Source organism: Sarcophilus harrisii, chromosome 2 (genome assembly GCF_902635505.1).
Source record: "Sarcophilus harrisii chromosome 2, mSarHar1.11, whole genome shotgun sequence".
NCBI lineage: Eukaryota > Metazoa > Chordata > Mammalia > Dasyuromorphia > Dasyuridae > Sarcophilus > Sarcophilus harrisii.
The window spans coordinates 471,956,360-472,028,448 of record NC_045427.1 but is presented as its reverse complement, the minus strand read 5'-3'; the positions used below and the strand labels follow the sequence as shown (position 1 = coordinate 472,028,448).

Below are 72,089 nucleotides of genomic sequence, written 5' to 3'. Positions count from 1 at the left end.
CTCCTTCAGTGACCTCTCTCTAAAGAGAATCTGGAACCATGTGTTTTTTCTCCAGGTTGGAAGCTACAAGACCAGTTTCTCCTCTCAAGCTTTCAGCAAACCAGACTCTCAGGTAGAGGGACAGCATTAAATAGAGACCAGCTTGAGCCAATGAGGAGAGTCTTGTGCAAATAGACTTTGAAGGTTATATAAAATAATTGCTTCAGTTGAAAAAGGAATGGGACCTCTTCTAATAAAAGTGAAGGGTAGCAGATAGCAGCTTAAGAATTAGGGTAGTATACCAAAAAAATGTTGAAAGAAAACTTTCTCATGCTGGATATGATCACTATGGAGGATTTATGCACAGTCTATGGCAAAATGCCAATGTAATAGAGATCGCTGTTTCCTCTTTATATTAGCTTCTTCCCAGATTCTTCTCTTCCTTTAGGCACCTGAAGAGAGTCTGAAACTATGTATCTCCTATCTCTAGCTAGAAATTGAAAGATCAGGATCTCTCTTTTCTCAAATTCTTGCCAATTCTGCCCCTAACAAAGACACAGAGCATTGAATAATCCATCTCCATCTATAGAAGAGTCTTACACAAATGAATCTTGAGCCAACTATTAACATTTTGAAAAAAATTTCCCTATATTGAGTTGAGATCCACTTCACTATAACTTCTTCCCCCTACCATCCCAAACCCCACCCAGTGTTACATCTTCCCTACGGACTTACCTAAATTGGTAAATGGGACTGGTTATTTTATTTTTAAAAAGAAGCCAGTGTCAACAATCACCAGCAGAAAACAAACCCCCGAGAGAAAAAGATTCAGGTGGATTCAGTCTGGATGAGAGAAGAGGTACCTCAGCTCCATAGAACTAGAGCTAGAGAGCTGCCCAACCTCTTCTGGCTGCTAAAAAGCTTTTGAGACTTCACTGTTTTCCTGCCCCTCTCTAACTTTGGCATTACTAGGCTGGTCACATTGAACCTGAAGTTTCCTTCCCAGCCAAGTCCAGATGCTTGTCCAGATGTCTGCTATGATTATCTGTGGTATCTGATTAATGAACACTGACCCTGGATATCTCCACACCCCATTCTGTTGCTCCAATTAATCATATACCACCTCAGAATGAAATTTTCTCTAGTGAAAATGATAAAGCAGGATTGGGATCCTCTGGATAGACTGGTACCGTAGCCAAGAATATTTTGGTGGAAGCTGCCGCAACTTTATGGAAACTCAGAGATTTCACTCTCATTTTTCAAGCTACTGACTTCTGACTTCTAGCTACTACTGAGCTACTGACTTCTAGGAATAGAGCAGATCTGAGCCAGTCCAAGTACTCCTTCCCTTTCCCTTTTCATCCCCTCTATTTTTCTCTGACCCTGGCTCAGACAGTGTGAATGAATGATGTAGGTAAGAAAAGATCACTTTATAGTAAAGATCAGTCACTGGGGACATTAGAGGGAGCAAAATACCAATTTCCGTGCCTCAATCAATTTCTTATGAAACATTTTAAAAATTGTACTGATGTATTTTGTTTTCACATTAATAATGTTTCCAGATTACTCCGCTTCCAAAGAGGTCTAACAAAATAAAACAATTAAGCAAAAATAATAATGTAGTTATCCCATCTGAAAACATGGGCTATATTCCACATATACCCACCTCTGTATTAAAAACAAACAAACAAAAACAAGTCCAGAAATCTATTTTCTCTCCCTCCCACTCTCACTTGCTTGGGGAGAAAAAAGGAAAAGAAAAAAAAATTCACAGCAAAATTTATTATAACAAAGATGCATAGTCAAGCAAAACCAATTCCCTTAATAACAAGTTTTTTTTTTTAACAATATAAATTGACTGTTGTCAAAATTGTTCTCCTTCTCCTGCTCATTTCATTCATCAGTTTATAAAAGTCCTCAATTTATTCAATTTTACTATTTAGTATAAATTGTCTCTCTGTATCTGCTTGGTTCACTCTGCATGAGATTATATGAATCTTTCCTTGTCTTTTAAAAATCATCCATTTCCTCTTTTCTTACAGCACCATAATATTCCAATACATTCATATGCCCCAACTTATTCAGCCATTGCTGACGTGATGGACATTTTGGGCCACAGTGAAGGAACCGCTATATAAGTCTGTATATAAAAGGGCTGGGGAATATGGAACAAGGGTGAGGTAGGATTGGCATGCTACTATGATATAAGAATGTCATCATCTCATCGAAAAGGAAGTTGGGACAAACTATTATCACTTCCTTGATGACTATTGCTCTACTGTTCTGCTTGAGTTTGTATTTCTCCTACGGTAAGTCATTTCTGATCCTTATATTGCCAATGCTTTCTGCTTTCTCTAATTATCAAGTACATACCTATGATCAAAGGAACCCTGATTACCTGAGTTTCCCCAATCCAATGGATAAAATTACTGGTTGTAATGAGTAGATAATAGAGACAAAGTGGCTCATTTACATTTTAGGAAAGGCATTTATCTTTGAGGGATGTATCTGTCCTACTGAAAGGGACTCCATCCTAAAACAAATTGTCTTTCTTAATAGTCTTCTTTCATCGAAGCAATTAGGGCAACTGAATTGACCAGAGGGTCTCCAGATCAACATTCCTTTCCTCCACTAAGTCCAGTTGCTTCACTGGAGTGCTCAACTTGAAGTCAGGAAAATGTAAATTCAAATCCTACCTGACACTTATTAGCTGTGGGTCCTGGCCATGGTATTTATCTCTCAGCCTTGGTTTTCTCATAAAAATGGGGATAATAATAATTCCTAAACTAAAAAGTTGTTGAGAAGATTAAATGAGATATTTGTAAAAATGGTATAAGTAGGATATAAGTTCTCTGTTTACCTATTGTATTTCTTCAGTAGAATGGAAGTTCCTTGGGGGCAAGAACCTGTTTTCATTCTAATTTTGTATTTTCAATTTCCTCCATATAGTGGATATTTATTTATTAAATATTGGGTTTTATTGAATTACATTAGATTAGATTTCCCCAGTTTTAGATAGTTACTCTCAGATTTGCATTCTTTATCCCCATTCCCTACTGGAGACAAGGTAGATGATAGGAAGAGACTTCCTGGAAGCAAGATTATATAAGCTTGGATTTGCCATTTTGGAGGTATAAATGTTGAGAGCTAGAAAGGAGCTTCTCCTGTGACAAATGGGAAAAATAAGGCCTAGGACAATTAAAGACTCTATAAGGTTACCTAGCTATTAAATGGAGAAGCTCAGTTTTCACTTTCTGATCCTTTGACTCCAAGCTCAATGTGTCTCTCTTTACTAAAACTTCTGGATTTCTCTTCATTTTTCCTCCTTACTAACCCAGCTCTCCACACCCTTTATCCCTCAAATAAAATAGTTTTCTGGGAAGGAGGTAACTCAGGAAGATCTTCACAGGTTCTCTCTCTCTCTCTCTCTCTCTCTCTCTCTCTCTCTCTCTCTCTGTCTCTCTCTCTCTCTCTCTCTCTCCCTGCTTCAGAATAAGGTTTTTTTTTACAAACAACCTGCAGCACCTTCCCTCTGTCACTTTCCCCCACCCCCAAAGCACACTCACAAAGAGTGACAAATAATTGGGTAGCTTTAGGAAGGGATACCACTGCCCAAAAACCTCCCCACAGGAAACTCCCTCCCCCAAGGAGCATAACACCCTGCAGCTACAAAAGGTTAGAAGCTAAGGGAAATATTTTGACTTCTTCCCAAAAGAACCACGCCGGAGCCTTCACCACTGTAATAATAAGAATCCAAAAACATGGTTGGATAGGCAATTATACTTAAATCTGGTCTACGCTTTACTTTATGTGGTCATCCTAGGGCTATTTTTTGACTTGTTTGGATCATACTGGCTAAGCGTTCCTGTCCAATAATACACTCATTTTCCCCCAACCAGTTATTTAAACCAAGTAACGTGCTGTTTATCTATTGAGTGGAAAGCCAAAGTCTCCCATTATGGTTAGCTGTCCTATGGGTTTGTGTTCCCAGCCGTTTATCTTGGTTTCTCCTGATCTATATTTATCAATGGATGACAAGTTGAACTGGAAGGAGAGAAAGAAGGAAGAAGGAAAAGGCTGGGGGTCTGGAGTCTCTGCTTCATGTTGAATATTGACTGCCAGAATGCAAATCCTCAGAGACATGAAGGGCTTCTCAAGTCTCTTAAGTCCTTTCTGAAGCTAGTCCCAACCTCCTCTTCTCACTCCATGACAAGATCCAAGTGAACTGATACCTCAGGAAAAATATGAGACTTTCCTTACCCTCATGACCCAGCTCTGCTCTGTCCCAGAATCTTTCTGGGAAGAGAAAGACACACTTGAGCTAGGCAAGAGCTTAGAACATCAAGTAGGAATTGAGACATGAGAAGTATCAGGGTATTAGCTTCCAAACCTACAAAACATAAATGGCAAACTCAGAATGGGATGTCCTAGAGCAAGCACTAGCTCAAGCAAACCGAAGGATCCACTGTAGATTCTAATTTCAACCTAGCCAACTATCTGACCTTGGATAAATCCCTTATGCCATCTGATGAGGGTGACCCAGGACAGAAACCAGCTTCCCCAACCTACACAGCAGAAAAAGAGATCCCCATAGCTTCATTCCTCACTGAGTACCCCCTCACTATTCTGATAATGTCATCTAATCAGTTAGAAGCAGCAGAAGAAAAAGGTACTTCCTTGAATTAATGAAGCTTCATTAATCAGAATGCTGATGGAACTGATCATCATTTAACTTTCTTTTAACTTACTACTTTTCAAAACTCTTGCATGTTCATTATATCATTTAATCTTTCAAAATCTGGCAAAGTAAAATGAATAGAAGGTATTTCCAATTTGTAAAAGAAAATAAAATCCACAAAGTTCAATAAACTTTCCTAATTAATTGTCAAAATTGTAAAGGATAACATGTTGCCATGGGATCCTTAGATTTATACTTCATTACAGAACCAAGACTGGAACCCAAGCTCTTTATAATCTTTTCTGATATTCTTCCCACTTATAACATGATGTCAGGAGAGGGTTGTGTGAGTAACTGGTTTCATGGAATGATGGAGTTAGGAAAGACATGAGATAGTCTCTACACCAATGGTGTCAAACTCAAACAGAGATGGGGGGGCACTAACTTGTACATAAGGATTTCTGAGGGTTGTATGTTGATTTAATTTTAAAATGTTATATTTTCTGTGTTTTATTGCATTTTAAAAAATTATTAAATATTTCCCAATTACACTTTGAGCTAAATCCAGGTCAGGTAAGGAGATTGTAGACTGTATGTTTGACACTTCTACCTTAGGATACTTCTTCATTTTGTAGATTAGGAAACTGAAGACAAAAGAGGGAAAATAACTTATTCAGAGTGACTGAGAAAGGGAAGCTAGGAAGAAGGAAGCTAGGATTTTAACCTCTTCCAGGTCCAGGTTCATGGCTTATTGCCATCTGACACTGTGACTTTTTTATTTCAACATAGGAATCTTAGGTAGTCCCAATTCTCTTTCTTAAGATCATGGGATAATACATCTAGGGCTGGAATCCAACCCTTTAATTTCACATATGAGAAAATTGAAGACCAGAGAAATAGGCCTTGAAATGTCTTACCTAATGTCACACAAGTAGTTAGGTAGAAAGAAGTTAGAACTTTATATCAGGAAAAAAACAGGGCAGAAGTAGATTCTTACATCAGAACTGAAGTTGTATGAATCCCTAGAGGGCCAAAGATAAATTGACAATAGCATCCTATAAGTCTTCCAATCCCTTAATAATCTGCTAGGCTGGTTGGGATTGGGGTAGGGATTAAACTTTATATTCTAATTGACAGGAACTAGGACACTTGGAATTCATAGTGTCCAGCTTTTTCAATTGAACGAGAGGAAAATAGCTTCCCAAAATGACTCCTCCAGTTAGGGCTTCTTTTACCCATTCCCTATGTTTCATTGTAGTCCTGGGAATCATGGCCTTTTGGGCCTAGCTGAACTGGGTATAATCACTAAGCTGCCTCCCCAAAGCCAAGGCCAGCCCTGGCTGGAGCCATTGATTCCCAGAACTGGCCACCTCAGACTTTCTAATTCCCTGTTCAGCACTTTTGGTTTGGTTCCTTCTCCCCCAAAGCTGAATCCACACCAAGAAGTGAGCTCACAGCTTCAGTAGGATATTTTTAGAGTGAATAAATGCAGCAATAACTCCTCATTTTCTCTTAAGACCCATTTCCTATTTCTCTATTAAAAGGAATTTTTAAAAAAGCAGTTCTGGAAAACTGCCCAAATCCCTCTTTGGTGAGCCGAGCAGGGACAACCCCAATGACTGGCCAAGGTCAATCAGAGTTTGCTTATGAATCCCCAATGAAGCCTGTCTGCTTAAAACAATAGCCAGCCCAGTCTTGCTGCTTTGAAGTCCCAGCGGCAAATACAAAAATCCATCTACTGCTCTCCTGGAATTTGAACAGACGTTCCAAGTAGGTATAGGGGCTGCTTTATGATGGGAAAGCTACCCCTGCTCCGTGGTGTCTCCAAAGTCAACCTGTCACATAACCTGAAATTATCCTGCTAGAAATCCATTGTTCTACCTTTTGCATATGTCCTATTGTAGAATGTAAATGACCTTGAGAGGCTATGAAGAGATAACTTTTTGCAAAGTAGAGAAGGTTTGAGGAGAAGAGAGATGTTCAGGGTCCCAAAGAGGCCTCAGTTCCAGCCATTCAAAACTAGCTACAATGCTAAGAAAGTCATTTCCTAATAATAGGCCATCCATGGTGACTAGTGGTCAGGATTTAGGTCACACCTAAGTTGTAAGGTAGGGCATCCCCACTGCTACCAGGTGTTTCTGAAGAGAATGGGACCTATTTAGAACTAGCAAGGAAGCCAATTTCTAGCTAGTTTAAATTAGGATTTAGTATCAGAGACATGAGTTTGAATTCCAATTAAATGGGGATAATGCCTTTATAAAACAGCCTGATAATACCAGAATTTGATTTTATTTAAGAAAATGTATGTTTAAAACTTGCTGCTTAGTGCTTGTGTGATCTGAGATAGGTCACCTGAAATAATGTCAAATAAGTGGAATAGGGACACATGCTCTCTGTTTTGTCATAGGAGGGATTGCAGTAAGAGAATAATAATGTATAACATGTATATAGAACTTTAGGATTTTCAAAATGCTTTATTCTATTCCATTTGACATTCCTAACAATCATGTGAGGTAGGTGCTATTATTATCCCCATTTTATAGATGAGGAAGCTAAGGAAGATTAATCAGCTTATCCAGGGTCAAACAGCTAAATTGCTGAATCCAGATTCAAATTGTGGTATTCCTGACTTCAAGTCCAGTGTTCTATCTGCTATGCCATCCCAACTACCTTTTTTTTTTTTTTTTTTACTGATTTAGATCTATAAAGCATCTCAGAGTAATCTACCCCAAAGAAATAACAAAAATTGGGAGGAAAGGCTATCTCTCCCCTTCGTCTTCCCTAATGGAGGATGCTCAGATCTGCTATTATTAGTTCCAGTGACCAAACGACTGCTTCAGGGTCTGCTCTAGCCATGTGGTAACCCAGTATTGAAGGACTTTGTGTTTTAGTGTGGCGTGGTAAGTTTCCAGTGGCCTTTTGGTTCTCCCCTTGTCCTGTAACAGTGGCAGAGGAGAGGGTGTTTTATCAATTAAAAAATGAAACAGATCCTTGTGCTTTGTCTCCTTGGCTGCAATTCTCCTGTGTAGTAATTAGGGAATTCTTGGTTTCAATACATTGCCATCCTCTTCAGAAGAGACATTTATATATGTATGTGTTTACATAAATATCAGTTATTATTATCATCATTGTAGTTGCAACTGTTATGGGAGGTGCATAAGCAATGTGAACACTCTCTCTTTGGTTTCTATCTCTGTGTTTTGGTGCAAGAGTCTCTGAGGAGAGAGGAGAACTGAATTCCTCAAAATAAAATAAAGCTAAACTCATGACCACTTTAAGGCCCTTTCATCCTGGACCTAATCTCCCTGGCTTAATACTCACATGTTAATTTTTTTTCTCTCCCTATTCCCCTGCCTCTAACCCAATCTGGCATGTTTTTTTTCCCCCTTCTCTTCCTCCCTCTCTCTCACTTACCTTCTTTTGGAAAGAAGCCAAAAAAATTCACTAGACTTTTAACCTTTTTGCAACTCAAGGATTTTGTTTCTGGGACTAAACTACCTGTTCTGTGTCTCTACATGTTATATATCTGACATTCTTGAAGCCAGGATTAATATGCTTTATAAAAGCATGGATTTTTTTCAATCCAATTTTTCCTTCAAGATCCAATTCAAATCTTATTTCCTTCATATAGTCTTTCCTACTTACTTTGGTCCATTTTGGTAATTTGTCATTTTATTTGTAATTTTGTATTTTTATATTTGTATTTATAATTTTATCTTTCTCATATTTTTTCACTGTCCATTTGCTTTTATTAATTTATTACTTTGTATTTTAGTTATAGCTCATGTTTGGATCACCTGCTTGATCTCCATTTTCTACCTGGAGAATGCCACTTACCTTGGACTCATTTGCCAGGTCTGATGACTTTCATGCCCTGAGCTTAACACAGATTATCATTTCTCAGATTGGCAATGGCTCAATGGCAGAAAAAAAAATCTTCCTAACATTCAGAACTGTTTAAAAATGGAATGGGCTGCCTGGAGAAGTGGTGGATACCTCCTCCTTGGAGGTCTACAAGCAGAAATTAGACACTTATATGTTATAATGGAGATCCCTTTTATGTATGGATTTGACTAGATGGAAGCAGAGATTCCTTCCAATTCTCAAATTTTTGTGATTCTTTGACTCTTCTACCCAAATTTCTCTCATATGAAGTGATGTTCCAGAATTGTGTCAGAACTTCCATGGATTTCTGGTTATTGTAGAATTCACTCCACAAATCTAGACAGAATTATACCATGCCTTCTCATCCTATGCAAATTTTGTCCAATCCTTTCTACAAATGCTCCATGGTGGATCCACAGAATAAAGAAGTGATCATTAGCTAATTAGCTAATTTCTTCCTTTTTAACTACCAGGATCACATGTTTTAAGCTAGAAGGGAGCAGGTCCAATCCCTTTGCTTTATAGATGAGGAAACTGAGAAGTTTAAGATAATAGCTGGTATCTGTGGTGAGATTCAGGAGAACTAGTCAATTACCTTGCTTGGGCCTCAGTCTCCTCATCTATAAAATGAGAGAGAGTTGGATTAGAAGGCTTCTGAGGTCTCATCTAACTCTAGATCTGTGATTCCATGATTTTTTATCCACTATCCCCATATGACCAGCCTACCTCCTCTTCTAATCATATATTTCTTTGATGATTTTTTTAAAATTGTCACTTTTTACATGAAAATTATCATTTACAACATATATATATGTGTGTGTGTGTATTGACATTCACCATGCGCCTTTCAATGCCTCTGCATGGAAACACCTGCCCCTTTAGTCTCCTGATTAGCCTTGTATGAGTCTCCTGAAATCACAATATTTATGATTCACATCCTGAAGAATATTGGTGTTAAGAAGATGAATTTTTGTAGCAGCCAAGAGCTTGGGAGTCTTGAAAGTATTAAATTTTTCCCAAATGCAATCTAGGATGACCTAGTCTGGTCTGGAACCAACTCGTTGTTCATCTCTAGTTCCTGTGTAACTTAATGGGCTGCCTGTTCAACTACATACCATTATCCTGGCAAACAGCTTTCTGTGTCATTGTTGCTGCCTTATTGTTTATTGTGTATATGAAAGTATGTGTATGTAGAATAATCTCTTATAAGTAGCTGTGGATCACATGGAGGTTACACCATGATATTCCAGGATAATTAGATGGTGTGATAAATAGAGAACTGGGCATAGAGTCAGGAAGACTCCTAAGATATTTCCCAGCTTTGTAATCCTGCTCAAGTCACTTAATCCCTGTCTTCCTCAAGTTCCCCAATTTTAAATGGTTGTTGGGAAGATCAAATGAATTAATATTTGTAAATTGGACAGTTCCTAATTATAATAGTTTATTCCATTCCAGGACTCAAGACAGCCAGAACAGTGGGATCACACATAGGAACTTCTGAAGAACCCTTCTACCAATTAGGAAATTGTTTTTTGTTGTTAAGCAGAGGATATTAACACATAACTTTCATGAAAGTTTCCATCTTCTTAAGGTCATAAGACCTCGCCTACTATTCCCACTCCCCATCAACCTAGCCCCTAAGCCCGTTAGCTAGTAAAAGTATTCTAAAATGTCCCTTCCCTTAATGGAAGGAATGATATGTTGGTGTTTTTATGATAATGTGGGATTGTTTTTACTTCAGGCTCATAATTTAGGATTGGGAGGCTGGGGACAGCAGAAGCAGAAGGGAGATATTAGGATGACGAAGATAAACTTCCCTGATTTCACAATTCTATTGAAGTTCCTTTGTTTGCTACATGTTTAGCAATAGAGTCATCTAGATTCCAAGCTTCCTCAGAACAAGGCTGTATTTCTTCATGCCCAATACAACATCATTTGTTGAAAAGGAGAAAAAGGAAGAGGAACATATCAGAGAATGTCGGCTACTAAACATTAGAGAATAAAGGAGTCCACAGTCCATCTGCTGCTTAATAAGAACAGGGAAAGTAACCTATTAATGGAATTTTTAATATAAAGTCAGAACTATGTCCCTAATTAGTGTTTTCATGTTTCCCAGCTTGACATATTTTCCCATGCACACATATGTAGTTAGAGCTACTTCAGTTTATGACTTTTTTTTGCTATAGTGGATATATATTAATTTTAAAAAAAGGCTCAAGAAAGCCAAGTGTCTTATTTCATAAAGGAGATAATGTTAGTGATTTTAATTTACAAGGCATGGAGAGCCCATGGTCTGTCTCCAGCAATAAAACCCATGAAAATCTCCTTCATTTCTGAATCTGATATTTCAAGACTCTCCAAGTTGCCATAAATTCTGAGAAAATGTCTTCCCAGAGGCAAAAAGATAATTTTTATAAGCTTTTGGGAGGGACTAATAAAGTAGCAATCTATCGTATTTTATTATTTAAAACCCCAGGCTGAACGTTATGATTTGCAAGCCTTTTTTTTAAGTACACACATTATATAAAGATAGAATATATTTGCCTACATATATATTATATACCATAAGTATGTGTCAGCTCATCAGGCTCTCTAGCAGGGAAGAGAAAGCAGCCGTGGAACATTTTCCATACAGTCCTCTGCTCAAGCTGAATCTATAGAAACCTAGCCCGCCCATCAGTAAGCAGCCAGACTCCCTGTAGAGTTTGTAGCCTGTAGGAGATATGATTAGGGGGTGATAGTGTTAAGCACTCTTCATCTATCTCCTGGCCTACTATGATAACCCTGGGGTTACAATCCATGTCTGACAAACACAATTCCATTGTGGCTAAAGCCTTATGGCGATTTAGAAGGTTTATTCATCATTTTACAACAGACTTCTGTCAAGGATTTTCCTATTTGCCCCTCACTGGTGTACGGTGCTTTCAGGGTTATCTTTAGGAGCCCAGCCCTAACAACTAATAACAACATACTTAAGCTCTAAGCTTGGGAGAAATCAGCTTGTATTACATTCCAAATGCCCTGGAACTCCATCCTGATAAGAAAATGGGGCTTTGAGAGAAAGGTGAGGATCTGAGTGAACTTGAGCCCACTGAGGACACTTCACGCCCCAGCAAGAAGCTTCCAGACTGGATGCCGGAGTCAGAAGAGCTGCCCTAAGCCACCGGATTTTGGAAGTTTTCAAAGAAAATCTCTGTCATCCATCAGCAAATATCAGAAGCAGTCAACTTGACAAATACTAGCAAAGACTCTTTTGGGTAGACAAAGAAGATAGGACTGGGAGTTTGGGGATGGAAGTAGAGAGAGGAGAAGTAGTTATCAGTACTGCTAAATGGGTAGTCACCTTGAAGGAATAGCCCCCAGGAGTTAGCCCAATGTCTCCCACCCCTCCTCAATTTTCTAGTTAGGGTTCTTAGTTCTAGTTAGGTCTAGTTCTTAGACACTTACTAACTTTGGCTGTATGATCATGGGAAAGACCTCTGCCTGCCTCAGTTTCTCAACCCTGAAATGGATGTCATAAGGGTACTTATTTCTCAGTGTTTTGTGAGGATTAGATGATGTAATAATTGTAAAATACTTAGCATAGTACCTTTCACATAGTAAGTGCTTAATAAATGCTGGTTCCCTTTTCCATCCTCTCCCTTCTCTCTACCAAGTGACTTTGCACAGCCCTGACTCAGTGAAATGTAATTCACTTATAAGTCATGACATTACTTTCCTGAAATCATGGTCTTCTTCAAGAATGAAGGACAAATAACAATCAATATTCTACGAGTGTCAGTAACTCTCCCATTGGGGATGCAACTGACCAGTGAAGTTAGTCAATGTAGCTCTTTCCTTCCTTCCCTCTTCCTTCCTTCCTTCCTTCCTTCCTTCCTTCCTTCCTTCCCTCTTATCTTCCTTTCATCCTTCTTTCTTTTCTTCTTTCCATCCTCCTCTCTGTCCCTCCTCTTCCTTCATCCACATAGGAAATCCTACACTTACCTGTAGGATGCTCTGTCCAAAGGAATATAAATTTTGAACCCTGAAACCTCACAAGATATCTTGGACTATACATACTAGATTTCTTTTTTAAGGACCAGATTTTAAATCTAAATTACTTGTCAATTGGCCAACAATAGGTCCTTAGCCCAAGCCTCATTTGGTCTTTTTTTGAGTTCTGATGGTTCAGAGTGAGTATAAACAGCAATTATTTCTTTTTTGGCCAGAAACCCTGAGGACCTTCCCCTCCCGGATTGATTTTTTTCCTGGACTAGGTAAAAGAGGAAGGAAAAGTCAGATGTTAGGAGATGGATCCAGGCTCATCTAACCAATGTGTAGTGTATGTTAAAAGCAGAATCTGAAGTTTTTCTAATACTAAGAGTAGCTTTCCCTTCACTTCTCTACCCTGCATCTCTCTCTCTCTGTCTCCTGTGTGCCTGTGTTGTTACTACCTCTGTTTGTCTGTTTCTGTCTGTGTGTGTGTTTCTCTGTCCCTCTGTCTCTCTCTGTGTCTCTCTCTATCCCTCTGTCTCTGTGTGTATATCTGTGTATCTGTCTCCTCAACTTAAATAAGCTCCAGAATTTTCAATAACAGAAGTGAATTTGAACTGTTCATTATTCATTGAAAGTTGATCAGTACAAGAAAGGTAGTATAATATCCTATGTGCACACACAGACATGCACTCACACGGAAGAAGAGAAACAATGAATGCCAAACATTCATTTAGCACTTACTACATAAAAGCAGCATAGTATAGTGGAATGAGTGTGAGCACTAAAGTTAAAGACCTGAGTTTGAATCTTGCCTCAGACTCTGACTGGTTAGTTTGCTCTTCTGTCAAATGGGGATTCTCCCACTTCTCCCCACTTTACAGAGTTGTCACTTTTAGGTGGGAAGGAATCATTGGAAGCTTCAATGGAGAAGTGGCATCCAACCTGGGCTTTAAAGGTCTGACAGAAACTGGACAGGTGAATGATTGGGTTTGGAAGTGGGGAGTTGGAACTAAAGGGCTTCCTAGATGGGGAGACTAGAGTCTAATCTAAAGACAGAGCAATAGAGAAATCTGGGGTAACAGCACATTACTTTGGACTAGTTGTGTGACATAGGGCCAGTCACTTAACCTAAGCCTCAGTTTTCTTATCTGTAGGAGGAAGGAATTAGACTAGATGACCTTTAAAGTTCCGCTCAGCTCTAAATCTCTAATCTATATTCTGAAGTTCAGTTTGACCACAGTTTAAAAAATCAGTGACAGATAAGGCTGGAAAAGTAGTTTGGATCTAAATCCAGTGGCAAAATATAGATCAGAATGACTGGAGTTGGCCTTGGATATGTAGGGGACTCTGACTGACTTTTAAATTACTTTTAAAGCTAAGGTCGTTCCAGTGTCTCAATTTGTCTGAAATTCAAAGCTTAAGACTGAGTAAGAAATGAGGCAAAGAAGGCCTCTTTTCACTAGTCCAGAAAAAAAAAAGAAACCCAAATTGGAGGAAAAGATCCTCAATGTGTCTGACTAAAACAGAAACAATTGCTATTTACACTCACTCTTTGCTAGTAAAGTAATAGAAGGTTTATAGACAATTGGATGAAACAGTAGATAGAATGTTGGACATGAAGCTAGGAGGTGCTGGATTCAAATCTAGCTTTAGACACTTAGCTGGATAACCATAGGCAAATCATTTTATTTCTCTAAGCCTCGGTTTATTTTTTTCATCTGAAAAATGGGACTGGTGTAAGGATCAAATATTTTGTAAACCTTAAAGCACTCTATAAATGCTAGCTATTAACATTACAAGAATAACAAAAAGAATCATGATTAAGAGCTATTATTTTAATAGTATATGCCAAATGGACTGAAGAGGTGCTACCAGAGGTGTGAACAGTTCAGCAGATATCTGTGTCCACACTCACAATGTCTCTTTGAAAGCAAGAGCCCTATATGTCTGCTCAGACCAACACATATGCTTCTTTGGCTCAGTCAAGGGGATTCATTGGTGAAATGGGAGGATCTGATGATTACTCCCTGATTAACACAACCTGGAAAATTCTTAGACTTTTTAATTCAGTGGAATAAACAGTGCTTTCCTACTCCTAAACCTTAAAGTTCCCTTTTGAGTTACAGGAGGATGGATAAATATTTTCTCACTAAGTCTCTCCAGTTTGAGCTGCTCTGGGAAACCCATGCATCCTGCTCATCCTTGATCAAGTTCTTGATCACTGCGATCTGATCAAGCCCTCTGACCCAATTACCTCTAGAGCTACTTACTCAAAAAGTGAAAAAGGAAGCACCTGGAAACCTTGCAGGGCCCTGCAGACTAGTTGTATGTAAAGATAATCAGGGTCACACAGAACACACTATCCACTCATGCCAAGATGTTAAGTTAATTAATTACCAACCTATTGGGACAAGAGATTTCATGTCTTCAGTGATGCAAGAATCATCTTAATTATCTCTCCTCCCATCATATGGGAGTAACTGGGTCATAAGCTCCTGGCTCCCACTGAGCCAGGAACCAAAGTAGAACAGACTACCATTGTAGAAGTTGGCTGTTTGAAGTGAGTTAGAGGGTGCCTGAGCTCAAAACATCTACTCAACTTGCCCAAAATATTGGCCAAAATTCCAAGAGAAATTTATTATTTTAACTTTCTTTAAGAAGAAAGTAGCTTAGACTGTAGTAACAATAGAATTGATCATTCATTGTTTAATCTAAATTAGTGAAGGGCAGCTGTGATTTAATGGAAATGGCACTGGATTAATGCATTGTAAATTCATATTAATAGTGAAACAAGATGAGCAAAAACATAAATAGATAAAGTAAATGTGATCCTAAGGTCCGTTCAAAAATGGAGAGGTAGTGAGTTCCCTGACACTTGCAGTCTTCAAAAAAAGAGTAAATGGCCATTTGTTGGGGATGTTGTAGAAGGACTTCTTGGTGAGGCACAGGTTGGACTCTGACTTCCGAGATTTTATCCAACCCTGAGATTCTGTGATTCGAGGAGTTAGAATATCTGGATTGCAGGTCTCTAGCTGTGTGATCCTTAGTCAGTTGGTTTTGCCTTGGATAATTGTGACTTTTTCTGCACAATGAGAGTTTTGGTCTTTTTGGGTTCTAGCTCAATCTCTTTCTGATTGGTTATTTCATGTACTCCGGTATAGCATTCTATGTTCTAAGGTCCCTCCCAGAGTTCTCATTCTGAATATAAAAGTCTCTTGCAGCTATGTCTCAGAATTTCTTCCACATCTAACATTTTTATTGGAAGCTAGATGTTTCTGTAAATAAAGCCCTGGACCAGAGCCAAGAGGGTCTGAGTTCAAATTTGACCTCAGATGTTTATTAGTTGTATATAAGTTACTTTGCCTCTGTTTTCCTCAGTTTCTCCAACTGTAAAATTAGAATAATAATAGCACTTTCCTTCTAGGGTTGTTGTGAGAATCAAATGAGGTAGTATGTATAAAAATTTACAAACTTTAAAGTGCAATATAAATGCTAATTATTTATTATTATTATTATTCCATGGTCCTAATTGAATCTAATATTTTAATCTTCATGGTTAGGTAAGCTCCAACTATTCAGAATAAGCATTCTACTTACAGAAGAGGGAAATTATTTTAGAATATGAGGCACTCACTAGTAAGACAGGTTCTTTAGTGAGTATTCTTGAGCATCAGAAGAGCAAAGCAAGGAGTCCTGACTAGTTTATGAAGGGAAAGTCAATAGGAAAAGTGGGAGGATAACCAAGATAGGCTTCATTGGATAAACAGTTTTGAGGAGGGATGGTCCTGGATGAAAGGTCAGGTAGGTAGCAGGCCCATAAAACTGCTAGCATGAGATTAACATTAGATGCATCTTTCAATTTACCAAAGGATGGAGGTAGGAATTATGAGGAGCACCTTGATTTAATCTTTGCTGTGGGATTCCCTGACATTTGAAGACTTACTTGTTAAAATAGTTATAGGGAATATCATTGTAGGGAAGGAAAGATCATCTCTGGTCCATCCACTGTTTGAGGGGATAGTCTTCAGAACAGAATGCAAAAGAGAGGAAGACACTGGTGAAATTTATAGGGTTGAATTTATAATCCAGCAGACATCATGGTTACTATGTGATATGACCTAAAGTTCTCTTTTATTCTCTATAGCCATCCCTAGACTCTCTCCTCTCAAAAATCTTCTCTACTCTGGGTCAATAGTATCAAACAACCCATAGTTAAATTGACATTTAAATTTGTAGTAACTTAAAAGTTATCTGTTTCATTTTACAGAAGAGATTAAGAGAGGCAAAGTGATAAAAATAGAATTAGAATTCAGGAGTCCTGCCTCCCATTCCATTAGTCTCTTCCTCCACAGCATGGACAGAAGATATGCTGAAGTTGTTAAGGGGGAAGAAATAGGGAATAGGTAGCTCAGAAGTCAGATTTCACAGTGTTGATAAGGCCAGGTATCTGGTTTAGATGGACTTCTTATAACAAGACCAAGATTGTCTACTCTCTCTTGAGACATTTGAAAAAGGCTAAGCCAGTTTAATTAAGCTAGGAGTAATAATGTCATCTCCATGGAGCCATGGGGAGTCTCAAAGGATAAGACTAGTAACTGTGCCATTTGACTTATTGGCTCTATGATGTGTGTGTGTGTGTGTGTGTGTGCGTGCACAACTTTACATAAAAGATAAATCCAATCCAAAATAGCTAATCTAAGGATAAAGAGAACACAGCTTGGTTTCTTTTTAGTTCCAGCTCTGTCAAAATGATACCTAGAGACCCTTTTGTTCCACAACAATATTGCATAATTCAAGTGGAAAGAAAATTAATATGTAGTCATGAAATTCAGGTTTGGTTACTTGATACAGCTTCCAAGAAGCTCTTTATTCATATTTTTAAGAAAGATCATCGCAAAACATTCATTTCCCCTCTCCTCCCGTCCATGGCCTTTGAGGCTGTCCCACTGGGCCCAGTTCGAATGATCCTTTTTATGGTAACCAAAGAAGTCAGCTGATGGGAAAAGATGGCTTCCAGTACACCCCATGCTGACCGTAGGCGGCTGAGTCCCTCAATGTTAAGCTCCAGATCTCCAGGTTTATTTATTATTGAAAACACCAAGTCACAAAGTCTCAAGTTCTTAATATTTTTCTCTCTCTGTCTCTCTGTCTCTCTCTCTCTCCTCCCTCTCCTCTTTCTGTGTCTGTCTGTCTCTGCCTGTCTCTCTGTGTCTCTTTGTTTCTGTCTCTGTATGTCTCTCTGTCACACACACACACACACACACACACACACACCTTTTCCCAAAGGATGTTCCTCCAACAATCTGGCTCCTATGATTTCTGTGATCCTTCATGTTGGAAAGTTTCCTCTTTTCACTGAAGGGGTAATAAGATTAGGATATTCTAAGGTCTGTTATTTACTCCACAATTCTGCATAATTGTAAGATAAAATGAAATGTGACTGGACTACAAAGTATATTTTAGTAGGAAAGAGTCAAGATCCACTGCCTGACACTGCCACTGAATCATGGATTATATTATCTCTTTAGTCTTAATTTTCTCATCTGTTAAATGGAGAGAATAGTTCCTATTTTCTCCCATATAGGTATAAGGCAAACAACTAAGATGAAAACATTTTGGCAAGTATAAAAAGCTAGTAGAATATAAAAATAAATAAAAAGTAAAAAGTAATTTTTTTTAAAGAATTAGCATCATCCTGAGTGAAGTGAGTAGAATCAAGAGAACACTGTACACTGTGATGATCAATTCTGATAGACTTGGCTCTTTTCAACAATAAGATGATTCAGACCAATTCCAATACAAGAATACAATACAACACAAAATTCCAATTTGTGATGGAGAGAGCCATTTGCATCTAAAAGGACTGTGGAGACTGAATGTGGATCTCAACATAATATTTTCCTCTCTTTTGTTGTCATTTTCTTGCTTTTTTTTTCTTTCTCATTTTATTTCCTTTGTGATCTAATTTTCCTTGAACAGCATGATAAATGTGGAAATGTGCATAGAAGAATTGCATATGTTTGACATATATTGGATTGCTTGCTGTCTGGAAAAGGTAGGGGAAAGGAGGAAGAAAAAATTGGAACACAAGGTTTTGCAAGGATGAATGTTGAAAATTAAAAACCTATTATTAAAATAATTAGCATCATCATTGGTTGGAACAAAAGACTGATTCCTGGATCAATGTTTGTTATAATGACTAGACAGGTTTTCTCTTTGTAAATGAGGCACCTTTTATGAACCTCAGTTCCCCAAATAAGTTATTTAATGTTTTCTTGGGAGGCATCACAAAATTGAGGCCTGTAAATGTGAACTTCTGCTTGTTGTTCACATACAGCATTCCATTTCCCATTCCATACCATTGCTCTGGCCATCCTCCAGACCTAGATGGCTTTCCTGCACAGTTCCAGGTCTTGGACTCCTTTACTTCCTTCAAGATTAAGGTCCCAAACCACCATTAAAATGAAATCTTTTCCTTATGCCACTAGTGGTTAATGTAGTTCTTAAACTCCCTCATTTTTATTTTGTATTTTTCTGCACATTTATCTATATATATAAATATATGTTCCCTGATAGAATGCAAACAACTTGTGAGCAGGGAATATGTTGCTTGAGATTTTGTATCCTTAGTACCTAGCCAATAGCAAATAATAAATGTTTGATGACTAAGTAGAAAAAAACCAAAATATTTGAATTTGAGAACTACTTGTGCCACAAAGGCATTTTAAAATAATAGGCAATGAGTAAAACGCTATATAAAAAAAAAGACAGCCATGAGGTATAGTAGATGATCTGAATTCAGATCCTACCTCAGATACACACTAAGCATATATGTATGACCCTGAGCAAATTATTGATCACTGTCAATATCCTTATCTATAAAGTTGGAATAATGGTGGCATTTATGCCACATAGTTTTTGTAAGGTTCAAATAAGATACTATATCTCAACATCACACAACAAACCCTTATTAAGGGAAAAGTACCCACATGTGCAAAAATATTTGTAGAAGCCCTTTTTGTAGTGACAAGTTACTGGAAATTGAGTGGATGCCCATCAGTAGGGGAATAACTAAATAAATAAGTTAGGATATATGAATGTAACGAAATATTATTGTTCCATAAGAAATGATGAGCAGGCCAATTTCCGAAAAGCCTAGAAAGACTTATATGAACTGTTGCTAAATGAAGTGAGTAGCTTCATTGTACATAGTAACAACAAGATTGTATGATGATCAGCTGTGATGGACTTGGCTCCTTTTAACAATGCAATTAAAATAGATTTATGATGGAAAGACCCATCTGTATCCAGAGAGAGACTTTGGAGACTGAATGTGAATCAAAGCATATTTGCACTTTTCTGGTGTTGTTTGTTTTCTTGTTCTTTTTTTCTTTCTCTTTTGATCTGATTTTTCTTGTGCAGCATAACAAATATGGAAATATGTTTAGAAGAATTTCACTTGTTTTACCTATAGTGGATTGCTTGTTATCTAGGGGAGAGAGAGGAGGGAAGGAGAAATAATTGGAACACAAGATTTTGCAGAGATGAATGTTAAAAACTATCTTTACATGTATTTGGAAAAATAAAAAGCTATTATAAAAATTAATTTATAAAGCAAAAACAATAAAAAGTCTATGTAACTGTCCAAAAAAAAACTTATTAGGCACTAGCTATGGGCCAAACACTGGGCTAGGTGCTGGGGATAGAAATACAGAGAATGAAATACTACTTATAAAAGGAAGCTTACATTCTCATAGAGCACAAAAGGGCATATAATTAATACAGTATAAATATGAAGCATTTAGGGTTAGGGTAGATATAGATACATACACAAAGTTAAATACAGCACTATTTGTGAGGGAGGACACCAGCAGTAAAGTTTAACTCTATAAATGTTTGTAAATGTTATTGTTATTAATAATAATTATCATTTGCTTGTAAGTGGTTGAAGGAAATATTACCATGAAACTGATAAGATGAATGCCCAGCCTTGAATGACCAAACCTGATTTCTGGGAGATGTGCATCTTTCCTATGAACAGGGTGGAGTCTAGTTTATTATCCCTATGGGTGGGACTTGCCAACTCCAGCAAGCTCGTGCTGAGCTGAGCTAAGGCCAGTGTCTCTCCTAGTGCCCGGCCATCTAGAAGTGATGAGATTATGAGTGACCTTGGCTAATGGAAGCCTTTTTATTGTCCTTCCAAGGACGTGGGGTGGATTCTTAGACTGGAAGGGGCTATTTCATTGGTATTCAGCAACTTGGGCCTGTGTTTCAAAAGAGGCTTCAGGGTGCACAGAGAATCTGTATAATTCAACAGTAGGAAATTTATGTCCAATGCTCTTTCTTCCTTATCAAGTATTGATTGAAACAGCTTTTATTCGACTAAAAGGCTCCAACTGTAGCTTTTTCAGCAGAATGGAAACATTTCGTAACTCCTTGTAATTCAGTTCCATCGACTAAATGCGCTTGAATCTCCATCCTCCTTCCTCAGTCACTCCTCTAGGCTGCTCATCTCCCAGGACAAAGTCCAAGCAGACAAAGATTTGAGGCATCCAGTGCTTTTCACACAGCAAGTTTCCTTTGTTTCTATTTGTTATTCCTATAAAACTTTAGTTTTAGAGAGGCTGTTGTGTTTGTTGAGGAAATATGTTTCATCTTTAAGTATCATGTGCCTTGTATCTTCATATATCAGCTATTCATTTCCAATCAATGGAGGTTACAAATCGATAGGAGAGATACCTTTAAATGTCTTGGCCTCTTGTGCCTTATTTACTCATCTGCAAAATGGGCATAAACCCTGAAATATCCACCTTGAAGGATTGTTGTGGAAATGAAATGAAAGAGCATATGTGAAAGCCCTTTGAAAAGTGTAAAGCCCTATAAAATTGTAAGATATTAATATTCTTTGTGGTACCAAAGATCTGGAAAAAAAGTAGACGCCAATCAATCTGGTTATGACTAAACAAATTGTGATATATATAATGATATATGACCTTTACTGTAAGAAATGATGGATTTGATGAATGTAGAAATGAATGGAAAGACTTTCAAGAAGAGATATAAAGAAGTATACAAATCCAAGAAGCAATATGAACACTGATCACAACAATGTAAATAGTAGGAATGACAGGAACAGGACAACTAAATAAGGCTGTTTTTAAAATAAGAAGCAATAGCCCTGGCTCCAAAGAAGCCCTTCCATGCCCACTTCTTTGTAGAAAGATGAAATCCAAGTGAAGGAAACCAGATAAGATGGTGGATTCTTTCAGTGTATTGATAGTTTTGCTAAATGTTTTCCTCTTTTTTCTTTTTAAACTCTTTGTTATGAGGAATGGTACATTCCTCTGAGAAGGGTGCAGAGAAGTAGAAGCAGCAGATGAGATGCCAAGTGAAAGACAGAGTGTGTGAACTGGAGTAATCCAAAAATAAATCCAAAAACAGGAGGAAATGCTATGATTAGTGCTTTAGTTGATAGTTTCAAGAGTTAGTATTGTGACATCTCTTCTTATTCCCCCCAACTAATATTCACCCTTGGGATTTGGGATCCTACAGAGAGTAATTGCTATTTGCAATTCTACGGGAAAACCTATGGATGACTACTCCTAACATAGTACCTCATGAACCCCCACTGGTGTGCTTTCCATTAACAATTAGTCAATAGACTCATTTAACACTTGGAAAACCAAATGTCATGAGTTACAAAGAATTTCCTCCTTCAAAACTAGGTACTGATTAGGGAGCACTCTATCCAAGAAATATGCAGAGTACTCAGAGACCAGAGAGTGGGCACTCCCTTAAAGTACAATATTAGTGAGGTGCACATATAGAGATCCTCCGTGGCCAGAGTAGCTCACAACTTCAGAATTGTAGGGGTTCAACATAGTTTCTCTTTCAAAGCATCCCCTGGACTGTTAATGTTTGTCTGTTAATGGCTTTTAAGGATTGTTATCCCATTGCTAGAACAGCCAACTCTTCACTGGGCACATTGTCTCAACAGGATTTGTGGGCTCAGTCGGGCTTGCTCCTTGCAGACATAAGGTATCTGCTGCATAGTTTGGGCCAGGTAGGTTACTTCGCTTCTGATCCAGCTCCTCACATGTACATCATTTGACCCATATGAGTCTATCTGCTACTCTCACTGGGCTTGCTCTTTAAGCAACTGTAGTCTCTACTACCTCTAGCCTGAGGTTTGGCTGGCTACTCTTGTACTCTAGCTGGAATGCTGCTATGCTCTTTCAGAGAGGGTAGAGAAAATTCCCTGAGGATGGGAAGAAACTAATACTGGGGTCTCTTAAAATTTGTCACTTACTAAACAAGGAGTTAGAGCAGGCTAAACTGTCCCATTTGATGGTTCTTTTGGAATCAGAACTGGGTTCCCTCACACTAACTTATGGCTATTCAGATGAGGGACTGGAGGAAAAAATACTCAACTCATCTATGTCTTGGAGATAAGTTCATTGTCTCTGTTAGCCCTTTCAGATTCAGTTTACCTTATTTAAAAAGCTTATTTAAAGTCTTATAAATCTATAAAATATAGAATGTTTCATTTATAACTGAAAAGTACTCACCCTTATATCACATTATTTCCTCTTTACCCCTTATGACTTTCAACTTTTCCAAAATCTAAAGGAGGCATCATTGTGCTTATGAAAGAGAATTATCCACTTATATTCCATGTTCTGCTGATGAGCCTCAGCTTATATAGTACGTAGCTAAATAGGAGTCCTGGTATAAAATAGTGGCAATCCAGGAAGCCTCTGTTACATCATTAATAATAATAACACTTTATTTTCCAATTTTCCAAAACCCTTTCAATGCATTATTTTATTTGAGCATTATAACAACCCTATGAGGGAGTTGATCCATCATTGCTTCTAATTTACAGGTGAGAAAACTGAGGCTCAGAGAGATTATATACCAGTCTATACTCTCACACCTACCAAAATCCAGAAAAAAATATTTGAACCTAGGTCTTTCTGATTTCAAATCTAATCTTGTCTCTAGTATAGTATACTATAGTATACTAGTATAGTATACTATAGTATTCTATACTACTGAGTATACTATACTAGTATAGTATACTCTCTCTCTCTCTCTCTCTCTTTCTCTTTCTCTCTCTCTTTCATTTATTACTTATATAGTGTTAGTTAAGTCATTGAAATCCATGCCATTAGTTTTTCATTCATAAAATGAAGAGAGCTAAAAAAAAATTCGAATGCCATATATTTATATGTTCTGACCTCAGAGAAGAATTAAGGAAATGCACTTCCTCTCCTTCTCCGAAGAGATGAGGAATTAAGAATATGAAATATTGCAATTGCTATCAGATTTGCTTGATGTTGGTTAGTTTTGATTAACTTTTTTTCTTGTTTATTCTTTGTTACAAGGGATGGCTTACTGAGAAGGTGAGGGTGATATTTAGAAATTATGGTGATATAAATAATAATAGATTAATTATATGTAATTAATAATAGAACTGAACTATATGATCTAGGTTCCATGAACTTTAAAATAATTTTGGTAACTATATTTCCAACATAATTGGTTTTATTTGCAATTCTATGGGTATTATTTTATCTATTTCAAACCATTATTCTGTTTGTTATTCTGGTACACAGGCTAAATTTACCAGACTTTCAAAAGGAGTTTTTACAACCAAAAAAAAAGGTTAAGAATCACTGATAGAAGATTTCTTCTTGCATTGGGATTACAGGACTAGAGCTGAAAGAGACATCAGAGACTGTCTAGTCAAATATCCTTAGTATATAAATGAGGGAAGTAAAGTGGCCTATCACAGTTGATAGAGGTTACTAGTAAGCCTCAGAGTGAGAATTTTAACCAGAGATCTTTAATGCTAGTCAGTGCTCCTTCCATTGAACCCTGATGCCTCTCTAATTCTCAGATAATGGACACACAGTTTATAAAATGGGCCTGTATAAAGGGCTCCGTTTCTAAAAATCTAAATTACTTTTATGTCATAAGATTCTCATGGAGGACTTGAATAGAAGATTATATTATTTTAAATGAAAGTACCATAGTGATGTCCTATAGAGCTAAGAGTTTGAAGATGATTTTTTCTAGTATGTGAAGCTGAAAGAGTATAAGTCAGAGCTTAAGTTAGTTACAAGAGAGCTTCTGCTTTTGACTCCTATACCTTTTAGGCCATCTAGTGATTCAAAGCAGTTTCAAAGTGTTTGGAGATGGAAAATCATTCTGCCATAGCAGCATCCCAGGAATCTAAGTGTTATGGACTGATTTGCTCTTAATTCTTTTTCATTTGTTTAATTTATTGCTTCACTGACATGTTTCAGTCCTGTGAGCTTGATCCCATTGACTGGAGTTAAGACCTATCCTGCTGCTTTTTTCAGTCTGTAGGAAATGTTTCTCAACTCCTTGCCCCTCCCAACCACAAGGACACTTAGCTATTATCCTGGTCTTATTATGCATGTCAGACACTGGTACTGGCACTCCAAGAGAGAAATTATGATTGTATTTGGACAGCAGTATCTTCTAACCCAAAGCATCTTGTGACCTCCCTTCCTTTTCCCTCAGTAGAAATGCAAGGTAACACTGCTAAAAAGTGCAAACTGGAGCTCTGGATGAGTTATGATCACTTTTATTGGGCCATATGAGCCTATCATTTCCTGAGCATTTCCTTGGCTTTTAGAGACATATACCTGCCAAGCAAAAGAAAGAAAGAAAAAAGTAAAAGAGAAAGAGAGACAGAGACAGAGACACACAGAGACATGAAAGAGAGAGGAGAGAGAGAGAGAGAAAGAGAGAGAGAGAGAGAGAGAGAGAGAGAGAGAGAGAGAGAGAGAGGAAAGAAGAAGGAGGAAAGAAAAAAGAGGGAGGGAGGGAGGGAGGGAGGAAGAAAGGAAAAAAGGAGAAAGGAAAGGAAAAAGGAAAGGAAAGGAAAGGAAAGGAAAGGAAAGGAAAGGAAAGGAAAGGAAAGGAAAGGAAAGGAAAGGAAAGGAAAGGAAAGGAAAGGAAAGGAAAGGAAAGGAAAGGAAAGGAAAGGAAAGGAAAGGAAAGGAAAGGAAAGGAGAAAAAGAAAGAAGGATGAAAGGAAGTAAGGAAAGAAAGGAGGGAAGGAGACTTAGATTCTTTTCTACTACAGTTTTGGTCAACAAAGCTATCCATATAAGACAGAGAGAGAGAGAGAGAGAGAGAGAGAGAGAGAGAGAGAGAGAGAGAGAGAGAGAAAGAGAGAGACTTACAATAACCTTCTTAAAAGTTGTTTGTGCTGGACTTCAAGATCAATAGCCATGCATAATTGAAGTGGGTCAGTGTAGGCTATTTTACAGAAATCCTTGGACCAGATATTCAGTCTCACCCCTTAGAGTCCACCACTGCTTCCTGCTGGGATGCACTGAGGCCAATAATGCTTCTCTTTTCAGCCAGTTCCTTAAGACATCCCTTCAGACAGCCTTCACCTCTCCCAGTTATAGTTAAGCCCTACTTGAGTGGAGAGCAGGGTTGCCAGAATCCAGGTGCTTAGAAAGGCATGATCCTCAGAGTCCTGGTTAAGAAGAGGAAGGAGGGGAGGGAAGTAGTCTGGGTTTCCAATCCAGGATGTATTTAAGTAAAGAGCTAAAAAGCTTGTTTCAGGGACTGGAAAAGGGCGGTAGGGAGAGCTATTGAGGTCCAGAGGGGCCAACCCAGAAACCAAGTGTAGCTCTGTGAGCCCGGCCCAGTCAGAGCCCTAAGAGAACCACTTAGGAGGGAAGGCAATGAGCCCTGAATATTAGGACTTCCAGAACAAGGCCTCCCTGATTAGTTTTGCTCTCCACAACGAAAAGCTCTGGGTGAGCATGGGTCTGCCTCTGTACCAAGAGCCTGCCAAGTCTCATTAATTGCTGCTCCCGCAGACTTCTTCAGTTGTGATTGCATTTGGATGGAGAGGGTAGAGGATAGGAGGAAGATAAAAAAGAAGCAAGGGAATGAGAAGTTTTCCATGAATTTGAGTCTCTGAAGTTTAGAAGAAGCACAGGGCTCAAGCGCATTGCCCAAAATTGCAGAAGTGTATCGTGGTGTGGGGAGCGGTAAGATGAGGAGGTTCACTATCCTTTCTGAGCATGTTTATTTCCAAAGACAATGCAGCTTGGGCCCGTCAGCTGCGCCTCTTCTCCCCTCCCCCTGCAGCGGTCAGTGCCAGGTAATTGCCCAAATATCGTAGGCAAACACTGTGGGGAGGCCTGAAGGTTCAGTCAGGACCCCCCAGTGTTAATGTTTGGCAGGAAACACGCCATGTAAAATAATGACTCCGTCTGCTTGAATCTCCTCTCCCTTCACCTCCCCCCAGTTCAGAGAAAAAAGAAAAGAAAAGTTTATCTCAGGCTATTGCTTCTGTACTTTGTTTCAGAGAAAAGCTTAAAATGTAAAGGAATAAATGACCCCCTGGTATGTGTCTCATATCTTTCAACTGTAAAAAAATTTTAGTAATGTCTTTTGTTTTTTTTACATATAATCATTTTCTAAAACAGAATCCCCACACACAGAGATCTCCACTTATGGAAATTTCCATTGCAACAACAACAAATAGGCAAATAAAATGGACCATTTGGAACCCATACCTGACAAGATATGCAACATTCCACATCCATAGTCCCTCATCTCTTTATCAAGAGGAGAGAACTGTGTTTCACCATTTTTTGTCCTTAGTCAAAATTGTTCCTATCAGTAAATTTAAGGGCTACTACCTTTCAGAGTTATTTTCATTTACATCATTTTAGTCATTGTGTAATACACTGAGTTCTTCAAGATTATGCTTTCACTTACATTATCTCTGGGACAAGCTTCCTGAAGACCAGGGCTGTCTCTTTTGTATCCCCAACTTTTATCACAGTAATAGTCTTAACCAATGTTTGTTCACTGATTGAGTGGTTGTGTCACTTCTAAAGGGGCAGTTTATTAACCCTATTTTGCAAATGGAAAAATAGAGGACCAAGGATGACAATGATATGGGATGGGAAGGAGAGGTGATTTTCCCTAAGATCACACAAAAATCCAAATGTAGATGTGGTTCTAGAGCCCAAGACAGTTGACTCACAGATTAGTGCTTTGCCTCACACTTCATCAGAAAAGATTTCTTTCATGGTTGAAGAGGTTGAGAAATGGGGGAAGGGAAGAAAGTTTTGGGGAGTTCAATTTCCTCTTTAAGGAATATGACACATCACATTTATTTAGATTCCCTTCAACTATAGTCTTGGTCACTAAAGCTGTCTAAATTAAATTCCAATCCTAATTTTCAGAGATCCTTTTATGAATAATAATCATTGTTTGAGAAATTTGTTAGAAAGTTGATAATATTAATTTAACAGAAAAAAGGACTAATTGAACTCTTCTTGAATCTCTCCATTAAGCTAATGTTATGGATTTTTAACGGATGTTTTAATTAGACATTCCTATTAATGGGACTATGGCTCAAATTTAAAAGGAGTCCCTTAGCTGCCAATATTCCCATTTGCACTTTTAATTAAGGCATGAAAATATTAACCAATTATACCACATACTTGGTCTTTTCCCTGCAATGGTAGGGTCACAGAAGACTGCCTGGCCAATGTCTGGCTTGGGGATCAGTGGGGGGAGGGGGGAGGCACACAAATAATAAGTAAAGAATCAGGATTTGAACCCAGGCCCTTTGATGCCTTAGCCTACACTCCCTTATACTATACTGTACTGCCTTTGTTTGTTGATTAGAAAAGAAAAAGTCTGATTTCCTCCTCTATAAAATGAGGGGCTGGAGTAAGGAGTGGGTTGAATGTCTTCTAAAATGCTTTCTATCTCCAAATTCAGGATCCAAAGAGAGAACACAGTGCAGACTGCATTTGGGAAGGATGGCAACATAGAGGCAAGGGTGTGCTGAAGCTGGCTTAAATTGGAAATCTGATTTTTAAATTTTCAGTGTGAAAGCTGACAGTTCAGAAATCAGCAAATGCCAAATCCCCCAGATCAGACCTTCCTTGATTGTCTGGACTCAAGGAAGTAATAGTGAAAATATTAATAATGCAAATAAAACATAAAAGTATGTCCTGTAAATATTTCCCCCTCAGAGAGCCAGTTGTTAAATATTTGCTGGCACAGTCTTGCCTAAAGGATGTAGGATCTGCCTTAGGCTGAGAACAGCAGGAAGCAAAGGGCACCCCAAGCAAACTGAGGGTTCTGAGCAAAGACACAGAAGAGTCAAGGAGCTCAGTGGTTGAGAGGAGTGAGGGGATCATGGCTAGCTGGTGGAAAAGCAGAGTGAAAAGAATGGATATAAGATAGAGACAGATTGAGGACTTGAATGCCAGGTGAAAGGTTATGGGCTTAATGCAATCCCTCCTCTCCAAGGGCACCCACTGACTAGAATGACTATGCCTTCTTAGTTAGAACCACAGAATAATTTATTACCTCCATGCAAAATAGTGATGAGATTTTGGTCAAGTGTTTCCATCTGTAAATGGATAAGTTCAGCTTTACTGTTTCTGTCTTGAACATGTATATCAAGTATTATAAGTCAGCTATTCTTCTGCTCTTCTTGGGGGGGTCAACAAGGGACTATTATGACTCCACTGTCTTTTCCAAGGTTTTCCAGGAGAGCAGGCTCCAGGAAAAGTTATAAGTGGGATAAATTTGTCTTTTGGCACAGATAACCCATTCTCCAGAGCTCAGTGATCTCAATTCAATCTCTGGATGCCCATTAAACATGGGCATCTACTGCACCCACCCAGACCTGTCCTCCTTGGTTAATACAGCATTTCATGTTCCAGACTCCTAGACTGTCTATTTGTCCCCCACATTGGAATTCTTGTAGTTCTTTGAACACAACACGCCATCTCCTAATTCTGTGCCTTGGCCCTGGCTATTCCCCAGGCCAAGAGGGTCCCGCCTGCTCCCCTCAACTTCTTCACTTTTCCTATTTCCTTCGAGACTCAGCTCAAGTCTCCCCTTCTACAGGTCTTTCCTGCCTCCCCATCCCAGTGGCCTTCCTTCAAAGATCACCACCCATTTACACTGCATCTATATCTTAGGTGCACATAATTGTTTGCATGTTGTCCTGTAGCCAGGAATTGTGAGGGTTTGTTTGCCTTCTCTAACACAACACAGTGCCTGGTGCACAGGAAAAAATTCTTTGTTGCCTGACTGACTTCATTACTTCCTTCCCCTGAGAACTCTTTTTGTAAAGATGGCTGCTAACCATCTGAGGAGTGCATCCAGCTATGTTACTGATAGCTGACAATTGGCCAGCAGCTCAGGCTTAGAGCTGAAAGGGATTTCAGAGACCACACAGGTGATATGTCAGCTGGAATTCAAACCCAAGTTCTCTGACTCCAAATTTAGTGTCTTCCTTCAACTATACCACTGCATTAGTATCACATAGTCTAGAAGCTGAAAATCTGGCTTTGGATCCCAGCTCTCACACTTAGTTATGTTATATATATATATATATATATATATATATATATATATATATATGTTTTGTTAAGTCTTAACCTCTCTGGATTATAATCATAGGATTATAGATCTTGAAATAGAAAAGACCCCCAGAGTCTATCCAATAAGGGTCTTATATTTTAGATCTAAAAGGGATCAAAGTCCAATATGCCCATTTTATATATGAAGAAACTGAGGTCTTCATAAGTAAAAGTTTATCCAACATCACATAGGTAGTAAATAGTCAAGACTTGAGTCCAGGTTCTTTAGCTCCAAATCTGGTTTCCTTTCCAAGGTATCATTCTGCCTCTACTCAGGCCCTCTCTGATCCTTCATTTTGAAATAAGTGATTTTACCAAGATCATATAGGTAAGTGATAAAGCTAGAATTTAATCTCATTTCCCATGTCTTCAAGTTCAATTATCTTTTCACTGCCCCATACTCTTCCTAAAAATTCCACCTCCTTCGAGAAGCCTTTTCAACCTTCCTAATTCTGATGTCTTCCTTTTGTAATTATTTCTCATTTACTCTGAATATAGCTTGAGTTGTATATATTTGTTTGCATCTTGTCTTCCCTGTTAGATTGTAAGCTCCTTGAGGACAGTGACTACCTTTTCCTTTTATGTGTGTGTGTGTGTGTGTGTGTGTGTGTGTGTGTGTATTCCCAGCACTAAGTATAGTGCCTAGCACATAGTAGGCACTTAATAAATGTTCATTGAATTAATCTTAGTTGTGGAATTATTCCCCTGGAAAATAAAACAATGGCACTAGATGGTCTCTAAGGTCTCTAACATTTCTTAATCCTATAAACCTAAAGACCTTTTTAACAGTACTTTTACTCAAAAGAATAACTTACTAGTAGTAGGATTTCAGGATAACAGGAAATATAGATTTAATTTGGCCCCTTCCACAAGAATTGCTAGAAGTTCCCACAGGAAAATTACACAGGCCTAGGACTGGACTGCATGGCCTTTAGGATTCAGCTGCATTCCCTTCCACACTGGGAGTGCCTGGGGTTAGGAGATCCTGAGCATCCTTTCATACAGACTCTTTGAACAAGCCTGGGTAACATATGTCACTGTGGTCTAAGGGAGTCGGATAACAAAGCCAACTTGGACCCAGTGATTCCAAGGGAAATGTCCAGGGACCAATTGAACTGAACTCAGTTGCATTTTGAGACTCTGGGCGAGTGGCCATGGTTTTCATTGGACGCCTCAGAGCACATCAGTCGTAACCAAAGCTGGGTTTGTTTATTTATCTAAATAGGAATAAAGAGGTACTGGGATGCCTTGGCCGGCTCCATAAACAGTGGTGGCCGGAGTAGGCGGGCTGCCCTGCTAGGGAAGGAGTGCTTAGTGCCAGTCAGCCAGAGGCCACAGTGGCTGGGGAGGGGGCACCCAGCATCAGAGTTTGGGGGGGGGAATTATGGAGTGAGAGAGAACCAGACTCTTGGGGACTGAGAATAGGTACAAGAAGAAGAGAAGCTAGGAGACAAAAGACACAAGGAAGCATTACTAACTGATCTAGAAAAGGGTGGATGGAAACTAGAACCTCAAGAGAGAGTCTGATCAGGTATAAAAGAGAGAGAGAGAGAGAGAGAGAGAAAGAGAGAGAGAGAGAGAGAGAGAGAGAGAGAGAGAGAGAGAGAGAGAGAGAGAGAGAGAGAGACTCCTCTTAACCATCCTAACATTGGGTCATTCCTTCTCCAATTATCTTCTCTTGGATGAGGCAAGTAGGAAACAAGGGAAGAGAAGGGGAAAGGAGGGAGGTAGGATGGGAAAAGCAAGCGACAATGATTTTCTCCCATTCAGGAGAAAGAGAATCAAACTAAAGGTTTGCACATTGTAAACACTTAAATCAATGCTTATTGATAGACTCAACAAGAATACCTTTTCCCATTCTAGGCCTTCTGACTCCAGCAAACCCTCTGAGCCTCAGGGATGAGAGACCTAGTGAAGACCCAGAACTTGGGTCCAGGGCCAAACATTCTGTTTCTGCATTTTTAAGTAAAATCAGCTTGGTGTTAAACATGCTTTTGATTTTTTTTTTTACCCTTATAAAGGGGTTAAAGATAGAGTGGGGGGAAGGGGAAGGGGAGCTCTAGCAGCTGGCTCTAAGGCCTGATTAATTAAGGTTGCACTCACAGAGTACTGAGTGAGAACTGGTTCTCAGAGCCTGATGGTATAGGAGGATTGGGGGCCCCCGTGGTACCTTCCTGCATAGCCAGGCGTGAGACCCCCAAGCCTGCAGTCTCCTCAACCCCCACTCAGCTCTCTGTCAGGCTCTAGCATCCCTTCTCCTACTAGCCAAAGCTCTGAATCCTCCTGGGAGAGTTATCCAGGGCCAGGATTAGAAGAAATCCTCAGCTTTTTTTTCTCCCAAAGAACCAGACAATGATGCCAACTCAGAGTGAATTAATGAGGGCCCTCAGCTTGGCAAGTCCCAAAGACTTTAAATAAACCCCCTTGGCCTTGGCTCAGATTCCTTGACCACAAGAATGGCTGGCTTGAGGGGCAACAAAAGCCCACTTTTTATTAGCCTGCTAGAAGAAGAGGGTGAGCTTTTCAAGGGGCGTTAATTAAAAGATTTAGGCTCCATTCACCCTACACACACATACACACACACCCTTGTTTCCTCTTTCTTCCTTCTTATTTTGACCCTTCCTTCAGGTCCTAATTTGTATCAGAAGAGGGGAAAACAGCTTGGTGATAGCTATATAATACTATTTAACATAGTTGGTGAGAAAAAATGGGCATCTTAATTGGTCACATAAATTTCAACTCCACCCAATCTGTGGCCAAAGAAGAAAATTGACAGCTCATTCTTTAGACCTGCCTTTGCTCTTTTATGAAAGCCAAGGTTATTTGCCCTTTAGATTTTGCCTTCCCAACTGCAGGAATCTTAGGATTATGGATTTAGAAAGCAGAGGGACCTCATAAGTGAGCTAGTCCCAGACCCTCCCTCCTTTTACATCTGAGGAAACTGAGACTCAGGTTCAGCTACTGAATTGTCAGAAGAAGGATTCCTGACTCCAAATCCAATATTTTCCTATGTCAAACTGCTTTTTAAGAAGTTGTACCTGTACAGGCAGTCAAGTGGGTGGTTCAGTGGATAGTGTGCAGGACTAGAGTTTGGGAGATTATCTTCCTGAGTTCAAATCCAGTTTAAGGCACTTACCAGGTGTGTGACCCTGACCATGTCACTGAATTCTGTTTGTCTCAGTTCCTTATCTGTAAAATGATCTGGAGAAGGAAATGGTAATGTACTTCAGTATCTTTATCAAGAACTACCCCCCCAAAAAAAAAAACTAGTCACAAAAAGTCAAACATGACTGAACAACATCTGTAAAATTGATCTCCTCACAAAAAAAAAAATGCCATGATTGTTTCAGTCTCAGGAGAGAAACTCAGAAGTTAGTCAGGTGGTAGCAACAATAGTAGTAATGTATGTGACATTTTCCTAATTTATAGAAAAACTTATGTACACCCATTCTCCAACAGCCCTGTGAAAAAAACTGGACTAGCTTTCATTATCCGCATTTTGAAGGTGAAAAAAATTAAGGCTGAAAGAGATTAACTAATTTGCCCAATGCCACATAACCAAGAAGCAACAGATGACTCCAGTTCTCATCATCCCAAAACTTGTGCTCTTTCCTCTCGGAATTATGTGGGTATTGATGGTAGATGAAAGTTCTAAGAGCTCAGAAGAGAAAATAGGACTGCATGCTGTTTGCAAAGATGTAAAATATGAGTTTCTTGGGGTCGATCACAAGCTTGTTTCCTGGGGTGAGTACAGACACTGCATAACCCACTTTAATCAACCAATCAATCAACATTTATTTAGGGCCTACTAAGTGGCAGACATTGTGTTCAACACTATTCCTCAGGTCACACTAAGACACTGAGGAGAAACTCAAAAATAAACAGTCTAAGGATCATCAGATAATGGAAAGTAGTGGCTTAGTTCAAGGTAATGGTTAAATAAATTAAAAAAAATAGTTTAGTTTAGTTTAGTTTTGATTTGATTTTTAAACGAGAAAATTCTCAAGACTCAAACTTCAATTGAAGCCAGCAGAAAATGAACTGACTCAGAAGGAAACCACTCACAAAAGAAAAACTGATTTCAGCTCTTCTTGACTTCCTGAAAGGTGCAACAGAAAAAGCATTGGATTGGACGTCTAGAAAATTGAGTTTGAATCCATGCTCTGACACTTAACCACTGAGCTGATCATTTGATCATGGTCAAATCTCTTCAGCTCCTTGTACCTCAGTTTTCTCATCTATAAAAGGAGAAAACTAGATTAGATGAACTTTAAATTTCTTTCTAACTCTAAATCTGTAATTCTATCTATGATCCCAATAGGTAGAATTTCCCCTGCTGAATGTAAGCTTTAGGAAAATGGAAAATCAGAAAGTCAGTTTTTAAAGGGGGAAGAAATTAGTAATCTACTTCAACAAGTCTTTGCTCCATCAATCACCAAATGTGTAAGTGCCTAGTATGTTCCAGGTCCTTGGCTAGGCCCTAAGGATAGAATTGAGAAGAAAGAATCCCTATTCAAAACCAGCGTTCATTCCAATTTGCTGGGACTCTAGCAGGCCCTCTACTTACTAAGAGCTCAGGGGGACCCTGAGAAAGGGATCACTTCTTGCCCTCAGAGAAGTTACTCTCACTTGGAATGTCTTATTCACACAAAGATGGTGAGCCAATCAACAATGTGGTCCAGTGAATTCATGCTCCACAAATCTTGATCCAAGTAGTCACCTATTGCTCTTTCTATCTTCGTACATAGGAACATGCTGGACTTGAAAATTGTCACTTTCCAGAGGCCCCAGTTGGAACCAACAGCCTAGGGCAAGCACTGTTTGGCCTCTTCCTTAATTGCTCCTTAAAGCAAAACAGTGAATCCCATTAAGTGTGATTTCTCCATCTTTGAATGTCGGGAGTTTGCCTGCCTTGTCAGCTCCTTCTCCAGTTCAGGGGGAGCTGGAGATGGGGCACATGTTGTTCCCAGACTGCTCTGGGAGAATCTTTCCTTTTGAAGAGGAACAGATGTAGATTTACATATCTGGAGGTCTCTGGCCTCTGATGAGATTAGTTGATGTTTTTTAACCAGGACTGGAGGTGCATATTTAATACGTGCCTGGAGCAAGGCTGTGTGTAATGACTGGGCCCCAAGAGACAAAGGAGAGACTAGACTGACAGAAACAACTGGAGACAAATCAGGAGCCGGCCTGTTTAGAATGGGCCAGCCCTGGAAATGACACAGAGTCCACTTGTGCCTAATTCACAAAGTCAGCTGGTTGAAGTGGGCAAGAAAGCAGCCCCGAGACCCTGAGGTTTTAGGTCTCTGGCAATCGAGGTCCCCTCAGAGGACTTGGAGAATTAACACAACCTCAATCCCCCTCTGCCTCTGCAGCTTCCATTTGTTCTTCCTCGGTCACTGAAAAATGGGAGGGAAAAATCCAGGTGGTCAGAGAAACTTCCTTCTTCATCTCTTTTGGTTGGTTTGTCTCTGGAGTGAGGATGAGGAGCTTTAGGTTTCCTCGTCTGAAGTGAAACCGAGTTGGAGCATTTCCTCCCGGTTGTTGTATCTGTAAAAGGTGTAGATGTCAGTCTGTGGCCTGAAGGAACTAGACCTGGAACAGAAGTGATAGCCTCTGAAACTACCTTGAAGCTTCAGTGGCTTGTGAGTAACTGTTGAGCACCAGAGAGATTGCTAGAGAGACTCAGCCTGGCTGAGGATGAGAGAGAGACTTTGCCATTTTAATTAGCAGGTGATAATAGACATTTTACTTACTAGCTTAGAAATTACCTCCTCGTATTATTGGTGCTAAGTTATTTAAATATAATGCAATATGATTTATGAATTATCTTTGTTGTTTGTTTAGAAATATGCATCATTAACATCATCATTTCATGTTTTTCAGTGGGGTTCAGATAGAAATGTTTCTAGAACAAAGTAGGTCTTTTAATTGCTCTAGGGTATTTAACATTCTACAAATCATTGCATAAGTGGATAATATAACTGCTTTTCACATTGGAATAAAAATGTGAGGATGTAAACTCATCTCCCATACGCTCACCAACAGCATTCTGGCCTGTTATGCCCTTTGGACATAGTTCCATATTGCTCTCCAGAATGGTTGGATCAGTTTATACCTTGACCAACAATATATTAGTGCCCCAGTTTTCCCACATCCCCTCCCCATATCTTTTCCTGTCATCTTAGCCAATCTGAGAAGTGTGTAGTGGTACCCCTGACCAGTAGTGATTTAGAGCATTTTTTTATATGACTAAAAATGGTTTTAATTTCTTCATCTGAAAATTGTCTGTTCACATATTTATCACTTTGTCTTCTGATAGTACATGAAAGTTAGAAGTTTCTGATATAATTATTATTGTCATCATCTATCTTCAGAAATCATCTTTCTGGATGTGTTTGTTAATCTGCACATTCTGCACTCACCTCTGAAACCCAGGGTTAAGCGAAACTCAGAGTTAAGTGACTTCACAGACAGAGAAAAGGGCAGCCCACTGAGCCCCAGGCTCTGCTGAGGAAGACAGAATTGGCTTCTGAGGTTCCATCCTTGGCTCCCTGCCTTAGCTCAGGCAGGAGTAGATTAGGTCAAGAGGAGTCAGTCAGCTCACTTCTTCAAAGGCAATAAATTCCTGCCTAACAGAATTGAAGTGAGGAGGGGGTAGCTTGTCTGAGGAGTTTTGGTGTAAACAAGTATTGTCACTTTGTAGACAATAGTCTTATTTCATATTTTTACATGATATATGTATATATGTATTCATATATATGTGGATTACAAAGGACCTTTCATTTCATAACCTTTTACAACAGAAATGAATATATTATTATTATCATTTCGGATGGTCCAAACCTGTTATTCCATCAAATGTAGGGAACTGTGAGTATAAAAGTTTCTTCTAGCAAAATAAAACAGAAATTCATCTGTTATTTATAGGCAAAGAAAGCTATTGGGGATTGGGAATAGACCACTGAGAGGGGAAGTGACTTCAGTGATCATATACTGTTTGTTTTAGAGGCAAAACTTGGAATTCTAGTCTTTCTAACTCTGAGACCAAATCTCTATTATTAGTTTCCTTCTGTATAAATGAGGACAGAGTGATAATATAACCATATTGTCTATTCTCATTTCATACAGAAGGAAATTGAAACTCAGAGCAGTTCAATGATTTGACCAGGTTGTTGTACCAAGTAAGTTTCAGAGCCAGGACTGGAACCAAGGTCATATCTAAAACCTCTACATTCTTCTCCTTTTTCTATCTTCTCCTTTTCTCCTTACTGTAAAAAAGAAGTCATTTTTCTCCTAAGCAACACCAACCTGGATAACTGTGCTCTCTAACCCCATCCCAGAGGTTGTTGTTCTTCAGTCATGTCCAACTTTTCATGACACTGTTTGGAGTTTTATTGGCAAAGATATTGGAGTGGTTTGCTATTTCCTTCTTGAGTTCATTTTACAGATGAGGAAACTGAGGTAAACAGGATTAAGTAACTTGCCTAGGCTCACATAGCAAGTAAGTGTCTGAAGTCAGGTTTAAATTCAAGTCATCCCCTCTCCAGGTCCAGCACTCTATCCACTGTACCATTTAGTGCTTCTTTGATTATTTCCTCTCTCACACTCAGTTTCTTTTTTTTTTTTTTTATTTTCTCAATAGTACTTTATTTTTCCACATACATGTAAAGATAGATTTCAGCATTCATTTTTGTAAGACTTTTGCGTTCCAAACTTTTTCCCTCATTTCCCCCTCCCTAGAACAACAAGCAATCTGATAAAGGCTAAACACTTGTTGTCCTTTCAAACATATTTCCATATTTGTCATGTTGTCCCATACTCATTTTCAATTTCCTTTGTTGGATTTGCCTAGGATGTCACTCCCAATAGAATATTGTCTCCTTGAAAATAGGCTAGGTAATTCAGTGCCTAAAATGCTGGATTTGGGTCCCCAGATACTCAACTTTGCAACCTTCAGTAAACCCTTTACTCTTTGTCTCAATTACTTCCTCATCTGTTAAATGGGGATAATGAACTGACTCTCAAAGAATTGTATAAAGATTAGCTATCAATATTTGTATTTGTATTCTTAGCACCTAGTACAATTCCTAGCAAATAGTAGGTACCTACTATTTATTATTTGGTTTTGTTGTTAATTCTCAAAGAGGACCAAAGACAGCAGAAACTGATGTCTTGTCTTGCAAATGAATTAAATTTAAGTGAGGCAAAGCTATGCGAAGTCATTAGTCTCAGTCTCTCCTCTAGACATTGGAGTCCTTTGGCAAGACATAGGTCAAGATGACTGTCGATAGCTCTGGATGCAGAGGAAGACTGGTCTTTTTTATCTAAGGTTTTTCCAGTGTCTCAGTTTGTCCGAGGCAATGCCCATTCAGTAGTTAAAGCCTAAGTAAGAATTAAGACTAAAGGAGGGCTTCAAAAAAGAATCAGTCTGAGAAATATAGACGCTCAGAGTTTCTGGTCAGAATAGAAACAATTGCTATTTAAGGTCACTCTGGCCATGAAAACTCAAACAATTGCCCAATAAATGTATGTTGATTGATTGATAGATTGCTGCTTACAAACATGCTTAGTTCTACCTAATTTTTTAAAAAATCATTATTGTACCCTTCCATCCCCTATAGTTGTCATACGCTTATCTTTTCTCCTTTCACTGCTGAACCCCATGAAAGAATAATCATAGTTTCTACTTCCCTACCACTACCACTCACCCCTAACCCCTAGTATTTGTCAGCGTTCTGAAATATGTAATTCAATCCCTTCTGGTCTCCTGAAATTGCTTTCTTTAAGGCTGCCAATCATCTTTTTACTACCAAAATATCATAGCTTTTTTCTCAACCCTCATCTTCTGACCTCTTCGAAGTTTTTCATATTATTGAACACTCATACTTCCCAAATAGTCTCTTTTCCCCTGGCTTTTGAGGCCCTACTTCCTCCTGATTTTTCCACTTGTCTGACCACTCCTTTGTACCAACCATGGCCCAAGACTGGAATGTACTTCCTTTTCCTCTGAGCATCTTTTTTATCTTTTGAAGTTTATCTCCTTTCTTTAGTCTTTTCTGATCCCCTCCTTCACTTTCAGTTTTTAAATCTTTCTCTTTTTCCTCCATTCTTCCCTGTTTTTCTGATTAATTTTTTTATATAGACTATATCCCTTCTCCTTCTTCTTCCTGGTAAAATGAAAGCTCCTTGGGACAACTAGGTGGTGAAGTGGATAGAATGCTGGCCCTAAAGTCAGGAGGACCTGAGTTCAAATCCAGCCTCAGACACTAGCTGTGTGTCTCTGAGCAAGTCACTTAATCCTGTTTGTCTCGGTTTTCCTGTCTGTAAAATGAGCAAGATAAGGAAATGACAAACCATCCCAATATCTTTGCCAAACAGGATTACAAACAATCATTTGTGACTGAAAAATGACTCAACAACTCATGCTATCAGTTACATGAGATCTAAACTTTGTCTTATCTAAACTTTGACAGTTAGTTTTCTCCTCTTCCTATAGTCTAGAATACATAATAAATATTGAATAAAAGAGCAAAGTCCCTTGAAACTATAAAATCACAGGATTTTAGGTATGAAAGAGACCTTAGATATCATGTAGACCTACTTATCTTTATATAAATCTCTGACAAGGATTCTTCCATCCTGCGATGGAGGTGGAAGTGGTATCTGTTAACAGGAAATCCATCACCTAAGGCAGACCATTCTACTTTTGATAGCCCTAAGTGTTAGAAAGTTTACTTTTATGTAGAGTAGAAATCTGCTTTTCTGAATTTCCAGCCTATTGCTCCTAATTTTACCCTCTGAGACTAAGCAAAACAAGGCTAATCCCTTTTTGCAACAGACAGTCCTTCAGATACTTGAAGATATCAATCAATCCATCAACACTAGAATTAAGGAAGCCAGGCATTGTACCAAGAGCTAAGGATAGAAACACAAAGAATGAAATAATCCCTACTCCCTAATAGCTTGCTTTCTAATGATATGAATTCCCTGAGCTCTCTCTTCTCCAAGGTAAGAATTCTCAAGTTTCTTCAGCTAATCCTTCTACTGGGCTCCCACACTCTCCCTGTTTTGAACATGTTCCAGTTGGAAATGACCTTAATGGAATAGCACACACTTGAAGGGGAATCCACTCTACAATACTTCCCAAAAGTCATCATTCAACATCTGCTTGAAGCTTCCTTAGTGAAGGAAAAATCACTTCTTTCAATAATTTTAAGAATCTATACTTTTATTGGTGTAGGTATTTACTTTAGATCTCAAACCTTCTATAATTTAGTAGTGATAATCAGGGAGATTTTTGTGGCCAAAAAATCGATCACTGTGTTCTAGTGATAAGCCTCTGACTAATCTGTTCCTGCTACAATAATGACTTCTACCCAAGACTCTAATAGAGATAGATTGGAAGCTTGGTAGGATCTACCACCAGAGCATGTACTCTAATGACATCACATTTTATTCATATATGAAGAGAAAGAGTTAGCCATTGGATAGCTGGACCACTCCGTTGGTGTGTTTGCACAATTTTCATTTACCCAATATAAAGAGAATTTATGACTGAACTCTTTGTAAAGAACTTATGAGAGAAAATAGAAAAGAGTTTCCTATGTTATAAGAAGGCATAGGTAGACTGTGATGTGGACTCCTGGATGGAGTTCAACAAAAAGTTTTAAAGCACCTGCTATATGCCATAGAGGCAGTTGGGTGGTGCAGTGGATAGAGTGCCTGACTTGGAGTCTGTAAGACTGATTTTGTGTTCAAAACTGACTTAAATACTTCTTAGCTGTGTGACCTTGGGAAAATCACCTAATCCTGTTTGCCTCAGTTTCCTCATCTGTAAAATGAGCTGGAGAAGGAAACAGCAAAGCACTACAGTATCCTTGCCAAGAAAAGCCGAAATGAGATCACAAAGAATCAGTCATGACTGAAGTGACTGAACAACAACAATAATATGCCATATGATCTTGTAGGTATCCCAGGAAAACAAAAATAAAAAGGAAATGCCACCTACCTTTAAGGAAACATTTTACTGGATTCAGGAACCTAGGACTCCTTGCACAGCATGATGAGGTAATAGAGTAGGATTTAATGGAGGGGAGCTCACTAGCTCACAATAATAACTCCCATTTAGATGCTTCAAAGTTTACAAGGTATCTTTTTTCTAAACAACTGTGAAATACCTACTGCAAATAGCATCATGCTACTTTTAAAGATAAAGAAACTAAGACCTAAAGAGATACAATTACTTGCCCAAGGTCAGGCAATTCGTAAGTGTCAGATTTGAGATGGTTATTATTGAAGAAAACTGGATGAAAGAGAAATGTCTTTGAACTTTATACTTTTCTTTTGTAGAGACAGAGATGGCAGATTTCTTTCCCACTTTTTTTGTCTTTTAATCATGTGAAGGCTAATTTTTTAATTAGTCTCATAGATGTGGTCTCATAGATGTAAGCACTCCCTCCAGAAGTTCAAATCCCAGCCCATTTACATCTCCCTATCCTAAGTACCTCTTGTCCATTTTCTCTCCTATCTTCTCCAAGTGAGCCTGCCCATCAAGGGCTTTCCTCTTAGATCTTTTTCTATTGTGTAAATACTGGTTGACCATTGGTTAACCTTGCTCTTGATATATGACCAACCCTCCTATTTTGCCAGCCACACATTTCTCTGAAAATGCTCTTTTATGTCATTTCTCTTGAGTAATTCTTTAGTGGCAATATGTTACAGCCTACATGAGTAAATCTGCCACCTAAATGAGATCTAGAATCATTGAAAATAGTTTAGCCTAAATATGCACATAGGAAAAAAATAGGTGAAGATGACCTATTGTCCAAACTGTGATATGGAGTTTGAAGGACAAACCAGAGAGTTGATCCATTAATTTTAGTTGTTGTTGTTGTTCAGTTGTTTCCAATTTATTGTGACCTTTTATGGGCTTTTCTCATCAAAGATATCTTGTAGTAATTTGCCATTCCCTTCACCAGTAGTTTAAGACAAGCAGAAATTAAGTTACTTGTCTAGGGTCCCACAGCTGACCCTGGATTTGAATCTAGTCTGAAACTGTATTTGAACTCATGTTCTCCTGACCACAGGTCCAGAGGTCCACTGAGCCATCTAGCTGACTCCATTCATCAATATATATGCTCAAAATAATTCTACAAAAATGTCAGTCATTTAGTATATTCAAGGCACTGTGCTAGGTGCTAGAGACAAAAAGACCACAGTGAAACAATGTCTGCCCTCTTACATTCTATGAGGAATGTCTCCCTGACAGACATGGTGGATAGGTAATGCATTGGGCCCAGATCTGTAAAGAAGAAGAGCATGCTGGTTTTTTGGAGAAATAGCCTAATACTTTTTTCCGAAGCATTCAGAATTAAGTGACTTGCTCAGAGTCACACACAGGGCTGAATTTTAACTCAGGCCTCTTGACTCCAGGGCTGGTGTTCTATCCACTGTACCATCTTGCTGCTCCACATAGTGCTTTAATGAACACCCTCCCCTCCAAGCTTCCCCCTGAAAAAAAAGGCCTGCCTTTTTAAATATTCATATTCCTTTGGTGATACTGCATAGCTGCAAATTATTCAATATCACAATCTCTAATGAATTACTGGTTTATGTTATTCATTAATCGTGTGCCTCAGTTTCCTTAATTGTAAAATGAGATGGTTAGATGGAGTGTTTTTTAAAGTGTCTTGAAGCTTTGGATTGTGATCATATGATCCATTTTCTTAAGAGTAAGTAGGCTAAGATTTTTTCTGCTCTGAAAATTGACCATGCATTTAAACACTGGAGCATCATGGGGCTGTGTTAACTTGCCTCCCCAAAATACTTCATTCCAACTCCTAGCCTTTCTTCTTCCCTCCCTCCCTCTCTCTTCCATCCATCTCCCTTACTCCCATTCCCACTCAAGTCGTGATCCGTATAACACTATGCTCATAGCTAGGACTCTTTTCTGCTAGCCTGCTTTAGTATATATCCACTGCCCTTGGGCCAATTCAACTTTCATCAAGTTGCTTTTTGATTCAGCAAACTCTGTGTACTCATATTTTACTCTGATACTTAAAGAGTTAAACACAGGAGCTTGGTCTTGTTCATTGGCCAGCACGCTCCCTGGGCCTAAGTGGATTCTAGCCTGGATTGAGTTAGGACTGGTGGATAATTTTTCTGCTGACTCTGGTCTCCCTGTTGAGCTTCTTTCCCAAGATGAATCTCTGGCCTCTTTTTCCTGACTCTCTCCCTGTATAAAAACAGCTTTATCTCTAAAGAGCAAATAACACCCAGCGCTCATAACAGATGCCAAGAAATGTTTCTGTTTTGATTTTTGAAAATAAAAATTCAACTGTGTTCAATAAAATTCAGAAGCTGTTTCCCTCTGTGGAAATTAAAGGAGTCTAAGGAAGCCTAGGAAGCTCGCGACCTTCCTAATTAAAGCTGTAGCAACGGCAGGAATCCAGTTTCTACAAGCACCCCTCTCTCACTGTGCTGAGAACAAAGCCAGCTTCCATTAATATTTGATTTTCTCTTTTCTTCCACTATAACAATGCTCTGTGTTCTTGTTCAAGCCCCCCAAAAGCCATGCAGAGCTATGTTAATTAGGCTTTAAATAATTGACGCCCTGATTGTGTTGTACTTCCAGGATTGCATGTGGCACATCACTAGTTCTGCACATAATTGCATCTCAGTGAAGCCATCCGTGGTCCTATTCAAAGTGGCAGGTATAGTGGCCTCCACAGCAGAAACCCAAGGACTGGAAAGAGAACCTTGCCCAAGGTGGCATTTATAACCTAGTAATTTTCATAGGCATAAGCCACGGTACTCCTGGCCCAGCAGAAGCTGGAACTTCTTATGGCATGTTATTATAGGGCCTCTTCCTGTCTGGCCATCCTAGCACCTTTGCCCTTGCTTGATCAGGATCAAGGTTTATCTAAGGGTTTTTGATTTCATGCTAGCACCGACCTTCTTCCCTTCCCCAACTCCCACCCCTAGTTTCCCTCCTCATGCCTATTTACTGAAATTCTCTTCCTTCAAGTCCCTGATCAAAATGTTACCTTCTCTAAGAAGTCTAGAATTAGAAGTCATCTCTTCTTCCTCAGATTTCTACAAAGTATTTTGTGTATTTCTTTTGCACATATCATATTCTGCCTTTTATATTTTATATTATATATACTCCTCCATTAGGTTGTAAACTCTTTGAGGGCAAAAATTGTGTGGGTTTTCATATTTATAGCCTCAGAACCTATCACTGTGCCCTGGGGTAGTATCTGTTGAATCTAAGCAATATTACATGACCCAGTCCCTTAAATCCATCAAAGAATATAAAAATACTGGCAAATTTTTTTTGTTGGTACATCAGTTTGGGAATGACTAAACAAATTATGGAGACAAATATATTAGAATATTACTGTGGTAAAGAAATAACAATCAAATTGACTACAGATAAGTATGAGAAAATTTTTCTGAACTGATAGAAAATAAAATAAGAAGTCAGGAAAGCCATAAAAACAGAGACTTTTGCTGTTGTTTTTCAGTCATCTCTTAACTCTTCATGACCTCATTTGGGGTATTGGATATTCTTGACAAAGATAATGGAGTGATTTGCCATTTCCTTTTCTAGCTCATTTTACAGAAGAGGAAACTGAGGCAAACAGGTTTAGATGACTTCCCAGGGTCACACCACTAGTGTCAGAGGGTAGATTTGAACTCAAGAAGATGAGCTTTCCTGATTCCAGGTCCAGCACTGTATAAACTATGCCCTTTAGCTCTATAAACAGAGACTATGGCAAGGTTAACACAAAAGAACCCCAAAATATTAGAAACTAAATGCTGCAAAATTATAAAGAACAAATTTAGTCATCTAAAGGAGAGATGAGATACTTTTCCCTGGTTCTTCTCAGAAGTTAGGGTCCAAGGTATGGAACATTGCATATAATGTCATATTTCTTCAATGTTTTAGTGAGTTTTATATGTTTTGATCAACTTAAACATGACCAATTCCAGTGGCTATCTTTAACAGTGATGCTATTTCTCTCATTAACAGAATCTTTGCTGACCATTCTAAACTTGACAGTTGGCTTACCTGATTTATGATATACCTTCCACTCCCATCTGGACTCCATCCTGTCCACCTCTCTTCTGTTGCTGTCTACAAGTCAGTTTCTAGAAGATTTAGAATCCATGTCATATCTTTGCCTTTGAAATAAAGAGGAGAGTATTTCTGTTACCTGGAAATGGAAAGCAAGGAAGTCAACTGGGATAGTGGCAAAGCAGCAGCAATGGTCCCAAGAAAAGTTACTTGCTCCTTTCCCAATTTGGGATCCTTAAGATCCTGAGCACAAAAGCAAAGAGAAGTGTGGGGTCAGTGCTGATATTTGATACTATCTGTATAGAATCTTCTTATTTTGGAAGAGGGGGAGGAAAGACATAGGAACTCACTGAAGAAGAAAAATCTGGAAATATTTTAAAGACTGAAAATATAGTAATCCTTCATGTGCTTCTAAGTATGACTCCCTTGTTCTGAGTGTATTCTCTAGTTTAGTCTTTTGTGCTGGGCCACACTGAGCCAGTATTTGGGGTTGGGGATCACTGAATGATTATGGTGGTGATGACCTTCTGTGACTGACAGGTATATTCCTGAGAATACATTCTGAGTTTTCCCTTAGAGTGGGTCAGTATTAGGGGTTCAGTGATCCCAATTCTTGATATATCTGATAGTCATGTGACATGAACTGAAAATTTTCCTGAGTAGAAGACAAATTTCCCTATCTTCCCCTACCATTCATTCTCTCTTTAGGGAACCAAAGGTTTAGAGACCCAAACATTCTCTGCTGTTGTTGGTTTTCCATTTCCTGATCCTGTTCAACCATTTCCATCCCAGAGGTTAACTTGTTTGTTTGTTTGAACATCATGCCAGTCCCAAGTTCCCAAAGGACACAAGGGATTCTTGTTGATGAACCTTTGGAGGGTCCAAGGTAATGGGTGTGTTTGGAAAACTGATGAATTCACCATTCTTATTTCTTATCCAAGCCTAATCCAAATTGAGTCCCACACAAACTCAAACTGAATGTTTAGCCACTCAATGCTAATTAAAATGTGACATGGCCTTCCCTTTGATCTTTTCCTGACAGACTAAAATAGTCTCCTGAGTTATTGAGAGCTGAGAGTGATTAAAGAGGCGACAAATAGCTAAAGAAATATGGGAGAGAGAGAGGAGAGAGAGAAAGAGAGAGAGAGAGAGAGAGAGAGAGAGAGAGAGAGAGAGAGAGAGAGTATGTGTGTGTTTGGGTTATGTTTTGGGAACGTACTTTACTTCAACATAGAGTACTTCTTTCTGTTTGTCCTGTCCCTCTTTTTTTCTAATTGATCTGGGTATATGGCATGCCATCATACTGATCTTTCTTAAGTATCTTTTTTTTCTGTGGCAATTGGATTCAGTTTGGGATTTTGTGTTCAGTTTGGGATGACACATTATACACAAGACATCAATAAATTTGAGAGTATTCAGAGGACAATCAGAATGGCAAAGTTCATGCCATAAAAAGATTGTTGAAAGAACTAAGGATGGTTAGCATAAAGAAAATCTGAGAGGAGGTGGTGATGGTACCATTGTACCTGTTCTCCAGCTTCAAATATCTGAAAGATTATTAAGTGGATTAGGAACTATATTTGTTCTACTTAATCCAAGAAGACAAAAGTAGGAGCAATGGGCAGAAACTGCAAAAAGGTAAATTTGGATTTGATATAAAGAAAAAACTTCCTATTAATTATAGTTGTTCAAATTTGGACCACAATGCCTTGAGAGTTCATTTAAGGTCTTTAAATAAAAGTTAAATATCTACTTATTAATGTAGAGGGGATCTTTAATCTAGAATGAGTTAGATTATATGTCTTTTGAGTTACATTCCAACTTTTAGATTCTGTAATTCTGAATTCAAGCTAGTAAATGTAGTATTGTATCATATTGCTTCCATTGTTTCAGCATGACTGAACTAATCTAGAAATTTAGTCTTAGCTCTTTGAGAAATATCCAGTTCTTCAGTGGAATGTGTTGGGTTTTTAGGAAAGACTAGAACTCTTGGTGTGAGGGCTCCCCAGCTCTTTTCAGGGTTGCTTAACTGCCTTTGGTGTCTACCTTCACCCAAACTATTTCTAACTTCACCCAAACTATCTCAAGAGACAGGCTAAACCAGGTTGAGGGTAGCCAATTGGCTTGAAACTTCTTGGTGATTTAGGGAGATGTCTACTCCACCCAAGCATGTGAAGACTTTCCCAGTAGAATAAGCAAATAAAAATAATCTGTTCTAATAGCCATGAAGGCAATTGAAACAGACACTGTGGAGAACTAAGAACTTGGTCAATCATTGAAAAGACCAAGGTCATCCACTGCATTGTTATACTGACTTTTGTCTTGCCACTGAACTTGAATGGCTCTAGAAAAGATAGAAAGATTGATTTTATGCAATTCTACCTCCCTTAAATTCAACTCATGAGTAAGTCAAGACATCATCCTGTAATGTCCTCTTTAAAAATGAAGTATGAACAACATTACATTGCATTATTCAGTGCTAGAAGATGATGACTTTTTTTTTTTTTTGCTGAGGCAATTGGGGTTAAGTGACTGGCCCAGAGTCATACAGTTAGGGAGTGTTAAGTGTCTGAGACCAGATTTGAACTCAGGTCCTCCTGCCTTCAAGGCTGGTGCTCTATCCACTGTGCCACCCAGCTGCCCCAGGAAGATAATTATTAATAAATACTCCATAAAGGGTTTCTGGTAACCCAAAAGGCAGTGAAAAGATGTGTGACATATGTAAGTATGCTACAGTATATTATCAATGAAGAATTATATAGGAAAGAAATTTGGCATAAAATAACATTTTCTGGAAAATGTAGGACCAGAAAAAGAGATGGGCTGGCCAACAAGAAAAAGTAGACATCCTGCACCTTCCATTAGTAACCATACAATTTCAAGAGATGTTGAAAAAGGCAAGACAATCAACATATTCTGTGGGTTCCTGTTGGCGTTTTATGCAAGGGATAGGCACGAGAGTTATATCAGATGAGAAGAAATGTCTCATTAGAAGAAATACTCATACTGATGAGATGATAGATCTATCAGTGTATCCAAATAAGGACCTGCTGATGAGAATAATTCTCAGTAAATCAGACCATTTTATGTATTATTGTCCTCCACAGAGTTATGGGAGCCAATAGCCCATCAACATTGTTTTTTGGTGACAGGAATCATTAGTGAGCTCAGCTAACACCATTTAGATAACCAGCACTAGATGAAATATGATTCTACAGTATTACATTGCTTAATTCTTTGTCTTGGACATATTAAACATTATTCCCCTTCACATTATCTAAATACAGACAAACTGATCTTACTGCTTTATCCAGATGAGATTTCACCTTCCATCATTATGCCTTTGCATAGGCCATCCTTTGAGGATATAAACTCCTTCACACCTGCCTCTTAGAATTCTGATTTCTCTTTTTTGTTGTTGTTGTTTTATTTTATTTTATTTTTTCTCAATTACATGTAAAAACAATTTTTACATTTTAAGAAAACATTTGAGTTCCAAATTCTTGCTCTTGTTCCCTCCTTTCTCCCTCCTTCAGAAGGCAAGCAATTTGATATAGACTATACATATACAGTCATGCAAAACCTATTTACATGTTGCAAAAGAAAGCAAAAAAACAAGAAAAATAAATAGAGGAAAAGAAGTATGCTTTGATCTGTATTCGGACTCCATCAGTACATTATTTGGAGGTGGATGACATCATTAGTCATCTTAAACATTTTGGAACTGTCTTGGATCCTTAATTCATTTTAAGTTCTGTTCAAATTCTATTCCCTACAAATTGCCTTTCCTAATGCCTCTTTTTAGATGTCATGCCTCCCCACAAGAAAACTATCTTGTATTTATTTTCTAATACTTACATGTGTACTTGGTGGTTCCCCTAATAGACTGTAATGTCCTTGAGGACAGGAACTATTTAATTTTTGTCTTTGTATTCCTATCATCTAGTTCCATCCCTAGCTTCATCACCATGTCATTAATAATTATTTTCTTACATGGATCTTTGTCTTTCCCTTTAGAATGTAATCCTCTTAATTTTAAATAAGCATTTTTTCATTTCTAGTATTTATGTATTTCAATATCCCAATTCAGTAGCAGATGTCAATAGTCCTGGAAAAGTAAAGCATTTGTTAATTTGTTATATGACAATGAATGCATTCACATAAAGGTCTTTTCCCTTCTCACTACTCTAGAAATTGGGACAAATATATCTCGTTGTCACTGAACTTTCCCTGTGACTTTGGTTATCTCTGCTGGACAGCTCCATCTAGATTTTTTTCCCCCACTGTTATCTCAAATTCAAAATATCAAAAGCAGATATATATTCACCAAATCCATTCTTCTTCCAAACTTCTCTATTTCTATTAAGTATACCAACATCCTTCTAGTCATCCAGGTTTGAAATGTCAGTCACTGACTTCCTTTCACTCTACCCCCCACCCCCGAATCCACATAGTTACTAAGTCCTTAATGCTACCTCCACAGCATTTCTCATATAAATCTGCTTCTTGCTACTCACAGTACATCTCCTATGAAAAGTCCCTAAAGCGCTACTGCTCACTCTCTCTTCCCCTCTCTTTCTGATTCTGTCTCTATCTCTCTGTTTCTGTCTCTGTCTGCCTCTGACTTTATGTCTCTGTTTGTCTGTCTGTCTTTCTCTAACTCTGTGTCTGTCTGTTTTTCCTCTATGTCTATTTTGTATGTTATTTTTCCTCTTTCTCTCTCTCCCCCATTTCTGTGTATATGTATCTCTCTGTCTCTCTCTGTCTCTGTTTTTCTCTCCTTTCCTCCATTCATCCTTCTCTCTCTCTTTCTCTCTCTCTCTCTCTCTCTCTCTCTCTCTCTCTCTCCCCCTCTTCTTTTTCTGTCTCTGTTTCTCTCTATATATCTAGCTCCCTTAAATCATTTTATCTTAAATTCACTTAGCTTTGTATAGTACTCCCTCAGCATCCAAAAATAACATAAGCTCCCTTTTGGACAAAGACATTTTTGGAATATCTTGTTTATTTATTTGTTTTCACATCATTCCCCATGCCTAGTACAGTGCCTTAGACACAGAAGGTTCTTAATAAATGTTTGTTGAATTGATTATAGAGTGCACTGTAGTTGGAGATACCTCCCAGATTGATTTCTTATTTTAAAATATGTCCCATTTATAAGTTTTGAGGTTTAAAAAAAATTTTGCAAATATTACTTCATTGAATCCAGGGAAATTACCCAATTTACATAAAATTCAGTGAGGTTGACATAGGTAGTAACAGAATGGAGATTTTAAATGCAGATTTCCTAGTTATTAGTCCAGGACACATTCTGCCATTCCATGTTGCCTGTTGAGGACAAGGATGATTGTTATTGTTGCTCTTGTGTCTTTGTATTCCCCAGCTCCTAAGATGATGCTTTTCATGAAGAGGAATCTAATGAATATTTTGTTGAATGGGATTGGATGTATTTTTTGTCCTTGGCTTCTTGAGGAAACAAGACTCCAAACTGTCATTGATATTAATTTTCTCTGTGTTCTTAGCTGATAAAGCTTCCAAAGCAAAACAGCTCCCCTCCATGTTGGCCTTGAGACCATCACCTGCTGCTTCTCTTCCTGAGGCACTCTCTCCTCTCCAGCTGAAGCCATTTAGCCCCCTATATCGTAGGTTTGAAGTGACTTTAGACTCTAGGATCATATCTGACCCTAAGCAATGGAAAAGAAGAAATATTAGAACAACAGTCTTACTTAGGGGCCTCTGCTTGTCCATGTTGTTGTAGCTCTTCTGTCCCTGGGGACTTGCTTTTATCCTGCACCCACTCAGTCTTCCCTAATTTGGCCCAAACTGCTGCTGCCTGATCCCTGGTTCTGACACTTTTCAAATAATCAGTAGATATGCAGCAAGTATTTTATCACATTGCCAAAACTGGAAAGTAAATGAGAATCCTAGAAGACTGAGCTATTGAAGGAAATATCAAGCCAATCAATGATTTGACAAACTCTAATGGAACTTCAGGCTAGTAAGTGAAGCTGGATCCTGCTGGCTTAAACTCTGAATGAAGAAATGGGATCTTTAGCCCAACATAAAAGTTCATGACATGAGGATCATTTGAAAGAACTGAATGTGTTTGACATGGAGAAGAAAAGACAAGGAAGGGAGGGGGAAATGAGTGTGTTCAAGTGTAATTCAAATTTTCAGTATGCTGAGTTTACCTGACTTGGAGTTTGCCTGATTCCCTACCTCATGAGTGGGAGTAGACTTCACAAAGACATCTGCTCACTTTTTCCCACATTTTTTCCACTGTGCCCAATAAGAAGGTCATGTGCCAAACTAGTGAAGAGAGTGAAGGGATTTGCTTTTACTGGGCTATCCTTTTAATCCTGCTCTGAAAAATGGGTCTGAAGGTGTTTGCTTTATATTATTTGTTCTCAGCTTCAGGTGCTAGAAGAATCCATATGGGATGGGAAGTTTTAGAATGGAGACCCTTGAAGCCAGTATTGTAAGCTGGGACCCTAGCAAGGAAGCCTGAAAAGCATCCAGGGTGCCTAGAATTTGAATTTCCTTGAGAGGAAGTGTTTAGACTTGGGGCTGGGATTGGGCCTAAAGGAACTGAACTAAACTAGGAAACTATCCCCCTTCCCCTCCCCAGAGACTGAAGGGATGTCAACGGGAGGAGAATCACCCTATGTCTCGAGGAATGTGTTTGTATATTTATGATTCTCTTTTGAAGTATATATTCCTCCTTCCTAAAACCTTCACTGTTATCCAAGTATTTAAAGAGTCCTCATGAGGAGGACAGATTAAATTTGTTCTTTTTGGCCTCAGAGATCAAAACAAAAAACAATAGGGACAAGTTGCAAAGAGGCAAATTTAAACTTAATGTCAGAAAACCTCTGAATAATTACATCTGTCCAAAAGCAAGAAGAACTACCTTTTTTTTTCTTTTATTATAGTAACTTTTTATTGCCTGGGTAATTTTTTTTACAACATTATCCCTTGCACTCACTTCTGTTCCGATTTTTCCCTCCCACCCTCCACCCCCGCCCCTAGATGGCAAGCAGTCCTATATATGTTGAATATGTCCTAGTATATCCTAGATAGAATGTATGTGTGCAGATCCAAACAGTTTTCTTGTTGCACAGGGAGAATTGGATTCAGAAGGTAGAAGTAACCCGGGAAGAAAAACAAAAATGCAAACAGTTTACATTCATTTCCCAGTGTTTTTTTTTTCTTTGGGTGTAGCTGCTTCTGTCCATCATTGATCAATTGAAACTGAATTAGGTCTCTTTGTCAAAGAAATCCGCTTCCATCAGATTACATCTTCATACAGTATCGTTGTTGACATATATAATGATCTCTTGGTTCTGCTCATTTCACTTAGCATCAATTCAGGTAACTCTCTCCAAGCCTCTCTGTATTCATCCTGCTGGTCATTTCTTACAGAACAATAATATTCCATAACATTCATATACCACAATTTACCCAACCATTCTCCAATTGATGGGCATCCATTCATTTTCCAGCTTCTAGCCACTACAAACAGGGCTGCCACAAACATTTTGGCACATACAGGTCCCCAAGAAGAACTACCTTAAAAAGCAAAGGGCTCCTCTTTCATGGAGGTCTTCAAGCAAGGCTCCACAATTATCATCCATAATAGAGAAAAGATTCCTTTTCATTATGGGTTAGACAAAATGGCTGTAGAGGTCTCTTCAAACTTTCCAATTGTAGCATCCTAACTACTTTTATTTCCTTTTATCTGCTTAGCAAACTTTTACCTTCCAAGCACTTTAGTGTATCTTATCTTACTTGATCCTTACAACATCCCTGCAAAGTGGATCAGTCACATAACTCTATTTGGCAAATGAAAAAACTGAGGACCAAAAGAAAGGAAATATTTTGCTAGAGATTCTAGGGATAGGCTCCAAAGGTAGACTTGCTGGATACTCCCAGGAACAGTATCACATCTCCAAAAAAAGTTTTTCAAAGCTCATTTTTAAATGATAATTTAAAAAATACATTTAGTTAAATTTTTGTTTCATTTGTTTAATGAATTTTCAAAATGTGTCTTCTTCACAGCTTTCTATCTACTTGCATTGATACAAGTTGTTTCCTTATTCAAGAAATCTTTATACCAAGGAAACCATGGATTCAGTCTTTATTCTGTTGCTATTTTCTGATTAATAATTTAACAAATGCTCACCTTAAAAATAATGGAAATTCCCCGGGAACACACCAGAATGCAATGTACTATACATACCTATAGTCATGAGATTAGTTACTGACTGCAATATGACTAGAGCCCTGGTCTCTAGATCTTCCCATTATCATTTACCTAACACAAAAATGCATGCAAGAATTTCAGTTAGAATGTAAAACTACAAAGTTGTTCGAGCCTCATCATCAACACATAAAAATAAGGCTTAACATTTATGATGCTCTTTTTTAAAATGTACAAAATATTTTACATATATTTTCTCAATTAATTCTTGAGGTAGTTGCTATTTGTGGTTATCTCCATTTTACAGATGAGGAAACTGAAGTCCAGAAAGATCACATGATTTGCACATGGTCACACAGCTATTAAATGTCTTAAAAAGTCAGGAAGAGTTAACAGAGAAACAATCTAGGATGTTATCCCCTTCCTCCATACATGCCCTATTTAATTTGGTTAAATGTATTTTCAGCATCTACTATCTATAAGACTTTCTACAAGGTGCTAGAAATAGAGAGAGCTAAAATGCCATAGTATGTGCCTTCAAAGACCTTGTATTCAAATTATAGCTATAGACATATACTTATTTTTGTTCAATGGTAGCCATTTCTAGGATGGAGGAAGAGAAGAAAAAATAAATTTATGTGATAAATTTATTGTGTATTTAAAAGGAATAGCAAGTTATATATAATAGATTTAATTTGCAGTTGCATATGTTTTATATATAATCTTTTAATTTATTATACTATTCTATGGAAATGCTTGTTTTTATTCTATAAATTAGAAGTAAAATAAAATTTATGAAAGAAAAAAGAAAGTAATTCAAAAGTATTACCCAAAAGTAAAAAAAAAAAAAAAAAAAAAAAAAAAAAAAAAAAAAAAAAAAAAAAAAAAAACATACCTTGTTTTCAATTTACTAAATGGCAAAAGTGATTTAAAAAAAAAAAAGAGCCTCTATGGAACAAGCTCTGGAGCTGACCAGAAAGCCCTGTTCTAACAAGCCAGGTTCATGGTACAGTGGAGGAGTTAAGAAATCTGGGGGGTGATACTCAGCTACTCCATAAAATGATAATTCATGAGAATCATAGAATTAAGAATAAAGAGCTGGAAGGGACATGAAAGGATATCCAATCCAGTCTCAAAAAATTTACAATAAAGGAAATGGAGGCCCAGAGATGACTCACAGGTTGTAAACAAAAGAAACAGGTTTCAAACTGAGATTTTTTTTATTCCAAGAAATCTTTCTATTCTACCTTGCTGCCTTCCAACTGGCTAGCCTTTGGATAAGGTCTACCTCAAACTAGATGACCTTTGAAGGAATATCCAATTCTGGGAGCCTATAATTCTAAATTGTTTCATTTCTCATAGTCTTGGATTCCTTCTTTGGAATGGGGATAATAATGCTATCTACTTCATAGGGCTATTTGTTGTTCAGTTGTTTTAGATATGTTTTAGTCATTTAGGGTTTTCTTGGTAAAGACACTGGAGTGTTTGCCATCTCCTTTTCCAGATCATTTTACAGATGAAGAAACTGAGGAAAACAGGATTCAGTGACTTGCCCAGAGTCACAGAGCTTTGAGCGTCCAACACCAGATTTGAATTCAGGCCTGGTGCTCTATCCACTGTGCCATCTTGCTTCCTTTATAGGGAGGTAATAAAGAACAAGCTGTAGGAAGGACAGAGAAGTAGAACGCATCTAGGACTCGGAGTAAGCAGTGACTCTTGAAAGCTGTGTGACTATCATTTAACTTCTCTGAACCTCAGTTTCCTCATCCATCATATGAAGATGATAATTTACTCACTGCCTATATCAAAACACCCTAAGAACGTGAGTTATTAGTAGTTTATTATGCTCGTCACAAATACCAAAACACAAGAGATTGTTATTATTACTGAAGTAGTATTACAGAGAAGGTTGGGGAAAGTGGAAAAGGGAGAATGGTGTCGACCCAACAACATGATTGACATTCTAGGTCTTTGGGGAGGGAGGTTGTGCTGGGTGGGGGGAGATAGTGGAATGAGTGAAGGCAGGAGAGGAAGTCATTAAGTGCGACAAGTCGGCACATTGTACAGTAATCACAGTAGAACACAAAACAAAAGCAGTCTGCCTTACAATGCCCACACAGCGCCTAATGCACCAAAGAGGGATCTTACATCCTCTTTGACGGAGCCTGATTAATTGGTTCTTTGTACCTCCAAATTGAAAGCACAATGTAACCTGGCTGCTGCCACTGGTGGAATCCCACAGGGACACCCAACTTTGGACGGGAGTTGAGGCCGCTGAGGAGCCAGAAAACTACTGTGTGCGACGAACTGTGAAAAGTCATTCAGCAGGAGAAACCCTCAGCATCCTTTATTTATTGGCATTGAAATATTTATCTGTGATATGTGGCATCCATAATAGATTTGTCAATCTCATGGGCTCCCGGTATGAAGCCTTCGAGCCCATGTCAGATCTGTTAGTAGCTTCTTTCTAGGACAATGTCGGTTAATTGTCAAATTGCCAGTCTGGTAACGGGGTCGCTCGTGAGATCCTGAACCCAGGAAAATCAGCTACTTGAAAGTCAGAGGAAGAAATACCCCACTAGGAATCCTCTATTTTGGCAAGAACAGATAATATACCTAGGATCTTTATTTAGTTTTGAATTTAGAGATTAAAACTCAATTGACCCTAACATTCAAGTTTTACTGCAGCTTCCTGATAATTGAGTGAGGGGAATGATTTGCGTGGCATAGATTAAAGCTGCTGTGCAGTCTGACAGAACAGATGAAAACATGATTTTGAACCTGAGACAGGGAAAGGCCGGGAATACCCAGCATCAGTGGCCTTGCTCTCCAAAAGCCTTATATTCACAAAACATACTGCTATCTAAAGTTCACCCACAGATGAAGCACATTCGGGACTATGGGAGAGAATGCAGTTTAGCTACAAAAGAGGGAGAGGATAGGCAGTTAGGGTGATATGGGTTAGAAAGTCAGTTTTTCTTTCTGTCCCATCCTGTCTCCCTGGAATCCATCCATTTCTTCAAAATATTCATTAAATCTCCTGCATTTTCCAATTCTGACATAAGTTTGAATGCACCCAGGACCAAAAGAGTTGCTTTCCCAGTTTAAAATGAGGAAAGAATACTATAGATATTCACACCCTATACTCATATACCTTCATAGGCCCTGAGGGAAAGAGAATCCATTTACACCCAAATGAGAAGGCTAGAACACTTCTGTTCTCTGCTCCAGTCCACTCCATGAGCCAGAGGTCTTTGGAGAACCTTTGTATTTTGGTCCCCAATTTTCTTTGTTCTTGTAAAAAACAAAACAAAACAAAAAAAAAAACTAAATCTTAAGTTTGTCTTTCTTTGCTTCCTTTTTGATCTCTGCAGATGATGAGTTCTCCTTTTCTTTGGATATAATTAATAATTTAAACATTCAAGTTGCTCCAACTTGTATGCTTTTCTAAATGTCTCTTGTCTCCTGCATTTGCATATATTAGAGTTTCTACCCAGATTTGGTTTTCTCAGCAGAAATGCTTGGAAGCCACAGTTATCAGTATCTCCTCTCTTCCCCCCCACCCAAAGAATTACTTTCATCTTTCAAGGATAGGTTATTATTACCTGAAAGTTTGGAGGTTTTGATATATTGTATTCCAAGTTTTCATTTTCTTTCTCATAGTTACACAAGTTTGTATGACCTGCCTATGGTTCCTTGGTTCTTAATCTCTTTCTTCCTGGCTGTTTGTAATATTTTTTCCCCTTTAACATAGAAGTACTAATGTTTGGAAATATCATCTCTATGTATGTTGAATTTGTGATTTCTTTTGGATATTGACCTGAAGATTGTCTTTATTTTTCTTTTGCTTTCAGGTTTAAATACAAGTCTTAGACAGGTTTTTTGTTTCTTTGAGTTTTTTAGGCTCTCTTGAAATACAGTATCCAGGTTTTCTTCTTTGCCATGGTTTTCATAAATTCCAAGGATTTTAAAATTCTCTCTCTCTCTCTCTCTCTCTCTCTCTCTCCTATTTTTTATAGCTTCCTGTTTGCCTTTAATAGGGGAGATATCTCACACTTTCTTTTGATTTTGTTCTATTAGTTCTTGTTGTATCATTGAATTTTAAATTATGTTTGTTTCAATCTGTCTTCAAAAGAGCCCACAACATGGGTGAATTTTTCTAATTACTTATTTTTCTTCCAAGAAGTCCAATTTCATTTTTAACTCTTGTTTCATTTCTTTTTTCATTTCTTCAGACCACTCTTGGAGTCCTTGAGGCCAATATATCTTTTACTTCTTCCTGAGATTCTATTTATAACTATTACAGAATCATTTCATCTGTTTCAAAATGTTATATTGGGTTTCTCTTAATCATAATACTTCAGAAGTTTCTTCTGTTTGCTATATTTTCAGCCTTTCTTCTAGTGATGGTTGGTGAAGGTTTCTTTCTGTTTCCTTTTTTAACTTCTCTTATCACTTCAGTCACTCTATTCTTTAAGCACAAGACTCAGGGTAGGAGTAGAGGGTTGATAGTTACAGCTACACTAGGCTCTCAATCTTTGGTCTGGAATAACCCAGTAAACAAACCTAATTTTTGATAGTTCCTTGGCTTTCCAACCTTCAACAGTCTTGGTCTTGGGCATCTATATGGAAATCTTGGTGTTGGACAGAATGGCTGAATCTGGAATCTCATTCTCTGTTTCTTGTGCCCTCCCACAGTTCTAACTAGGAAAGATGAACTGGAGTCATAGTAGTTCCCAAGAACTGCCCCCAATACAATCTTGGATTGGAACATTGTCTCGGGATAACCATTGCCTCTATCTCAGCCTGAGTAGGCTATGCTAGGCAAAGACCTGCTCTGTATCATAGACCCAGACTGAATTACTGGCCTGATCTAGGCCCAGCTTTATTTCACAATCTCAGTGTTAGACGCTGAACTATGCCAAGCCCTGTTTCTTCCTATGATCCTGAATAGAAAAATAAATCCTTCTTTTTGAACCCTCTTGCATAGGGATCCTGCATTGAAATTTTTTATTTCTGTGTTTTTATTAACTAAGTAGGCCTCTATTGTATCAAAGTATGGCTTTTTCAATGAAGCCAATGAACAGAAAGTTGGAGTTGGTGAGCAGTCCTCTGGAAGAGGTCCTTGTTTTCTGAGCTGCTATATTCTCTCTTTGATGACTCCAGGTTCCTCTGAGACTTCTTGAAGCTCTAAGCAATTTATCATACAGATAACCAATATATTCTAATGAGATTTGTCAGGGAGGCCTCCAATGAATCCTATTACTCCTTCCATTGTCACCAGGTGTGAGAGCAAAAGGGAAAATTTATGAAATTGGAAGGGTAAGCTAAACACACTATTCATTGTCTATTCAAGTGGATAGGCAATAAGCCCAGAGAATTTAGTTCATCATTTCCCATTCCCAGCTAAAGATCCAGAAGACTTTGAGCCTCTGATGAAAATAATATTTGGGATTGGGAATATTTTTGCTAGAAATAACATCTTCCATAGAAGATGGATTAATAGTTTCAGAAGGAAATATTTACTTTCTTAATGATCAGATATTTCCTCTCCTAGCTAATGAATCAGAGATATAATTTGTCTAGATCTGGTGATATCCCAGCAAAGTGTAGGATAAGCTCTCTAGGATGACAGGGAATGGGATTTGCTCTATGCAGATGCCTCATCCCCACTTCCATATGGGGTTTGAGGGCTAGAGGTAGACTCATCTGACTTTTCTCACCCTGAAACATCACATCCCCTTTAATTCCCAGCTAAGGAAAAGACCCAGTAAACTTTAAATTAAGTCATTTCCTTTGGAAAAGACAGAGTTGCTTCCTTTTTTCCCCCTTCAAGTAGCAATCATAAGGTTGCTTATTTGAAGAAAATTTGATTTGAAGAAAAAGAGCAATGACCCAATTACTGAAATACATCACATCTTCTCATCCTACAGGAATCAAATTCTACCATGAAACTCTCAGAGATATCTTCTGAGACAGCTGAGATAACTAAGGCAGAGACACAGGTCCGGCAGAAGCACTAAGGAGTAAAACTGGGTGAAGAAAGAACTAGGTTCTAAAGGTAATTGTGAAAAGAGTGGGAAGAATTAGTTCAGAGTCAGTGGGATGACACTGATTGGCACATTGAACACCGTGGTCCTACAAGTAATACACATCAGAGACAGAATTTGAGCCGAGGTCTTCCTGGTTCCAAGAGCAATACTCTACCTTTAATACCACATTCATTAACAGATCCATTCCATTTCATACTTCATGATCTTCCTTCTATCTTTACCTATTAATGTTCTGGGTACCTTAGGTAACTTTCTGCAGGTTTACTTTCTCCTCCTTTGTGATGTTTTGTGAGGGGATACTGCTTATAATTTTCTATTATTCTCCTCTGTAATATTTTGCAAATGAGCTCATACTCTTAGTAAAGTTTGAACTTGGCTGCTGTATCTATTCTCTAGGCAAAAATATTTAAAACATTTGCTGACTGAAATGTTTTCTGGACTCTGAAGTTATTGTTGAGGTTTTTGTATTAATTAAACTCTTTGAAGAAATGATGATTATCATTTATTAATTCAATATGTATTTATTAAATTGTTCTAAGCAATGGAGATTAATTTAAAAAAGAAAACTTTCCCTCAACAAGCTTAGCTTCTACTGGAAGAGGCTATAACTTTTAAACAAACAAGAAGGATTGGAATTTGATATGGAGAAAGCACTAACTACTAGGAGGATGAGGAAAAAAACTTGTGGTAGATGGCATCTGAGATGAGTCTTGAAAAGATTATGAGAAGCAGAAGAATGAGACAGACAGACAGACAGACAGGGACAGAGAGAGGGACAGAGAAAGAGAGACAGAGAAAGAAATAGAAAGACAGAGAAAGAGATAGAGACAGAGACAGAGGGAGGGAAGGAAGGAGAGAAGAAGGGAGGGAGGGTGAGAAGGAAAAAGGAAGGGGAAAAGAGAGGAAGGGAAGGAGGGAGGAAGAACAATTTACTATATATTAAATACTGTGCTACTAGGAAAACAAATACAAGCAAGTAAAACAGAACCTGCTCTCAAAGAGCTTACATTCTAAAAAACAAAACAAGGTATTAAGGAAAGCTGGAAAGGGGAGGAGGTGAGATACATGTGTGAAGGTATCATTTGGAAGAAACTGGAAAGTGAAATGAGATCTAAGATTAGGGCAAGATAAGAGAACTAATCTATCAGAGTCTGGGGTGGTTCCCACCAAGGAAAACTCAGTCACCAATGGGAAGGAGATAAGAAAAATGATGGGAGAGTAGGCTATGCTACTTAAAGATGGCCAGAAAAAAAAGTATGAGGGACAATTTATGTATTAAAGGTGTATTCAGGGAGCACTAAGTAGGTCCAATTATCTGAAATGGGTACTATGTGAAAGAATAGTGTAAAACATCTAGAAAAGTAGACTGCAGTCAAAGTGTGAAAAACTTTAAATATGAATCTGGGTAACATGAATTTTGTTCTCTATGGAACCACTGAAGACTCTCTTACTTTTCCTATGAGTGGATTTTTATTTTTATTTTTTATTTAACAATATATTATTTTTCCAATTACATGTAAAGATAGTTTTCAACATTAATTTTTGTAAAATTTTGAATTGCAAATCTTTTTTCTTTCTCTCTCCCCCTTACCTTTTCCTTCTCCAAGACACAAGCAATCTGATATAGGTTATACATGTATAATCATTTTGGACATATTTCCATATCAGTCATGTGAAAGAAAATTTGGAGCAAAAGAGAAAAATCATGAGAAAAAACAAACAAACAAAAAAAGATGAAAACAATTTGCTTCAATCCTCATTCAGTTTCCATAGTTCTTTCTCTGCATGCAGTTGGCATTTTCCATCGGAAGTCTATTGGAATTGTCTTGGATCACTGTGTTGCTGAAAAGAACTATGCCTATCATAGTTGATCAACACACAATATTGTGGTTAATGAATATAATGTTCTCCTGATTTTGCTCACTTTGCTCAGTCTCAATTCATGCAAGTCTTTCCAGGTCTTTCTGAAATCAGCTTGCTCATCATTTCTATGGAACAATAATATTCCATTACATTCATTTATTCAGTCATTCCCCAATTGATCAGCAGCCACTCAGTCTCCAAATCCTTGTCACTACAAAAAGCTGCAAATATTTTTGCTCTTCCATCTTTTGTGATCTCTTTGGGATACAGACTTAGTCCACTAAAGATTGTTTTTTAGGGAAATAATGGTATACCTTAGGAATGTCCTTTTAGCAGTCATGTAGAGTAGAGGTTCAAGTTGACCATGAGATCCCCAACATTCCATAATGAAGCCTGAATCAGATTAAAATGTAATTGGGAAATATTTAACAAAAAAAATAAAAACACACCAAACCTTAGCATTACATTTTAAAATTAAGTCAATATGTAGCCCACAGGGTTCCTTATGTGCTATTTGAATTTGATGCCTCTATGTAGAACATACATTAAAGAAATTAAAGCAGGGATATGAAAGAGAAAAACAGGAAGTTCAATACACTATTGTAATAGTTCAGGTGAGAAAAGTTGCCACATGAGTAGAGAAAATGGAAGCAAATGAGTATTGTAGATGTGGTATCAACAATCCCTGGAAATTTATTGGATATAGGAGTATGAAGAAGTGTTGGGAATGGTTCAAAGGTTTTAAACCTGTGTGAAGGACTGTGGTGTTTGTTTGTCTGTCTGTTTGTTTTACAGAAGAAATAAGGGTGGGGGAAAGGATAGTTCAGAGTATGGTGAATGTCATTCTGGATGTGCTAATTTGAGGTGCCTTTGGAACATCTGGCTGGGATGGACAGCAGCTATCTTGCATTGGGGAACAAGAAGTCGGGAGAGTGAAAAGAAATGGAAATATAGATTTGAGAGTCATCTTAACATAGATGATAATTAAGCCTAAGGGAACTGATGAGATCATCAAAAGAGAGGTTAGAGAGAGAGATGAGCAAAGAAGCTTAGGCAGAGATTTATCTGCAACTGGAGATTGGTCATAGATAATAGCCTTGCAAATGAGACAAAGAAGTGATCAAACAGCTAACAGGAAGCTGAAGAGAATGGTGTCACAAATACAAGGGGAAAGGAGAACATGCAAAAGAAGGAGGGGGGACAGTGGGGAATCAATAAGGCCAAAAGTGGTGGGGAAGTTCATTTTTTAAAAAATGAGGAATAAGAAAAAATTATTTGATTTAAAGATAAAAGATCATTGGTAACCTTTAGAGAGAGTAACATCACTACAGTAATGTGGTCCTAAGGCCCAATGAGAAGTGGGAAAATTAAGGTAATTGGTATTAACGGGCTTTTCTATTAAAAAGAGAAGGCTTCTGACCCTATGGCTCTTTTGGAAGTATCTATGAAAGGAAATGGAAAACAGTCACAGAAATTAAGAAAATATGGAAAGGTTTTTATCAACACCAGCTTGATGAATGAGATCATACCCATATAAATAGTTAAGTAGGGAAATCTCTGAGTGGATAACGAGGGGACAGAAAAGAACTGAGAATGCTCTCCCCATTTTAAAAACAAGTATCCTGAAAGTCTAAGAGAATAAATGACTTGTTCAGGTTCACACAGTCAAATAAGCATAGTCAGACTTTCAGAGGTTCAACAGAAGTCTGCATTTAATTCTGGGCCCTATGTCCAACAATCTTGGATAAGATTATGAGGTTGATTATGACATCTTAAGAGCCTCCTATCATATTCTCTTCCCCCTTTCTTTTCCTCAAGACCCAACTTTTCCCTTCTTTCCACCACCACTTACCATCACTGAAGAAATATAACAAGCTCTCCTGTGTTTGGGAAGTCCCCTAGGCTCTGGATTTTTCCTTGGTTCTTTATCTCCTCTCAGTGATGGAATGGAAAAGCTGAATCAGATCTGAGTTAAAATTTTGGTCCTATTATTTACTATATGTAGGATCTTGGCCAAGAATTTCACTTCTCAGAGCCTCAGTTTCCTTCTCTTTAAAATGAGGAATGAACATGTTCTCTATAGTAAGAACTACAGTAATTTCTAGCTCTTTTGTTATGGTTTTATGTCACATCTCTTCAAGCTCTGATTCCTGAGGATAGATAATCTCAAAAGATAGAAAGTGAAAGCATTTAGCCAGTCTGGGGAGTGTGAATTTTGTTCTTTATGGAGCTGTTGAAGATTCTTTGGGGGGGGGGGGAGTATCATAAGAGTATATCTTAAGGATGTCCTTTTGGCAGCCATGTAGACAGAGGTGTCAAAAGTAGCCATGAGATTCCAAGTACTCCATAGTGAGTACCTGGCATAGTATCTGGCACATAGCAATGCTTTAAAAACACTTCCTTCCTTCCTTCCTTCCTTCCTTTCTTCTTTCCTTCCTTCCTTCCTTCCTTCCTTTCTTCCTTCCTTCCTTCTTTCCCTTCTTTCTTCCTTCCAGTAACATGTGTGCATTTTAACAATTTCCTGGAATTCTACTTCCTTGACCCAAAGGAATGAATGAGTAATTTTAATGATAGAATTTCAGGTACCATGTTGAGCAGAGACCTGAGAGTGTGGGGGTGGGAGGGTAGAGACTGCTTTTCAGGACTGTGGATAGTCACTTCCTTTATGCATACTTAGAGTCATCTTTGTCCACTGTCTTGATGGTCATATAAAAACATATGCGGCCCCTACTTTTGGAGAGACAAAATCTAGTGCCTGGAAAATTCCAGGTCTTTCTGAGAGCAATCTGTTCTCATTCTATCCTAGAGTCATTAGGAAATTCTGTACCCGATCAACAGAGGGGAAAGAAGGGAAACAAACAGCCATTCTCTTCATGGTGGCTTGGTTGCATTTGAAAAGTTTCTAAGCCAGGAAAGTTTTTCCTGGGCCCAGCTCTTGTTCTTTAGGCACTGAAAGCATCAGCAGCATGTGTCTCCCCCACAGGGGCTTTCGTCTGGGCCTTTATCCTTAAGAGAAGCCAGTGGCACTTCCTCGAATTGTCACTGACTGCTGCACAAAAGGAGGAGGGGAGAAAAGATACAATTGATAAGAAAAAAAAAAAGTGAATCCAAACACGGCTTCTTGTTTTCAAGAAGAAGGGCCAACTTTGCCTTTATAGGAAGAGCTTTGAGAGCAGCAGCCCTGGGATTATACGGCCGAGGTTTGTAAAAAAAAAAAAAAATCAATAACTGGCGCTGTTTGGAGAGATGGAAAGAAAGGACAACTAACTAGACCAGATTGTAACAGTTCTGCAAGCAGTCACAATGCTCACCTTACAACAGCGCAGCCCTGCAAATTATTAAATAATAAATCACAGAGGCGAGCAGGCTGGGGTGGACAGAATGCGTTTGACTGCAAAGCAGACTGAGCCCCATGAATTATTCACGTCTCAAGCAAAGATAAAACAAGCAGGGGAGGAATGAGAAGAATTCTTCCAAACAGGTTCCCCTGTACTGAAATCTACCTTTTGATTACTGATACATATTTGGGGATTCAGCCGGTCAAAGCCATGCCAGATCTCAGAAGAAGGAGACGACTGCAGCCCGGCTCAGGGCTCTGGGAAAACCTGGGATTAATAAGGAGCTTCAGAAGTAACACGCCTCTGAAATATCATTTTGCCAGACTGCTGCGCTGTTAGCAATTAAAGGCAGGGCCTGAGCAAGGTGCCGTGCTCCCCGGCTGGAGCTGGGGACACTTGGCCCTCCTCAGGCAAGGGGCTGCAGCTGGGGCTGGCACAGCATCAGGAAGGGCTCCTCCAGAAAAGAAATCTCTCTACCCCATGAGCCTCTGAGGGAGCAACCAGTGCAAGCCTGCAGAAAAGCTAGAATTGTTTGGGATGACACCACCAAGAATAGGGAGTAGATGCTAGGACAGGGGCCATCCCTCATGGACTCAGTCTCTTCTTGGCCCTTTGGTCATAAATTTGGGGCAAAAAGAGACCTTGGAGGCCTTCTAATCTAACCATCAATCACCAAGCATTTACTAAGGACCTGCTATGTACCAGGCACTAAAGTGGTTCTGGGAATCCACATACAAAGAATGAAACGATCTCTGCTAGCAAGGAGTTTGCATTCTAATGGAGAAGACAACAAGGACATAAAGAAAGATGGCATAAATATAAAGAGAATAAATACAAATATCTATAAAGCAGATAATTAAATCCAAGATAGTTTGGGAGGGAGAATCCTGGCAGTGGGGACGAAGAAAGCTTCAAGCAGAAGATAGTGCTTGAGCTGTGTCTTAACAGGAAAGCCATAATTATTTTGGAGATAAGGAAACTGAGACCCAACCAGGTTAAGTGACCTTCTTTCCTCCCAGGTGGCAGAGGTAAATGTTAGACCCAAGATTTGAATCCTTGTCCTCAGCCTCTAATACAGTACTCATCCAGCTCTGCTGTGTTACTTCATATAAGTATGGGAGGTCCTTCCATTCTTAATTTCCTTTAAAGCCTAGCTCAGAAAGCTATCTCCCATAAAAGGCCTTTTCTGATTTCCTCCAATTGTTTTACTTTTACTTCCCAACCCCACTAAAGCACTTTGTATTCATTTCATATATTTTTTTTATTTATAGGTTTATGTTATCTTCTATAATATGGCTCACCCAGAATCATATAGCCCACTATGAATAAGAGGCAAGACTTCATGTCAAGGCTTCCAGGGGCAGCTCTCTATTCACTGTGCATGTCACATTGCCTCATGTCACATAAAAAAAAATACAAACTTTAAAAGGTCATTGCTAACCTTGGAGAAAAAACTAAGCTTGGATTTAATTCGGACTTCACAAATGGAAATTGGCTATAGTACTTCTTTAATCTTAAACTATCTCATCATCACATAGTCACAAAGTCAGACTCTCAGTTTTGGAAAGGGCCTCAATGAACATTCAGTCTAACTAGTTCATACCTAAACACAAATCTTTTCCAACACCATCCTATCCCTGGCCAGCAGTAATTTGTTGATGATGATGGGCATACTGTCACCTCAGCTATTATTCCTATACCAATTCTGTGCTGTCCTTCATAAGTCTCTCACTAGACATGGTCCTTAACAATAGATAATTTTCAACATTCACCCTTGCAAAACCTTATGTTCCAAATGTTTTTCTCCCTCCCTTCTCCCCACTCTCTCCCCTAGACAGCTAGTAATCCAATATGCTTCACATATGCAATTCTTCTATACATATTTTCACAATTATGCTGCACAAGAAAAATCAGATCAAAAAGGAAAAAAAGAAAGAAAACAAAATGAAAGCAAACAACAAAAAAAAGTGAAAATACTATGTTGTGATTCACACTAACTCTACAATCTTTTCTCTGAGTGCAGATGGTTCTCTCCATCACAAAACCATTAGAATAGGTCTGAATCACCTCACTACTAAAAACAACAGTGTCCATTAGAATTGATCATCATATAATCTTGTTGATGCTGTGTACAATATTTTCTTGGTTCTATTAACTTCATTTAGTATCAGTTCATGTAAGTCTTTCCATGTCTTTCTGAAATCATCCTGATGATTATTTCTTACAGAACAAGAAGTTGGGCCAGGACCTCCAGATGGAGAGGAAGACTTCATTCTGAGCCTTGAAATCTGAACAGACAACTGGTACCCTTTCCTAAAAGAAAATTCTGGAGCCAGTATCTAGGAATGGTACCTGAGGGAATAGTGATTAAATACTAAATCCTACCCGGACTTTTATCATCCCCCATCTCCTTTTAAGAAGAGAATTCACTATACAGAAACAGAATTGCCCCTTAGCAATATTGTGAGGTTTACAGTTGAAACATCAGTGGCCCTCTCCTCTTACCTGCACATGGGAGCTTAGATTTAGAACTGGGAATGTGCCTTAGAGAGTAATTATCTAGATTCTCTCATTTTATAGATGAGGAAACAGGCTGAGGTGAGTTATTTGCCCCAAATCCCACAAAGAAATAGCAGAATATTATAAATATGTTGCTTTTATTAAAAGCATGTAATAGCATAAAATAAACTCATTGTCACTTTTAAAGCTTATCAGATCTTCTTTGAATTTTTTATGCTTCAATTTTTTTTATTTACTCTTTTTTACATCATTTTCATTAATACCTCCTCCACATTCAAGTTTTTAAAAATACCCTCCTTTATGAAAAACAAAGTCAAAACAAATCCACATATGTATAATGTCTGAATATATATGTATATATATATATATATACACATATATATATATATATATAGTCCTACATCTCATATCTATCACTTTTCTATCAGGTTTTGAGTAGAATACTTCTTCATGAATACTTTGGAGTTATGGTTGGTCCCTACATGGATTAGAGTTCCTTATTCATAAACATTTTTATTTACAGTGTTGTTACTGGCATATAAATTGTTTTTCTTATTTTGCTCCTTTCATTCTGCATCAATTCATACACGTCTTCAAATGTTTCTATGAACTGATCTCTTTTATCATTTCTTTCTGTGCAATAGTATTCTATTAGTCATATGCCATGATTTGTTCAATATTCCCTTGTTTTCCAATTATTTCCTACAACAACAGTAACAAAATTATTATATCTTTGTGCATATGGATTATTTTTCTTTGCTTTAATCAACTTGAGGTACAAGCCTATTGGTAGCATTTTGGGATCAAAGGATAAACACAGTATAGTGACTTTTGGGGGTATAATTTCAAATTACTTTTTAGAATGGCAATCATTTTACAGCTCTAATAATAGCCCATTAATGCATCTGCCCTCCTATATCTTGTCTAACAATTGTTGTTTCCCTTGTTTGTCACTTTGTCCCCCTGCCCAATCTTATGAGTATGAAATGAAAACTCAAAATTGTTTTAAATTTGCATTTTCTTATGCTTAGTGACTCAGAACTTTTTTAAATGATCATTGATAATTTGGAGTTCTTTCCTTGAGAACTGTCTATTCATATCTTTGACTACTTATCAGTTAGAGGATGGCTCTTGTTTTTCTACATATGCCATTTACCTTAATTAGGAATAGTAGAGAAGTCAAGTCAGTAGAGGGGTGAGCAAAACCATAGAACCAGGACCTTATATCAGTGCATCTTTGATCAGTGATATCAAACTCAAATAGATATGGGGGTCAATAATCCAAACAAGGACCCTTCCTGACTACATATTAACTTACAAAAGCATATATTAGTATTACCTATATCTTATTGTATTTAATTTATTTGGAAGTGTTATGGTGCCATATGTTGCCATTGGATTGTGTTTGACACTTTTTCTTAGATCATATTCTCTTCTTCTCAGCAATATTTAATTTCCATTCTCACCTCAGGCTGAGCATCCTTTGGCCTGCTCCAGGAGGAAAATATCTGATCACATGGAGGCACAATGTTATGGATTTTACTCCCTGTGCAAGTACCTATAGATATACTTCTACTTATTCCTAGTCAATGGTTCAGAACTGTGCTATTCAGATATGGTATCTCTTAGGGTTCTTTGTTTTAGGTAGTATAATTAATAGAGTAAGTGATAAAACTCATCTTCCCAAGTTCAAATCTGCCCTCAGATATTTACTGTGTGACCATGGTCAAATCTTTTAATCCCATCTGCCTCAGTTTTCTCATCTGTAAAAAAAGAGCTGAAGGAAATGGCAAACCACTCCAATAGAGACACGAAAAGTGAAAACTACTGAACAACAACAACAGGGACCTATTCTTTTTTTCCAAATTTTGATGTCACTGGATTGGAAGGCACTTAAGCCCCAAAGTCTATACTATCCAATCACTTAGAGAAACAACAGGATATGTCTTCATATACAAGTACCTTACATTCTTTCAACTAGAAACTTACTTCCTAATTTCCAGAGCTCCAACATTTAACTGCCAAGTTTCCCTTTTGGGCACATTCTTATTTATTCACACACATCCATTTGCTCTTCCACTATTCTATTTACTTCATACTGACTTCTGTATCAACTCACTTTAATTCTAAAATTTATTCTTAGCACATATTCTATTCATCAGGCACCTCATCTTCCACATCCAAAAGTCATGTCTTCTACTTCCATTCCTAAAAAAAATCACCAGTACCAAGAGAATTGTTGATATCTTAGAAGGGATTGTTATTCAGAAAGCTTCTAGGGCCCATTTTAATTTTTGAAATCTATAATTCTATGCTCCCTTATGATGACATTTTAGGCACCTGGAAATGGAGTAACTCAACAAAACAATTATAGAAATAACAAGTGGAATTGTGTCTGCAACCTGAACAATCACCAGAAAGTACCCCCAGCTTGTCATGGACATGAGACTCAGGATCTTCCTGACCAGTCTTTCCTGTCCTGGGGAATGGCTTAGCAGAAGGGGAACTCTTGAGATGCAGTGTCTCATGTATCCTTACTAATAAAAAGTTCATGTCAAAGGCCAGTAGCTTGGTCATCAAAGGTCCCTTTATGTTTATTCTTGATGCTTTCAGCTATGAAATAATCTCCTGTCTCTCCAGAGACAATGACCAGAGCATATGAGGCACAAAGTACCCCAATCATGCAGGTGGCTCAGGTAGGCAACCCATCTCCATGTCCTCTGGAGCTGTTGCTCTTACTTTATGAGTTAAACTATATCTTGCCCATCTCTGAGAACATCATCAGCCTTTTTCTCTATCTGCAAATCCTCTTCCTAAACAGCATTGTGAAGAAATGGAAAGGGAATTCTGAGGCAAGGATATAGATTTTTCCTTTCCTTTCCTGATTTTTCCTGATATTATCTAATATCAGGCATTCCCTGACATATCTGGAAGAGGGAATCCAGGTTGGATATGAGTACAAAGAAAGGATTTATTTCAAGCACATGGAAATGAAATTTCGAGGTGAAGACAAAGCTCTTTGAATCATCATAGAGAGCTAGGAACTATTCTCAGGCCTTACCTGTGTAGTCTTTGGTTATGAGGATGACAAGCGATGATTAGACAAGTGTGTCTTCCTTCTCTTGCACTGAGAGAGGACCCACACTAAACTGCAGAAATACTTTTAGTTTTGTGTCTGTATTAGCTAATTCTATAGTTCCACTAAATACATTTTATCACAGTAGAAATTAAAGGTGCTATTGCTTTCCATCAACTATTTGACGGTGCTTTACATACTCTACACTAGGTTTTGCATGGATAGATCCTAGCATTGTTTACATTTTATATATTAATGTTAATTGTTTGTTTATGGGAAGGTTACTAAGTTTAAGATTAGTCCTATGATTTCATTAGTTTAAGGAACTCCTTGTGAAGAAATTGATTCCATCAATGCAGGCAATCCTGCAATGTTTAGTAATAAAAAGTTGCCTGGGGCATTGAGATATAAAGTGATTTGGTCAGGGATACACAATTACCATATGTCAGAAACAAAGCTTGAGCTTAAGTCTTCTAGATTCCAAGACCAGCTCTCCATCTACTCTGATACACTCCCTTTGAGACAGTATGGTCCATTAATAGGTTGATATTATTGACAACATTGGGTTTTTTATTGGGCATATAATGCAATAAATTTATTTGTATTGATTCTAAAAATATTGGGCCTCAATTTCATCATTGGTAAAATGATGGGATTGAATTAGGTGATCTCTGAGGTCTCTTCTGGTTTTAGATCTATGTATCTCTTGTAATATTTCCATTCATATAATATTCTTTTTTTTTCAAGATTGTAGACTAGTAATCAATTGATATAGATGACTTTTAGTGAAAAACTCTCTCTACTAATACAGACTAGCACCTTTTCTACAATTTACAGTCTTAAAGAGTTAGTTGGGACACCAAGAGATTAAGTGATTTTTTTTCCCAGGGTCAGGCAACCAGTACATATGAGACAGAATTTGAAAGGTCTTCCTGATTCAAGTAAGTTCTCTATCTTCTCTTTCTTTCATGCCTTATACTGACTTGTACAGAGATAGATTAGATAGATAGGTAGATAGATAGATAGATAGATAGATGGATGGATAGACAGATAGATAGATAAACAGATAGGCCCACAGATGGATGGATTTATAATTTAATTATATTGTAATACTAGAGCATCTTACCAAAAAGGTGATTATTATACAAACTATGATGCATATCTGTAATAAGAGACTACTAAAGTAAACCAAATAATTGTTTCAAATGTTTCATTTGTTATTTTTCAGAGTGAGCCAAAGCAAGACCCTAGATAGAGCTGGTGTTGTCAATTAAAGATGGGGCCATCATTCACTGGGGAGATGGGAGGAGGTACTGGCAGGCGGATCAGAGTGGAAAGATGAAGCTCTTATTAGAAGGAGGATGAGCTTGAAAGTATATGAAATTTAAAAAAGCACATTCAGAATAAACACTAATGACAGGCCATTTTATTGATGTTTAATTCAAAAAAAGATGTTAATGCAAGTGCTCGAGCTTGAAATAGAGAGAAGAGGGAAACCTTTCTTCTTAATAATTTGCTTAAACTGAATTTCATCCAGGAAATTAATTTGCCCTTAAAATGAGGTATCTCTCCAGAAATATGAAGTCACCCTCTTTGCACTGCGTTTAATATCAGATTGTTTTGATATATCAATTGGTTTTGTTTATTTTTTTCTTTTTAAAAATTCTTTGTTGTATGGAATAGCTCTCTGATAGGGAAAAAAGGAAGGAAAAAGGAGGAAATATATACCTGATATAAAAACAAAGGCAATCAATAAAAATCTATTTAAGAAAAAAAAAAAAGTTACCTTCCAATAAGGAGGAAGCCATGTCCCTATAAACCATGAAGTTCTAAGGGAAAAATATGCAAAATAAGTCTTCATGGTTTCTCTGTTATTCCCTAAGATATGCATTCTACACTCAGCTCTACCATAGTATTAAAGTGTAATCCGGACTAGTGACTTAACCTTCCTAGTTCTTGGTTTCCCTATTAATTAAGTGATGAT

At 38.1% G+C, this 72,089-nt stretch overlaps 1 long non-coding RNA gene across 2 annotated transcripts; it reads left to right on the top strand.

The window, feature by feature from the left end:
- Positions 1–45,020: 45,020 nt before the first annotated feature.
- LOC116421765 lies at positions 45,021–67,207 on the top strand. 2 transcript variants are annotated; one of them, XR_004232279.1, is made up of 3 exons: positions 45,021–45,330; positions 59,189–59,316; positions 66,737–67,207. It is a non-coding gene; the product is annotated as an uncharacterized LOC116421765 (long non-coding RNA). The 2 variants fall into 2 exon arrangements; XR_004232280.1 differs by lacking the exon at positions 45,021–45,330 and adding an exon at positions 54,824–55,077.
- The last annotated feature ends 4,882 nt before the right edge of the window (positions 67,208–72,089 follow it).